The sequence below is a fragment of the Vidua macroura genome, unplaced genomic scaffold, assembly GCF_024509145.1.
Source record: "Vidua macroura isolate BioBank_ID:100142 unplaced genomic scaffold, ASM2450914v1 whyUn_scaffold_161, whole genome shotgun sequence".
Classification (NCBI taxonomy): Eukaryota; Metazoa; Chordata; class Aves; order Passeriformes; family Viduidae; genus Vidua; species Vidua macroura.
In genome coordinates, this window is record NW_026530558.1 from 2,561 (window position 1) to 71,419 (window position 68,859).

General features: G+C 54.4%; 5 protein-coding genes and 1 long non-coding RNA gene across 6 annotated transcripts in view; 3 read left to right on the plus strand and 3 right to left on the minus strand.

The window, feature by feature from the left end:
* The window catches only part of LOC128802744 (uncharacterized), a 2,438-nt gene extending 1,911 nt beyond the window's left edge, over positions 1–527 (minus strand). The window contains exons 1-2 of the long non-coding RNA XR_008435568.1: positions 498–527; positions 331–396 (exon numbers count right to left, since the gene is read on the minus strand). This is a non-coding gene — a long non-coding RNA (uncharacterized LOC128802744). The remainder of the gene's footprint in view (positions 1–330; positions 397–497) is intronic.
* A 6,670-nt stretch (positions 528–7,197) lies between these two features.
* LOC128802745 (homeobox protein Hox-D9-like) lies at positions 7,198–15,150 on the plus strand. The gene is made up of 11 exons (XM_053969302.1): positions 7,198–7,359; positions 8,194–8,278; positions 9,021–9,096; positions 9,999–10,063; positions 10,790–10,984; positions 12,943–13,136; positions 13,818–13,907; positions 14,409–14,591; positions 14,697–14,751; positions 14,841–14,990; positions 15,076–15,150. Exons 1-11 carry the CDS (start codon positions 7,319–7,321, stop codon positions 15,148–15,150), a joined length of 1,209 nt encoding a protein of 402 aa, XP_053825277.1. The 5' UTR covers positions 7,198–7,318.
* A 4,187-nt stretch (positions 15,151–19,337) lies between these two features.
* STRN4 (striatin 4) lies at positions 19,338–39,991 on the minus strand. Its single transcript, XM_053969299.1, is given in 21 exon segments — positions 19,338–19,612; positions 19,614–19,723; positions 21,420–21,506; positions 22,040–22,141; positions 23,291–23,422; positions 23,902–24,060; positions 24,618–24,704; positions 24,736–24,770; positions 25,516–25,563; positions 25,681–25,859; positions 26,754–26,836; positions 27,374–27,448; positions 27,948–28,077; positions 29,187–29,307; positions 32,185–32,279; positions 32,311–32,407; positions 34,873–34,933; positions 36,075–36,132; positions 36,134–36,143; positions 37,785–37,888; positions 39,764–39,991. Coding segments are annotated over 21 exon segments (2,040 nt in total). The 5' UTR covers positions 39,971–39,991; the 3' UTR covers positions 19,338–19,552.
* FKRP (fukutin related protein) lies at positions 39,772–42,733 on the plus strand. The gene is given in 3 exon segments (XM_053969301.1): positions 39,772–39,863; positions 40,698–40,929; positions 40,931–42,733. Coding segments are annotated over 2 exon segments (1,635 nt in total). The 5' UTR covers positions 39,772–39,863; positions 40,698–40,831; the 3' UTR covers positions 42,468–42,733.
* Positions 42,734–44,525: 1,792 nt separating this feature from the next.
* AP2S1 (adaptor related protein complex 2 subunit sigma 1) lies at positions 44,526–53,418 on the minus strand. The gene is made up of 5 exons (XM_053969300.1): positions 53,221–53,418; positions 50,782–50,931; positions 49,192–49,305; positions 49,015–49,074; positions 44,526–44,767 (listed from the first exon to the last, which is right to left on the minus strand). Exons 1-5 carry the CDS (start codon positions 53,221–53,223, stop codon positions 44,666–44,668), a joined length of 429 nt encoding a protein of 142 aa, XP_053825275.1. The 5' UTR covers positions 53,224–53,418; the 3' UTR covers positions 44,526–44,665.
* A 6,376-nt stretch (positions 53,419–59,794) lies between these two features.
* ARHGAP35 (Rho GTPase activating protein 35) overlaps positions 59,795–68,859 on the plus strand; it is a 29,419-nt gene continuing 20,354 nt past the window's right edge. The window contains 3 exon segments of the mRNA XM_053969295.1: positions 59,795–60,511; positions 60,513–63,533; positions 66,960–67,104. Coding sequence (XP_053825270.1) covers positions 59,870–60,511; positions 60,513–63,533; positions 66,960–67,104 — 3,808 coding nt within the window. The 5' untranslated portion in view covers positions 59,795–59,869.

Below are 68,859 nucleotides of genomic sequence, written 5' to 3' on the forward strand. Positions count from 1 at the left end.
ATCCCATTTTTCTCCCCCAAAATCCCATTCTTCTCCCCAAAATCCCATTTTTCTCCCCCAAAATCCCCATTTTCTCCCCCAAAATCCCATTTTCTCCCCAAAATCCCATTTTTTCTCCCCCAAAATCCACTTTCTCCCCCCAAAATCCCCATTTTCTCCCCCAAAATCCCCTTTTTCTCCCCAAAATCCCATTTTCTCCCCAAAATCCCATTTTTCTCCCAAAAAAATCCCATTTTTCTCCCCCAAAATCCCTTTTCTTCACCCCAAAATCCCATTTTTCACCCCAAAATCCCTTTTTCTCCCCAAAATCCCATTTCTGCCCAATCTCACCTGTTTCAGGATGGTGATTTTCCCCTCGTTCCCGATCAGCGCCGCCTGGTTCAGCAGATCCACCACCTGGGCACGGAATTTTCCTCATTTTCCCCGGTTTTTTACCCCATTTTTTTCCATTTTTCCCATTTTTAATCCCATTTTTCCCAATTTCCCCGTTTTCTCACCCGTTCCGAGGTGCTCCTGCCGTCCCTCCCATCCCCATTTCCCGTTTTTTCCCGGTTTTTATCCCATTTTTTCCCGTTTTTCCCGGTTTTTACCCCATTTTCCTCACCCGTTCCGAGGTGCTCCTCCCATCCCCTCCATCCCCATTTCCCGTTTTTTATCCCATTTTTTCCCGTTTTTTCCCGTTTTTTTTCCCGTTTTTCCCGGTTTTTACCCCATTTTCTCACCCCGTTCCGAGCTGCTCCTCCCGTCCCCTCCATCCCCATTTCCCATTTTTCCCGGTTTTTATCCCATTTTTTCCCATTTTTGCCCGGTTTTTACCCCATTTTCTCACCCGTTCCGAGGTGCTCACTGCCATCCCCCCCATCCCCATTTCCCGTTTTTCCCGTTTTTATCCCATTTTTCCCGTTTTTCCCGGTTTCTCACCCGTTCCGAGGTGCTCCTGCCATCCCTCCCATCCCCATTTCCCGGTTTTCCCCCGGTTTTTATCCCATTTTTTCCTGTTTCCCCCCATTTTCTCACCCGTTCCGAGGTGCTCCTGCCGTCCCTCCCATCCCCATTTCCCGGTTTTTATCCCATTTTTGCCCATTTTTCCCGGTTTTTACCCCATTTTCCTCACCCGTTCCAAGGTGCTCCTGCCGTCCCTCCCATCCCCATTTTTGCCCGTTTTCCCCGTTTTTCCCGGTTTCTCACCTGTCCCGAGGTGCTCCTCCCATCCCCTCCATCCCCATTTCCCGGTTTTTTGCCCATTTCTGCCCGTTTTCCCCGTTTTTCCCGGTTTCTCACCCGTCCCGAGCTGCTCCTCCCATCCCCTCCATCCCCAATTTCCCATTTTTTCCCATTTTTTTCCCATTTTTGCCCCGTTTTCCCCATTTTCTCACCCGTTCCGAGGTGCTCCTCCCGTCCCTCCCATCCCCATTTCCCGTTTTTCCCATTTTTCCCCATTTTTTGCCCGTTTTTCCCGGTTTCTCACCCGTTCCGAGGTGCTCCTGCCGTCCCTCCCATTCCCCATTTCCCGTTTTTTGCCCGTTTTTCCCGTTTTTCCCGGTTTTTACCCCATTTTCTCACCCCGTTCCAAGCTGCTCCTCCCATCCCCCTCCATCCCCATTTCCCATTTTTTCCCATTTTTTTCCCATTTTTGCCCGTTTTCTTTCCCCGTTTTTTTCCCCATTTTTCTCACCCTGTTCTGAGGTGCTCCTGCCATCCCTCCCATCCCCCATTTCCCGGTTTTCCCGGTTTTTATCCCATTTTTTTCCCGTTTTTTCCCGGTTTCTCACCCCGTTCCGAGGTGCTCCTGCCGTCCCTCCATCCCTATTTTTCCTGTTTTTTCCCGGTTTTTATCCCATTTTTTGCCCGTTTTTCCCCATTTTTCTCACCCGTTCCGAGCTGCTCCTGCCGTCCCCTCCCATCCCCATTTCCCGTTTTTTCCCGTTTTTTTTTCCCATTTTTTCCCAATTTCCCCATTTTCTCACCCGTTCCGAGGTGCTCCTCCCCGTCCCCCCCATCCCCATTTCCCGTTTTTTTCCCGGTTTTTTTTCCCATTTTTTCCCGTTTTCCCCCCATTTCTCACCCCGTTCCGAGGTGCTCCTGCCGTTGCTCCCATCCCCATTTCCCGTTTTTCCCCGGTTTTTATCCCATTTTTTGCCCGTTTTTTCCCGGGTTTTCTTTCCCCATTTTCTCACCCCGCTTCCGAGGTGCTCCTGCCGTCGCTCCCCGGCTCCTCCTCGCTGGGGCGGGGGCTGGGCCCCTCCTGGCCCCCCGGCCATGGCCCCTGCAGGGACCCCAGACCCAATTGGGACCCCCACAGAGACCCCAGACCCTTTATAGGGACCCCATAGAGACCCCAGACCCTTTATTAGAGACCCCAGACCCAAATAGGGACCCCAGACCCAATAGGGGACCCCCAGACCCTTTATAGGGACCCCAGACCCTTTATAGGGACCCCCCATAGGAGACCCCAGACCCTTTATAGGGACCCCATCCAAACCCTACAGGGACCCCACAGAGACCCCAGACCCTTTATAGAGACCCCAGACCCTTTATAGAGACCCCAGACCCAATAGGGGACCCCCAGACCCAATAGGGGACCCCAGACCCTTATAGGGACCCCCAGACCCTTTATAAGGACCCCCAGACCCTTTATAGGGACCCCCCACAGAGACCCCCAGACCCTTTATAGAGACCCCCAGACCCAATAGGGACCCCAGACCCTTATAGGGACCCCAGACCCTTTATAGGGACCCCCACAAACCCTACAGGGACCCCACAGAGACCCCAGACCCTTTATAGAGACCCCAGACCCAATAGGGACCCGAGACCCTTTATAGGGACCCCAGACCCTTTATAGGGACCCCAAACCCTACAGGGACCCCCACAGAGACCCCAGACCCTTTTATAGAGACCCCAGACCCAATAGGGACCCCAGACCCCTTTATAGGGACCCCCAGACCCCTTTATAGGGACCCCAAACCCTACAGGGACCCCACAGAGACCCCAGACCCTTTTATAGAGACCCCCAGACCCTTATAGGGGACCTCAGAGACCCCAGACCCAATTGGGACCCCAGACCCTTATAGGGACCCCAGACCCTTTATAGGGACCCCAGACCCTTTATAGAGGACCCCAGACCCAATAGGGACCACACAGAGACCCCACAGAGACCCCAGACCCTTATAGGGACCCCAGACCCCCATAGGGACCCCCAGACCCTTTATAGGGACCCCCAGACCCTTTATAGGGACCCCAAACCCTACCAGGGACCCCCACAGAGACCCCAGACCCTTTACAGAGACCCCCAGACCCTTTATAGGGACCCCCCATAGAGACCCCAGACCCTTATAGGGACCCCCAGACCCTTTATAAGGACCCCCAGACACTTTATAAGGACCCCAGACCCTTTATAGGGACCCCAGACCCTTTATAGGGACCCCACAGAGACCCCAGACCCTTTATAGGGACCCCAGACCCTTTATAGGGACCCCCATAGAGACCCCCAGACCCTTTATAGGGACCCCAAACCCTTATAGAGACCCCAGAGGGGACCCCAGACCCAATAGGGACCACACAGAGACCCCACAGAGACCCCAGACCCTTATAGGGACCCCAGACCCTTTTATTAGGGACCCCATAGAGACCCCCAGACCCTTATAGGGACCCCAGACCCTTTACAGAGACCACAGGCCCTTTTATAGGGACCCCAGACCCTTATAGAGACCCCATAGAGACCCCAGACCCTACAGGGACCCCTATGGGGACCCTATAGGAGCCCCATAGAGACCCCAGACCCCACAGAGACCCCAGACCCTATAGGGACCTTATAGGAACCCCATAGAGACCCCAGGACCCCATAGAAAAAGACCTTATAGAAACCCCATAGACCCCAGGCCCCATAGCCCCCCCTATCGATCCCTATCGATCCCCTATCGATCCCCTATCGATCCCTATCACCCCCCCCCAGCCGCGCTCTCTCTCGCCGCCCCCCCAGGCCCCCACAGCCCCCGCAGGCCCCGAGCCCCCCTCCCCAGCCCCTATAGCCCCCTCTATCGATCCCCTACAGCCCCCCATCGATCCCCTATCGATCCCCAATCGATCCCTATCGATCGCCCCCTCACCCGCCTCCCGCGCGCGCCGCCGCTTCCCCCCCCCGCGCGCCGGGTCCCGCGCGCCGCGATGACGTCACTGCCGCGCGCCGCCGGGAAAAAAAGAGGGCGTGGCTTCCTTGTTTGGTCCCGCCCCCCTCCCGCGACGTCACGGGAGCGAGGGAAGCGCGCGCGGGGGACAACGTGGGGAGGGAGGGAACCCCCAAAATATCGGGAACACCCCCCCAAAAAACCTTCCAGGGACCCCCCCCCAAAATATCGGGAACACCTCCCAAAATCCTCACACAGACCCCGAGACCCCCCCAAATATCGGGACCACCCCCCAAAATCCTCCCACGGACCCCCCCCAAATATCGGGACCACCCCCCAAAAAACCTTCCATGGACCCCCCAAATATCGGGACCCACCCCAAAAATCCTCACACAGACCCTGAGACCCCCCCCCAAATATGGGGACCCACCCCCCAAAATTCTCCCACGGACCCTGAGACCCCCCCAGAACTGAGACCCCCCCCAGGACCCCCCGACCCCTCTGGATCCTCTGAGACCCCCCCAAAAAACCCTCAAAACCCCAAAATCGAGACCCTCCCCCACCCCCGAGACCCCCCCCAAACCTCCCAAACCCCCCCCCCCAAAATCTGGGCCCCCCAAAAACGGCGATTTCACCCGAACCCCCCCCAAAATAAACGCCGGGATTTCATTGGCCGGCTCTTTTTGGGGACCCCCCCCTCACCCCAAATCCCCCCCCTGCCCCTCCCCCCCCCGTTCTGCGGTGGGGGAGGGGCGGCGCTCGGACAGGACCCGAGTGTCCACCAGTGGTCAGTGTCCAGCTTGACCCTCACCTCTCCGGCCACTGCTCGGACAGGACCCGAGTGTCCATCAGGGGTCAGTGTCCGGCTTGACCCCTCACCTCTCCGGCCAGTGGCCACCCCTGAATGTCCACCAGTGGTCAGTGTCCAGCTTGACCCTCACCTCTCCGGCCACTGCTCGGACAGGACCCGAGTGTCCATCAGGGGTCAGTGTCCGGCTTGACCCTCACCTCTCCGGCCAGTGGCCACCCCCTGAGTGTCCCCTCAGTGGTCAGTGTCCAGCTTGACCCTCACCTCTCCGGCCACTGCTCGGACAGGACCCCGAGTGTCCATCAGTGGTCAGTGTTCGGCTTGACCCTCACCTTTCCGGCCAGTGGCCACCCCCCGAGTGTCCATCAGGGGTCAGTGTCCGGCTTGACCCTCACCTGTCCGGCCAGTGGCCACCCCTGAGTGTCCATCAGGGGTCACTCTGCCACTTGACCCCTCACCTCTCCGGCCAGTGGCCACCCCTGAGTGTCCCTCAGTGGTCACTCTGCCATTTGACCATCACCTCTCCGGCCAGTGGCCACCCCTGAGTGTCCACCAGTGGTCCAGTGTCCAGCTTGACCCTCACCTCTCCGGCCACTGCTCGGACAGGACCCGAGTGTCCATCAGGGGTCAGTGTTCGTCTTGACCATCACCTCTCCGGCCAGTGGCCACCCCTGAATGTCCACCAGTGGTCAGTGTCCGGCTTGACCCTCACCTCTCCGGCCAGTGGCCACCCCCTGAGTGTCCATCAGTGGTCACTCTGCCACTTGACCCTCACCTCTCCGGCCAGTGGCCACCCCTGAGTGTCCATCAGTGGTCACTCTGCCACTTGACCCTCACCTCTCCGGCCACTGCTTGGACAGGACCCCCCCCCGAGTGTCCATCAGGGGTCAGTGTCCGGCTTGACCCTCACCTGTCCGGCCAGTGGCCACCCCTGAGTGTCCCTCAGTGGTCACTCTGCCATTTGACCATCACCTCTCCGGCCAGTGGCCACCCCTGAATGTCCACCAGTGGTCAGTGTCCAGCTTGACCCTCACCCTCTCCCGGGCCAGTGGCCACCCCTGAGTGTCCATCAGTGGTCACTCTGCCATTTGACCATCACCTCTCCGGCCAAGTGGCCAGCCCCGCGCCCCCCCGGGAGGGGTTTTTGGGTGCCCCCCTCCCCAAATTACGGATTCGGTTCCCACTGGGGGCTCCGGGGTCCCTTTGTCCCCCCCCCCCCGGTGTCCTTGTCCCCTCACGGGGGTCCCCCGACCCCCTCCCCTGTACCCCCCCCTTCCCCGAACATGGTACGGCCCAAAGCCACGCCCCGTTTGAAGTCTCGTCCAATCAGCGCAGCCTCTTCCGCCGGCCACGCCCCCCCGCGCGAGCCGCAGGCAGCGAGGGTGCGAAGGTTGGGGGGGGGAGCCCCCCCAAAAATTGAGACCCCCCACCCCCAAAATTGAGACCCCCCGCCCCACAAAATGGGGACCCCTCCCCACCCTAAATTGGGACCCCCACCCTAAATTGGGACCCCACCCCAAAATTTGCACCCCCCAAAAAAGCCCCCAAGGCCTGGGACCCGCCCCCAATTCCGGGGCCTGCGAATGGCCCCCAAAATCGGGACCCCACCCCGAAATTGGGACCGCCCCACCCCAAAACTGGCACCCCCCCGCCCCAAAATTGGGACCCCCCCCCCACCCTAAATTGGGACCCCCCCTCCTCAAAACTGGGACCCCCACCCCAAAATTTGGACCCCCAAAAACCCCCCAAGGCCTGGGACCGCCCCCAATTCCATTGCCCCCAAAATGGGGACCCCCCCTCCCCAAAACGGGGACCCCCCGCCCCAAAACGGGGACCCCTCAACAAAATTGAGACCCCAACCCCAAAACTGAGACCCCCCACCCCAAAATTGGGACCCCCCCAAACCCCCCCCAGGATCCTCCTGGGGTTGGGATCTGCGGGGTCTCGGATTTTATTCCAGCTCTGGGACCCCCTCCCCAAAAAGGGACCGGGATCCCCAAAAAGGGACCGGGATCCCCAAAAAAGGGACCCGGGACCCTCAAAAAGGGGTCGAGACCCCCAAAAAGGGTCAGGACCCCCTCCCCAAAAAGGGATCGGGGACCCCCAAAAAAGGGTCGGGACCCCTCCCCAAAAAGGGGTCGGGACCCCCCAAAAAGAGCCAGGTCCCCTCCCCAAAAAGGGACCGAGACCCCCAAAAAGAGCCTGGACCCCTCCCCAAAAAGGGGTCAGGACCCCCAAAAAAAGGGACCGGGACCCCCAAAAAAGGGGTCGGGACCCCCAAAAATGGATCGGGACCCCCAGAAAGGGACCGGGACCCCCAGAAAGAGCCAGGACCCCTCCCCAAAAAGGGACCGGGACCCCCAAAAAGGGACCGGGACCCCCCAGGATGGAGCCCCCGACCTGCGGCAACCCCGGAGAGTGGCACCGGTGAGGGGGGGGCACAGCTGGGACATCCCTGCCCCCCCCACAATGTCCCCAAATGTCCCCAGTGTCCCCAATCCCCCACTGTCCCCCCACTGTCCCCAAATGTCCTCATGTCCCCCTGATGTCCCCAATGTCCCCAAAGTCCCCAATCCCCCCAATGTCCCCAATGTCCCCAATCCCCCCACTGTCCCTGATGTCCCCGCTGTCCCTGATGTCCCCGCTGTCCCTGATGTCCCCGCTGTCCCCAATGTCCCCAATGTCCCCGATGTCCCCAGTGTCCCCAATGTCCCCCCAATCCCCCCAATGTCCCCAATGTCCCCAATGTCCCCAATGTCCCCGATGTCCCCAGTGTCCCCAATGTCCCCCCAATCCCCCCAATGTCCCCATGTCCTCCCAATGCCCCCGCTGTCCCCAATGTCCCCGATGTCCCTGGTGTCCCCAATGTCCCCAGTGTCCCTGATGTCCCCAATGTCCCCGCTGTCCCCGCTGTCCCCAATGTCCCCAGTATCCCCAATGTCCCCACTGTCCCCGATGTCCCCAATGCCCCCGCTGTCCCCGCTATCCCCACTGTCCCCAGTGTCCCCAATGTCCCCAATGTCCCCAATCCCCCCAATGTCCCCAATGTCCCCAATCCCCCCGCTGTCCCCATGTCCCCAATGTCCCCACTGTCCCCACTGTCCCCACTGTCCCCAATGTCCCCACTGTCCCCACTGTCCCCACTGTCCCCAATGTCCCCACTGTCCCCACTGTCCCCACTGTCCCCAATGTCCCCACTGTCCCCACTGTCCCCACTGTCCCCACTGTCCCCAGTGTCCCCGCTGTCCCCGCTGTCCCCAGGCCCCCCCGGGACTGGCGCTCGCTGCTGCCCGAGCTGGCCCAGATGGTGCCCTGGCCCCGCGGCGGGGGAGGGGCGCGCTCCGAGGTACCGGGGGGGGACAGGAGGGGACAGGAGGGGACAGGAGGGGACACCGGGGGGACATGGGGGGGACATCGAGGGGACACGGGGGAGACACCGGTGGAACATTGAGGGCACATTGGGGGGACACCAAGGGGACACCGGGGGGACACGGGGGGGACATCGAGGGGACATTGAGCTGACATGGGGGGACATGGGGACACTGGGGGGTGACACCGGGGGGAGGTGACACCTGAGGTAGGTGACACCGGGGAGAGGTGACACCGAGGGGAGGTGACACTGAGGGGAGGTGACACCGGGGGAAGGTGACACAGGGAGGTGACACAGGGGGGTGACACAGGGGGGTGACACCAAAGACAGGTGACACCAAAGACAGGTGACACCGGGGGGAGGTGACACCGGGAGGTGACACAGGGAGGTGACACCGGGGGTGACAGCGGGGACTGGTGACAGGGGCAGGTGACACAGAGGGGTGACACAGGGGCAGGTGACAGGGACAGGTGACACAGGTGACAGGGACAGGTGACACAGGGACAGGTGACAGGGGCAGGTGACACAAGGAGGTGACACAGGGGCAGGTGACAGGGGCAGGTGACACAAGGAGGTGACACAGGGAGGTGACACAGGGACAGGTGACAGGGACAGGTGACACAGGGACAGGTGACAGGGGCAGGTGACACAGGGACAGGTGACAGGGACAGGTGACAGGGACAGGTGACAGGGACAGGTGGCAGCGCTGTCCCCGCAGGTGCAGGTGCTGCAGAACGTTCTGGGTTACCTGGAGTTCCTGCAGGAGCGCGTGCGGGCGGCGCGGGCGGCCGCGGGTGAGCGGGACCCCCCCCCCAAATTCGGGACCCCTCCCCAAATTCGGGACCCCTCCCCAAATTCGGGACCCCTCCCCAAACTCAGGGCCCCTCCCCAAATTCGGGATCCCCCCCAAATTCGGGACCCCCCTCCCCAAATTCGGGATCCCCCCCCCCAGATTCGGGACCCCTCCCCAAATTCGGGACCCCTCCCCAAATTCGGGAACCCCCCAAATTCGGAAACCCCCTCCCCAATTTAGGGGCACCTCCCCAAATTCGGGACCCTCCCCAAATTCTGGAACCCCTCCCCAAATTCGGGATCTCCCCCGAACTCGGGACCCCCCCCCCAAATTCGGGACCCCTCCCCCAATTCGGGACCCCTCCCCAAATTCGGGACTCCCCCAAAATTCGGGAACCCCTCCCCAATTTCTGGACCCCTCCCCAAATTCGGGACCTCTCCCCCCAAATTCGGGACCCCTCCCCCAATTCGGGACCCCTCACAAAATTCGGGACCCCTCCCCAAATTCGGGACTCCCCCAAAATTCGGGACCCCTCCCCAAATTCGGGACCCCTCCCCAAATTCGGGAACCCCTCCCCAATTTCTGGACCCCTCCCCAAATTCGGAACCCCTCCCCAAATTCGTGCCACCCCCGCAATCCTCCAAAACCCCCTTTAACGCCCCAAAATCCCCCCAAATCCCCCACAAAATCTCCTTTAAACCCCCCAAACCCCTCCCCAAATTATCCCGACCCCCCAAAAAAAACCCAAAATCTCCTTTAAACCCCCCAGACCCCTCCCCAAATTATCCCGACCCCCCCAAAAAACCCCAAAATCTCCTTAAACCCCCCAGACCCCTCCCCAAATTATCCCGACCCCCCAAAAACCCCCAAAATCTCCTTTAAACCCCCCAAAATCCCCCCCAGGCCTCCCCCCCTGTGGGGACACCTCGGAGCCGCCCCCCCCCCAGCCTTGGGGACACCGAGCCCAGGTGGGGACATTTGGGGACATTTGGGGACATTTGGGGACATTTGGGGACATTTGGGGCTTTTTTTTGGGGGGGGGGGGGGAATTTACGGGAAATTTGGGGGTTTTGGGGTTAAATTTTGGGGCTTTTGGGGGAAATTTCGTGGTTTTTTTTTTTTTTTTTTTTTGTGAAATTTCGGGCGTTTTTTGGGCGTTTTTGAGGAAAGATTTTTGGGGTTATTTTTGGGATGTTTTGGGGTGGACCTCGTGGAGGTTTCAGGGGGAAAATTTGGAGCTTTTTTGGTTTCTTGGTGAATTTTTGAGGGGGGGTTTTTGTGTTTCGGAGGTGAAATTTTGGTTTGTTTTTTTTTTGGGGTGGATCTCGTGGAGGTTTTGGGGAGAAATTTCTGAGCTTTTTTGGGTTTTTCTTTGCGAAATTCTGAGATTTTTTTTTTTTTTTTCCCTTTGGTGTTTTCGAGGTGAAATTTTGGGGTTTTGGGGATATTTCGGGGGGAATTTGTGGGAGTTTTGGGGAGAAATTTTGGAGTTATTCTTCGGGGTGATCTTTGCGAAAAATTTTTTTTTCTTTTTTTTTTTCTTTTCTTTTTTCTTTTTTTTTTTTTTTTTTTTTTGGTTTTCGAGTTGAAATTTTGCGGGGTTTTTTTTTTGGGGGGGGTTTTGTTTTTTGGGTTTTTTTTTTTTGGGTTTTTTTTTTGTTTTGGGTGCATAATTTTGGGGTGCCCCCCCCCAGGGAGGAGGAAGAGGAGGAGGAGGAAGAGGAGGAGGAGGAGGAGGAGGGGGACACCAGTCCCTGGCTCTGCCAAACTGGGCCGGACTGGGAGCCCCCCCTGAGCCCCCCCCAGCCCCGGGGGGGGGGTCCTGGGGCTCAGCCCCTCCCTCTTCACCCCCCCCGAGCCCCCCGAGCCCCCCGAGGGCGTCGTCAGAGGTGGGGGAGGGGACGTTTGGGGTTTTTTGGGGTTTTTTTGGGACGTTTTGGAGGTTTTTTTTTTTTTTTTTTTTTGAGGAATATTGGGGGGAAATTGGGATTTTTAGGGTTTTTTTTTTTGGTGGGGAAATTTCACTTTTTTGGGGGTTTCTTGACGGGTTCGGGGGAAATTTGGTGTTTTGGGGGGGGATTTTTGGTGAAATTTGGGGTTTTTTAGGGGGTTTTTTTGAGGAATTTGGAGGAGAGTTGGGGAAAATTGGGGAAAATTTGGGGGTTTCGGGGGGGGGGGGGTTTGGGGGAAATTTAGGAGTTTTTCGGGGGCAGCTGGAGGAAATTTGGAGGGGAATTTTGGGTTTTTTTTGTGGGGTTTTGGTGGCATTTTAGGGGGAAAATGTGATTTTTTGCAGGGGGAATTGGGGAGATTTTTGGGAATTTTGGGTGGGTTTTTTTGGGGGGGTGTTTGGGGTCCGGGGATGTCCCCTCCCCCCCCCCCAGTGTCACTTTGTGTCCCCTCCCCCCCTCTCCCAGAGCTGTTCCCGGATGCGCAGCTCAGCCCCCAGGTGGGTGTGGTCCCCTCCCCCCCCTCGGTGTCACCTCCCCGGTGTCACCTCCCCGGTGTCACCTCCCCATTGTCACCTCCCCATTGTCACCTCCCCGGTGTCACCTCCCCATTGTCACCTCCCCGGTGTCACCTCCCCATTGTCACCTCCCCATTGTCACCTCCCCGGTGTCACCTCCTCATTGTCACCTCCCCGGTGTCACCTCCCCATTGTCACCTCCCCATTGTCACTTCCCCATTGTCACCTCCCCATTGTCACTTCCCCATTGTCACCTCCTCATTGTCACCTCCCCATTGTCACCTCCCCATTGTCACCTTCCCATTGTCACCTCCCCATTGTCACCTCCCCATTGTCACCTCCCCATTGTCACCTCCCCGGTGTCACCTCCTCATTGTCACCTCCCCATTGTCACCTCCCCATTGTCACCTCCCCATTGTCACCTCCTCATTGTCACCTCCCTATTGTCACCTCCTCATTGTCACCTCCCCATTGTCACCTCCCCATTGTCACCTCCTCATTGTCACCTCCTCATTGTCACCTCCCCGGTGTCACCTCCCCATTGTCACCTCCCCGGTGCCACCTCCTCATTGTCACCTCCTCATTGTCACCTCCCCATTGTCACCTCCTCATTGTCACCTCCCCGGTGCCACCTCCTCATTGTCACCTCCTCATTGTCACCTCCCCATTGTCACCTCCCCATTGTCACCTCCCCGGTGCCACCTCCCCATTGTCACCTCCCCATTGTCACCTCCTCATTGTCACGTCCCCGGTGTCACCTCCCCATTGTCACCTCCCCATTGTCACCTCCTCATTGTCACCTCCTCATTGTCACCTCCCCATTGTCACCTCCCTGGTGTCACCTCTCAGTGCCACCTCCCCAGTGCCACCTTCCCATTGTCACCTCCCCATTGTCACCCCCAGTGCCACCTCCCTCCCCTCAGTGTCACCTTCAGTGCCACCTCCCTCCTTGTCACCCTCAATGCCACCTCAATGTCACCCTCAGTGCCACCCCCAGTGCCACCTCCCTGCCCTCAGTGTCACTCTCAGTGTCACCCTCAGTGTCACCCTCAGTGTCACCCCACTGCCACCCCCAGTGTCACCCCTCAGTGCCACCCCCAGTGCCACCTCCCTGCCCTCAGTGTCACCCTCAGTGTCACCCCACTGCCACCCCCAGTGTCACCCCTCAGTGCCACCCCCAGTGCCACCTCCCTGCCCTCAGTGTCACCCTCAGTGTCACCTGCCAATGTCACCCTCAATGCCACCTCAATGTCACCCCCAGTGTCACTCCTCAGTGCCACCCCCAGTGCCACCTCCCTGCCCTCATTGTCACCCTCGCCCTCTCTCCAGTGCCACCCCGGTGCCACCCCGGTGTCACCTCGCTGTCCCCTGTCCCCACAGGACCCGGCGGGCTCCGGTGGCCCCGAGGGGACCCGGGGGGGGACCCGCGGCCGAGGACAGGGACAGGGACGGGGACAGGGACGGGGACAGGGACAGGGACAGGGACAGGGACAGGGACAGGGACGTCCCCGCAAGCGCAAGTGCGTCAACGGCTTCATCATGTTCTGCCGCGTGAACCGCCGCGAGTACATGAGGTGACACCTGGGGACAGCGGGGACAGCGGGGACACCTGGGGACACTGGGGACAGCGGGGGACACTGGGGACATTGGGGGACAGCGGGGGGATTGGGGGGGATTGGGGAGATTGGGGGGATTGGGGACATTGGGGACATCGGGGACACTGGGGACAGTGGGGACACTGGGGACACTGGGACACCTGGGGACATTGGGGACACTGGGGGACATTGGGGACATTGTGGGGATTGGGGACATTTGGGATATTGGGGACATTGTGGGACAGTGGGGGACATTGGGGGGATTGGGGACACTGGGGACATTGGGGGGGTTGGGGGCATTGGGGACATTGGGACACCTGGGGACATTGGGGACTTTGGGGGACATTGGGGACACTGGGGACATTTGGGGACATTGGGACACCTGGGGACACTGGGGACACTGGGGACATTTGGGGACATTTGGGGGGATTTGGGGACATTTGGGGACATCAGGGGGATTGGGGACATTGGGGACAAAGGGACTGCAAGGGGGGACAGGGGGACAGCACGGGGGGGGACCTCGGGGACACCCGAGGACCCTGGGGAGGGGACACGGTGGGGGGGGAGGGTTGGTGGCACCGCGGTGACACGGTGGGGGGGGGGGGGTTGGTGGCACCGAGGTGGCACCGAGGTGACACTGAGGTGACACTGAGGTGACAGCGCCATCCCCGGCCTCACCTCCACGGCGGCCACGCGGGACCTGGCCCAGCTCTGGCGCAGCCTCAGCCCCGAGGAGCGCCGCCCCTACTGGTTTGTACTGGTTTGTACTGGTTTGGACTGGTTTATACTGGTTTGGCGTGGTTTGTACTGGTTTGGACTGGTTTGGACTGGTTTATACTGGTTTGGACTCGTTCGGACTGGTTCGGATTGTTTTTTACTGCTTTTTACTGGTTTCTACTGGTTTGTACTGGTTTTTGCTGGTTTGGACTGGTTTTCACTGGTTTGTACCGCTCCATACTGGTTTATATTGGGATCCCTCGCAGTCTGGTCCATACTGGTCCATACTGGTCTGTACTGGTTTATACCAGTTCATACTGGTCCATACTGGTCCGTACTGGTTTATACTGGTCCCGCAGCCGGCCGCGCGCGGCGCTTCAGCCTCCAGCACGACCGGATGTACTGGTTCATACTGATTTATACTGGTTTATACTGGTTTATACTGGTCCATACTGGTTTATACTGGTCCGTACTGGTTTATATCAGTTCATACTGGTCCATACTGGTCCGTACTGGTCTATACTGGTCCCGCAGCCGGCGCGCGCGGCGCTTCAGCCTCCAGCACGACCGGATGTACTGGTTTATACTGGTCCATACTGGTTTATACTGGCCCATACGGGTTTATACTGGTCCATACTGGTCCATACTGGTCCGTACTGGTCTATACTGGTCCCGCAGCCGGCGCGTGCGGTGCTTCAGCCTCCAGCACGACCGGCTGTACTGGTTTATACTGGTCCATGCTGGTTTATACTGGTCCGTACTGGTTTATACCAGTTCATACTGGTCCATACTGGTCCGTACTGGTCTATACTGGTCCCGCAGCTGGCGCGCGCGGCGCTTCAGCCTCCAGCACGACCGGATGTACTGGTTTATACTGGTCCATACTGGTTTATACTGGCCCATACGGGTTTATACTGGTCCATACTGGTCCATACTGGTCCGTACTGGTCTGTACTGGTCCCGCAGCCGGCGCGCGCGCGGCGCTTCAGCCTCCAGCACGACCGGATGGTGCGGCCGGACCGGGGCAGCGACGGCGACGGCGACAGCGACGGCGACAGCGCCGGCCGCGCCCCTGCGCCTGCTGCTGGCGGCGCACGCGCGGCCCGGGGCCGGCCTGTGACACCCTGGGGACACCTGGGGACACCTGGGGACACCTGGGGACACCTGGGGACACCTGGGGACAGCCGGGTGTCCCCTCCAGGGTGCTGTCCCTGTCCCGGGTGTTGTCACCGTCCCGGGTGTTGTCACCGTCGTGTCCCGACAGCGCGGCCGGTGACAGCTTGGGGACAGTTGGGGACAGCTGGGACAGCCTGGTGTCCCCTGCAGGGTGCTGTCCCCAGCCCAGTTCGTGTCCCCATGATGTCCCTGTCCCAGTTCGTGTCCCCGTTGTGTCCCCATCATGTCCCTGTCCCAGTTTGTGTCCCCGTTGTGTCCCCATGATGTCCCTGTCCCAGTTCGTGTCCCCGTTGTGTCCCCATGATGTCCCTGTCCCAGTTCGTGTCCCCGTTGTGTCCCCATGATGTCCCTGCCCCAGTTCGTGTCCCCGTTGTGTCCCCATGATGTCCCTGTCCCAGTTCATGTCCCCAGTTCGTGTCCCCGTTGTGTCCCCATGATGTCCCTGCCCCAGTTCATGTCCCCGTTGTGTCCCCATGATGTCCCTGTCCCAGTTCATGTCCCCAGTTCGTGTCCCCATGATGTCCCTGTCCCAGTTCATGTCCCCAGTTCGTGTCCCCATTGTGTCCCCATGATGTCCCTGTCCCAGTTTGTGTCCCCGTTGTGTCCCCATGATGTCCCTGTCCCAGTTTGTGTCCCCAGTTCGTGTCCCCATGATGTCCCTGTCCCAGTTCGTGTCCCCATTGTGTCCCCATGATGTCCCTGTCCCAGTTCATGTCCCCAGTTCATGTCCCCGTTGTGTCCCCATGATGTCCCTGCCCCAGTTCATGTCCCCAGTTCATGTCCCCATTGTGTCCCCATGATGTCCCTGTCCCAGTTCATGTCCCCATTGTGTCCCCATGATGTCCCAGTCCCCACTTTGTGTCCCCAGTTCGTGTCCCCGTTGTGTCCCCATCGTGTCCCAGTCCCAGTTCGTGTCCCCGTTCCAGTCCCTGTCCCCATGGCATTTCTTGTCCCCATCCTGGTCTTTGTCCCCGTCCTGGTTCTTGTCCCCATCCCAGTTCCTGTCCCCATCCCAGTTTGTGTCCCTGTCCCAGTTCCTGTCCCCATCCCCGTTCCTGTCCCCATCCCAGTTCTTGTCCCCATTGTGTCCCTGTCCCAGTTTGTGTCCCCATGCTGTCCCTGTCCCCATCCTGGTTCTTGTCACAATTGAAGTCTCTGTCCCCATCGTGTCCCCATCCCAGTTTGTGTCCCTGTCCCAGTTCCTGTCCCCATCCCCGTTCCTGTCCCCATCCCCGTTCCTGTCCCCATCCCAGTTTGTGTCCCTGTCCCAGTTCCTGTCCCCATCCCAGTTTGTGTCCCTGTCCCAGTTCCTGTCCCCATCCCCGTTCCTGTCCCCATCCCCGTTCCTGTCCCCATCCCAGTTTGTGTCCCCACAGTGTCCCTGTCCCCACGGTGTCCCTGTCCCCACGGTGTCCCTGTCCTGGTTGTCACCACTGAACTCCATGTCCCCACAGTGTCCCTGTCCCCACTGTGTCCCTGTCCCAGTTCGTGTCCCCACCGTGTCCCTGTCCCCATCCTGGTTGTCACCACTGAACTCCGTGTCCCTGTCCCCACGGTGTCCCCACCTCTGTGTCCCTGTCCCCACGGTGTCCCCAGGTGGCTCCTCCGGTGTCCCCGATGTCCCCCAAGCCTCCAGCGCCACCTCCTTGTGCCCCCCAATGTCCCCTCAGTGTCCCCTGTGCCCCCAGTGCCACCCCCCGATGTCCCCAACCCACGGGGGGGGGTCCCATTGGTGACAGAAGGTGACAATGGGAGGGATTTGGGGACAATTCGGGGGATTTAGGGACAATGAGGAGGATTTGGGGATAATCGAGGGATTTGAGGACAATTTTGGGGTTTGGGGACACTGGGAGGGATTTGGGGACACTGGAAGGCATTTGGGGACAATTCAGGGGAATTTGGGGACAATGGGAAGGATTTGGGGACAGTGGGAGGGATTTGGGGACAATTGAGGCGATTTGGGAACAATTTGGGGGATTTGGGGACAGTTTGGGGACAATGGGAAGGATCTGGGGACAAAGGGGGGGTGGTGACACTGGAAATGTCCCTTTCAGTCCCATTTCTGTCCCTTTTTTCCCCATTTTTGTCCCTTTTTTTGTCCCCTCCCCCCCTCGGGGCCACCACGGTTTTTTGGTTTTTTTTTTTGGCCAAAATCTTTTATTGCCGCCCCTCCCCCACCCCAAAAAACCCCCAAAACCCCAAATAAATATCCAAGAAAACTCGGTGAAAAAGGGGAATTTTGGGAATGCCGGGGGTTTTGGGGGGAATTCCCGGGAATTTGGGGCTCCCCGATTATCACACGGTGATAAGGCAGCGCTGGCAGCCCCGGGGGGGGCCGATCTGGGCGGCTTTGGGGGATTCCAGAAGGAATTTTGGGGAATTTTTTGGGGATTTTGGGGAGTTCTCGGCTGTACAAAATTTACAAAGGGGGAAAATCCCAAAAATCGTGTGGGGGGGGGGGAAATCCCAAAATTTGGGGGGGGGGTGGTGGGGGGAAATATCAAAATTTGGGAGGGGAAATGCAAAAAATTTGGGGGAAACTCCCAAAAAATTGGGTGGTGGGGGGGGGAGGGAATCCCAAAAATTAGGAGGGGAAAAAAATCCCAAGATCTGGGGGGGAAATATGAAAAATTAGGGAAAAATCCCCCAAAATTGGAGGAAAATCCCAAAAATTGGGGTGGGAGGGGAAAATCCCCAAATTAGGGGGAGAATCCCAAAAATTGGGGGAAAAATATCCCAAAAATTGGGGGGAAAAATTCTAAAAACTGGGAGGAGAGGAATCCCTAAAATTTGGGATTTATCCATGGAGTGAAATGGCAAAATTTTAGATTTTTCCAGGAAAAAAAAATATTAAAAATTGGGGGAGAAAAATCCCCAAAAATGTGGGATTTGGCTGGGGGGGGGGGAAACATCCCAAAAATCTGGGGGGAAAGAATCCTAGAAATTGGGAAAAAATCCTAAAATTTGGGGAGAAAATGCCAAGATTTGGGATTCATTTGGGGAAAAGATCTCCAAAATTTGGGATTTGCTTGGGGGGAAAATCCTAAAATTTGGGCTTTACCTGGAGTAAAAAATCCTCAAAATTTGGGATTTATCTGGTGGAGGAAAATCTCGAAATTTTGGGGATAAATCCCTAAAATTTGGGATTTACTTGAGGGGGAAAAACCTAAAATTTTGGGGGAAAATCCGTAAAATTTGAAATTAACTTGGGGGGAAAATCCTAAAATTTTGGATTTACAATGGTGGGGGGAAAAAACTTCCAAAAATTTTTGGGGAAAAATCCCTGAAATTTGAGCTTTACCTGTGCCCAAAATTTGGGATTTTTCTGGTGGAGAAAAATGTGGGGGAAAAAAAAAAAAAAATTGGGGAAAAAATCCTAAAAAATGGGGGGAAAAAAAATCCCTAAAATTTGGGAAAAGTCCCCAAATTGTCCCAAATTTATCCCAAATTTGAGGGGGGTGGGGGGAGGGGACAGAGCCCTTCAGTCCTGGGCAAGGACAGGTGACAACGGGAGGTGCCACCTCACCTGTCCAGGTGCCACCAGGTGTGCCCAGGTGCCACCAGGTGTGCCCAGGTGCCACCTCACCTGTCCAGGTGCCACCTCAGGTGCGTCACCTGGTGTGGTGACCGAGGTCACCTGATGCCACCAGGTGCCACCGGCACAGAGAGAAATAACCGATGTCACCCCAGTGCCACCTCCTGTCCCCTTCCTGGCTGTCCCCAGGTGTGCCCAGGTGCCACCAGGTGTGCCCAGGTGTGCTCCTGGTCTGGGGCAGGTGACAGAGGCCACCACAGGTGCCACCAACACACAGAAGGAACAAATGGCACCACGTCCTGACCCGTCCTGGCGCTGTCCCCAGGTGCCACCAGGTGTGCCCAGGTGTTCCCAGGTGCCACCAGGTGTGCCCAGGTGTGATCTCAGTCTGGGGGAGGTGACTGAGGCCACCGCAGGTGCCACCAAAACGTGGAGAAACAAATGGGCCACCTCTTGTCCTGTCCTGGCGCTGTCCCCAGGTGTGCCCAGGTGTCCCCAGGTGTGCCCAGGTGTGCTCCTGGTCTGGGGCAGGTGACAGAGGCCACCACAGGTGCCACCAACACAGAGAGAAACAAACGGCACCACGTCCTGACCCGTCCTGGCGCTGTCCCCAGGTGTCTCCTGATGTGTCCAGGTGTGCCCAGGTGTGCCCAGGTGTCACCCTGGTCTGGGGGAGGTGACTGAGGCCATCGCAGGTGCCACCAGGTGCCACCAAAACATGGAGAAACAAATGGGCCACCTCCTGTCCTGTCCTGGCGCTGTCCCCAGGTGTGCCCAGGTGTGTCCAGGTGTGCCCAGGTGTGCTCAGGTGCCACCCCGGTCTGGGGCAGGTGACAGGTGCCACCGACACGCAGAGAAACAAACGGCACCACGTCCTGACCCGTCCTGGCGCTGTCCCCAGGTGTCTCCAGGTGTGCCCAGGTGTGGTCCCCAGGTGTGCCCAGGTGTGCCCAGGTGTGCCCAGGTGTCAGACGAACACCTTGGCCAGGGCGTCGGCGCCGGCGCTGGCGCTGAGGGCGCGCCGGGGGGTGGAAGGCCACGGCCAGCACGGCCTCGTCGTGCTTGCGGCGGTGAGCGGGCAGCTCCTGCACACAGGTGCGCTGGCACAGGTGCCACAGCCGCAGGGAGCAGTCGTGACCTGGGGACACAGACACAGGTGTGACACAGGTGTGACACAGGTGTGACACAGGTGAGCGGGCAGCTCCTGCACACAGGTGCGCTGGCACAGGTGCCACAGCCGCAGGGAGCAGTCGTGACCTGGGGACAGAGACACAGGTGTGACACAGGTGTGACACAGGTGTGACACAGGTGTGACACAGGTGGGACACAGGTGGGACACAGAGACACAGGTGTGACACAGGTGTGACACAGGTGTGACACAGGTGGGACACAGGTGAGCGGGCAGCTCCTGCACACAGGTGCGCTGGCACAGGTGCCACAGCCGCAGGGAGCAGTCGTGACCTGGGGACACAGAGGGGACACAGGTGTGACACAGGTGTGACACAGGTGTGACACAGGTGAGCGGGCAGCTCCTGCACACAGGTGCGCTGGCACAGGTGCCACAGCCGCAGGGAGCAGTCGTGACCTGGGGACACAGAGGGGACACAGGTGTGACACAGGTGTGACACAGGTGAGCGGGCAGCTCCTGCACACAGGTGCGCTGGCACAGGTGCCACAGCCGCAGGGAGCAGTCGTGACCTGGGGACACAGACACAGGTGTGACACAGGTGTGACACAGGTGTGACACAGGTGAGCGGGCAGCTCCTGCACACAGGTGCGCTGGCACAGGTGCCACAGCCGCAGGGAGCAGTCGTGACCTGGGGACACAGAGGGGACACAGGTGTGACACAGGTGTGACACAGGTGAGCGGGCAGCTCCTGCACACAGGTGCGCTGGCACAGGTGCCACAGCCGCAGGGAGCAGTCGTGACCTGGGGACACAGAGGGGACACAGGTGTGACACAGGTGGGACACAGGTGGGACACAGGTGAGGTCACACAGGTGACAAAGGTGAGGTGACACAGGTGGGACACAGGTGAGGTGCCACAGGTGAGGTGCCACAGGTGAGGTGACACAGGTGAGGTGACACAGGTGAGGTGACACAGGTGCCACAGGTGAGGTGACACAGGTGCCACAGGCACAGGGAGCAGTCGTGACCTGGGGACAGAGGGGGGCACACCTGGGGACACACCTGGACACAGACACATCTGGGGACACAGGGACAGGTGACAACAACAATGGTCACTCATTGGTCACTCAGTGGTCACTCATGGTCACTCATTGGTCACTCATTGGTCACTCAGTGGCCACTCATTGGTCACTCATTGGTCACTCAGAGGTCACTCAGGGGTCACTCGGGTCACTCAGGGGTCACTCATGGTCACTCAGGGTCACTCATTGGTCACTCATTGGTCACTCAGTGGTCACTCACTGGTCACTCAGTGGTCACTCAGGGGTCACCCATCGGTCACTCAGGGTCACTCATTGGTCACTCAGGGTCACTCATGGTCACTCATGGTCACTCAGTGGTCACTCATGGTCACTCAGTGGTCACTCAGCAGTCACTCATTGGTCACTCAGTGGTCACTCATTGGTCACTCATTGGTCACTCAGTGGTCACTCATTGGTCACTCATTGGTCACTCATGGTCACTCATTGGTCACTCGGGTCACTCAGAGGTCACTCAGAGGTCACTCATTGGTCACTCAGAGGTCACTCATGGGTCACTCAGTGGTCACTCAGTGGTCACTCGGGTCACTCAGAGGTCACTCAGAGGTCACTCATTGGTCACTCAGTGGTCATTGGTCACTCAGTGGTCACTCAGTGGTCACTCACTGCCGGACAGCAGGAAGGCGCCGCTGGGGTCCAGGGCCAGGCAGGTGACGGCGTCCAGGTGAGCGACCATCGAGTGCACCACCTTACCTGGGGACAGGGGCGTGGTCAGCGGGGCGGGGCCTGGGACAGGGGCGTGGTTAACATGGGGAGGGGCCTGAGAGGGCGTGGTCATCACGGGGAGGGGCCTGAGAGGGCGTGGTCAGCGGGGGTGGGGCCATGGTGGGCGTGGTCAACAGGGGCGGGGCCTGGGTGGGCGTGGTCAACACAGGGGCCTAACGACCCCCTAATGACCCCCTAATTACATTAATGACCCCCAATCACCCCAATGACTCCCTCATTACCTTAATTACCCCTCATTACACTAATGACCCCCTAATTACCCCAATGACATCCTAACTACCCTCATGGCCTCCGTTAATTACACTAATGACCCCCTAATGACCCCTAATTACCCTAATGGCCTCCCTTAATTACACTAATGACGCCCGAATGACCCCGTAATGACCCCTAATTACCCTAATGACCTCCCTTAATTACACTAGTGACCCCCTAATGACCCTAATGACCCCACTGACCCCTAATGACCCCAATGACGCTAACGAGCGCCGTGCCCCGCCCACCTGTGCGGTTGTCCAGGTAGCGAATGGCGCGGTCATCGCTGGCCGTGACGGTCAGCGGCTGCGAGGGGTGAGTGACCACCTGGTTCACCTGGGCACGGCCACCTGCAGGGACACGGGGGGTCAGGGCACACCTGGGCACACCTGGGGACACCCAGAGTGACCACCTGGTTCACCTGGGCACGGCCACCTGTGGGGACATTGGGGGGTCAGGGGACACCTGGGCACACCTGGGGACACCTGGGCACACCCAGAGTGACCACCTGGTTCACCTGGGCACGGCCACCTGCGGGGACATTGGGGGGTCAGGGGACACCTGGGCACACCTGGGGACACCCAGAGTGACCACCTGGTTCACCTGGGCACGGCCACCTGTGGGGACATTGGGGGGTCAGGGGACACCTGGGCACACCTGGGGACACCTGGGCACACCCAGAGTGACCACCTGGTTCACCTGGGCACGGCCACCTGCGGGGACATTGGGGGGTCAGGGGACACCTGGGCACACCTGGGGACACCTGGGCACACCTGGGGACACCCAGAGTGACCACCTGGTTCACCTGGGCACGGCCACCTGTGGGGACACGGGGGTCACTGGGGGTCAGGGGACACCTGGGCACACCTGGGGACACCTGGGGACACCCAGAGTGACCACCTGGTTCACCTGGGCACGGCCACCTGCGGGGACAGGGGGGGTCAGGGGACACCTGGGCACACCTGGGGACACCTGGGCACACCTGGGCACACCTGGGGACACCCAGAGTGACCACCTGGTTCACCTGGGCACGGCCACCTGCGGGGACATTGGGGGGTCAGGGGACACCTGGGCACATCTGGGCACACCTGGGGACACCTGGGCACACCTGGGGACACCTGGGGACACCTGGGCACACCTGGGGACACCCAGAGTGACCACCTGGTTCACCTGGGCACAGCCACCTGCGGGGACATGGGGGGGTCAGGGGACACCTGGGCATACCTGGGGACACCCAGAGTGACCACTTGGTGACCCCAGGTGGCCCTTGGGGACATTTGGAGGGGGTTCAGGTGGCCCCAGGTGACCCCTGGGGACATCGGGGGGGGTTCAGGTGATCTCAGGTGACCCTTGGGGACTCAGGGGGGGGTTCAGGTGACCTCAGGTGGCCCCTGGGGACATTGGGGGGGGTTCAGGTGATCTCAGGTGGCCCTTGGGGACTCAGGGGGGGGGTTCAGGTGACCTCAGGTGGCCCCTGGGGACATCGGGGGGTCACTCACCGCCGTTTGGGGACACCAGGGTGGCCTTGGTGGCCTCGAGGTCGTAGAGGACGGTGGCACCGGAGCGGAACCCGGCCACCAGGTGCGCCGGCTGGGTGGGCACGAATGCCACCGAGGTGGGGACACCGTGATCTGTGGGGGACAGGTGAGGGGACAGGTGAGACACCTGGGGGACAGGTGTGGGGACAGCTGTGCCACACCTGGGTGGGCACGAACGTCACTGAGGTGGGGACACCGTGATCTGTGGGGGGACGGATGTGACACCTGCACAGGTGTGTCCCCCCTGGTGTGTCCCCAAGGGGACAGGTGTGACCCCAGTGTCCCCAGGTGTGTCCCCAACGCCCCCAGGTGTGTCCCCAGCTGTCCCCAATGTCCCCAGGTGTGTCCCCAACACCCCCAGGTGTGTTCCCAACACCCCCAGGTGTGTCCCCAGCTGTCCCCAACGCCCCCAGGTGTGTCCCCAACACCCCCAGCTGTGTCCCCAACACCCCCAGGTGTGTCCAGGTGTGTCCCCAGTGCCCCCAGGTGTGTTCCCAGCCGTCCCCAGTGTCCCCGCTCACCTTTGTGCCCGTCCAGGACGCTCAGGCAGGTGCCACCGCCCGAGGTGCCACCGCCCGAGGTGCCACCGCCGCCGCTGTCCCCGCGGGGGTCCCAGAGGCGCACGGTGCCATCGGCCGAGCACGAGGCCAGGTGACGCCCGGTGACATCGAAGGCCAGGCCCCAGACGGCGTCCGAGTGGCCATCGAGGACCCCCCGCAGCACCCGCGGGTCTGGGGACACGGGGACATTGGGGACATCGGGGAAAGTGGGGACACTGGGGACATTGGGGACATCAGGGGATATCGGGGACATTGGGGACATTGGGGATGTTGGGGACGTTGGGGGCACTGGGGACATCAGGGGACATTGGGGACATTGGGGGATTGGGGACATTGGGGGATTGGGGACATCGGGGGCATTGGGGACATCAAGGGACGTCATCGGGGACATCAGGGGGACATCAGGGGACATCATTGGGGATATCGGGGACATCGGGAGCATTGGGGGATTTGGGACATCACTGGGGACATCAGGGACATTGGGGACATGGGGACATTGGGGGATTGGGGACATTGAGGACATGGGGACATCAGGGGACATCGGGGATATCGGGGGATTGGGGACACTGGGGACATTGGAACATGGGGACATTGGTGACACTGGAGGGACATTGGGAGCATTGGGGGATTGAGGACACTGGGGACGTTGGGGGACATTTGGTGCCATTGCCACCACACCCCCCGATGGTGTCCCCGGGTGTCCCCAGGTGTCCCCAGGTGCCACCCACCGTAGTCATCGTAGGGGTCGCTGTCCAGCCCCGGCAGGCGCCAGCAGCGGATCCGAGCGTCCGCGCCGGCGCTGCAGCACAGCCCGGTGTCACCGATGTCACCGCTGTCACCCGCGTCACCCGCCGCCACCCGCCACCGCCAGCACCGGGCCCCTGCGGCGGTGACAAAGGGACAGAGGTCACACCGGTGTCACCGCTGTCACCTGTGTCACCTCCCGGGCCCCTGTGGCGGTGACAAAGGGACAGAGGTCACACCGGTGTCACTGCTGTCACCTGTGTCACCTCCTGGGCCCCTGTGGCAGTGACAAAGGGACAGAGGTCACACCGGTGTCACTGCTGTCACCTGTGTCACCTCCTGGGCCCCTGGGACGGTGACAAAGGGACAGAGGTCACACCGGTGTCACCTGTGTCACCTCCGGGCCCCTGGGACGGTGACAAAGTGACAAAAAAACCAAATATAATCACAGCCAGGTGACAATGAGGTGACACTGAGGTGACACTGAGGTGACACTCAGGTGACACTCAGGTGACACCCAAGTGACACCCAGGTGACACCAGGGTGACACCAGGTGACACTGAGGTGACACCAGGTGACACTGAGGTGACACCAGGTGACAAAAAAGAGGAATAAAGCCACCACCACCGATGTGACAATGAAGGTGACAAAGACGTGACACTGAGGTGACACTGAGATGACACTGAGGTGACACTGTGGTGACACTGAGGTGACACTGAGGTGACAATGAGGTGACACTGAGGTGACAACCAGACGACACCAAAGCGCCAAAGTGACCAAAAAGAGGAATAAAGCCACGACCATCGACGTGACAACGAAGGTGACAAAGATGTGACAAAGAGGTGACACTGAGGTGACAGCAGGTGACAGCAGGTGACACACCTGTGCCCGCGGAAGGCGTACACCGGCTCCACGTCCAGCGCCGCGCTCCTGAGGGGACAGCGGTGACAAAGCCGGGTGACCCAAGGTGAGGACGGCGCGCCGAGCGCCGCCGCCACCCCCCGTGCCACCCCCGTGTCACCCCCGTGTCACCCGCGTGTCACCCACTTCTTGGGGACAAGCGGCTTCTGCAGGTTCCAGAGCTTGAGGGTGGCGTCCTCGGAGGCCGTCACCAGCGCCGGGTGACAAGGGACAAAGGCCAGCGCCCGCACGGCGTCGTAGTGGCTGCGCAGCGTCAGGCGCGGGCTCCAGCTGCGCTTCGGGGACAGCGGCCGGCCACTCGTCACCTGGGGACACGGTGGCACTTGGGGACATGGGGACACGGTGGCACTTGGGGACATGGGGACATTGGGACACGGTGGCACTTGGGGACATGGGGACACGGTGGCACTTGGGGACATTGGGACATGGGGACACGGTGGCACTTGGGGACATGGGGACATTGGGGACATGGGGACACTCTGGGGGTACCAGGGGCATGGGGACATTGGGACACGGTGGCACTTGGGGACATGGGGACATTGGGACACGGTGGCACTTGGGGACACGGTGGCACTTGGGGACATTGGGACATGGTGGCGCTTGGGGACACGGTGGCACTTGGGGACATTGGGACATGGTGGCGCTTGGGGATGTGGTGGCACTTGGGGACATTGGGACACGGTGGCACTTGGGGACATTGGGACATGGTGGCGCTTGGGGACGTGGTGGCACTTGGGGACATTGGGACATGGTGGCACTTGGGGACATTAGGACATGGTGGCACTTGGGGACATGGGGACACTTGGGGACATTGGGGACATGGGGACACTCTGGGGGTACCAGGGGCATGGGGACATTGGGACACGGTGGCACTTGGGGACATGGGGACACTGAGGCAGGCGCGGCTCCAGCTGCGCTTCGGGGACAGCGGCCGGCCGCTCGTCACCTGGGGGGGTGGCACTTGGGGACATGGGGACACTTGGGGACGTGGTGGCACTTAGGGACATTGGGGACACGGTGGCACTTGGGGACACTCTGGGGACACTTTAGGGCATGGGGACATTGGGACACAGTGGCACTTGGGGACACTTGGGACAGGGATGGTGGCACTTGGGGACACTGGGGGACAGGTGGCACTTGGGGACACTTGGGGCAGGGATGGTGGCACTTGGGGACACTGGGGGACAGGTGGCACTCACGTCACCGCCGTCGTTGTCATTTGTCACCGTCAGCTCCGCCAGGTCCCCGAGGCCATCCAGGGCCAGCGCCTCAGCCGGGACCCCTGGGGACAATGGGGACAGAGGGGACAGTGACACCGGGGTGGCCTTGGGGACACCCTGGGACAGAGGGGACAGAGGGGACAGTGACACCAGGGTGGCCTTGGGGACACCCAGAGACCCTGGGGACAACGGGGACAGAGGGGACAGTGACACCGGGGTGGCCTTGGGGACACCCTGGGACAGAGGGGACAACGGGGACAGAGGGGACAGTGACACCGGGGTGGCCTTGGGGACACCCTGGGACAGAGGGGACAACGGGGACAGAGGGGACAGTGACACCGGGGTGGCCTTGGGGACATTGAGGGACAGAGGGGACAGAGGGGACAGTAACACCGGGGTGGCCTTGGGGACACAAAGATCCCCCAGGTGACACGGGTGACACAGGTGACACGGGTGACACATGGGTGACACAGGTAACACAGTGACACAGATGACACAGGTGACACAGTGACACGGGTGACACAGTGACACAGGTGATGCTGAGGTGACACAGGTGACACAGGTGACACAGGTGACACGGGTGACAGGTGTATCCTTACCTTCGGGTGGCCGCAGTGGCCCCGGTGGCCGCGGTGGCCCGAGGTCCCCGTCCCGCAGGTGGCACCGGTGGCTCTCTGAGACAACGGGGGAGGGGACAGGGGATGTCCCCAGGTGTCCCCAAGATGTTCCCAGGTATCACACAGGTGTTCCCAATGTCCCCAGGTGTCCCCAGGCTCACCTCTGATGTCCCCAGGTGTCCCCAAGGTGTCCCCAGGTGTCCCCAAAGTGTCCCCAAGGTGTCCCCAGGCTCACCTCTGATGTCCCCAGGTGTCCCCAAGGTGTCACCAAGGTGTCCCCAAGCTCACCTCTGACATCCCCAGGTGTCCCCAGGTGTCCCCAAGCTCACCTCTGATGTCCCCAGGTGTCCCCAAAGTGTCCCCAGGTGTCCCCAGGTGTCCCCAAGGTGTCCCCAGGTGTCCCCAGGCTCACCCCTGATGTCCCCAGGTGTCCCCAGGTGTCCCCAGGTGTCCCCAAGGTGTCCCCAGGTGTCCCCAAGCTCACCTCTGATGTCCCCAGGTGTCCCCAGGTGTCCCCAGGTGTCCCCAAGGTGTTCCCAGGTGTCCCCAGGCTCACCTCTGATGTCCCCAGGTGTCCCCAAGGTGTCCCCAGGTGTCCCCAGGAAGTCGAACTCGCCCAGGGCGTCCTCGGAGTCCTCCTCGTCCTCGTCCTCGTCCTCGTCCTCCTCGGGGACCTTGGGGACAGCCTGGGGACAAAGGTCGGGACAAAAATCCTCCAAAATCCCCCAAAATCCCCTAAAAATCCTCTAAAATCCCCTAAAGATCCTCTAAAAATCCCAAAAATCCCCAAGAAATCCTCCTAAATCCTCCAAAAATCCTCCAAAATCCCCTAAAAATCCTCCAAAACACCCCAAAATCCCCTAAAAATACCCAAAATCCCCTAAAAATCCCAAAACTCCCCCAAAAATCCCCCAAAAATCCCCCCAAAATCCCCAAAAATCCCCTGAAACCACCCAAAGTCCCATAAAAATCCCCCAAAACCCCCTAAAATCCCCTAAAAAACCCAAAATCCCTTAAAAATCCCAAAAAATCCCCTGAAACCACCCAAAGTCCCGTAAAAATCCCCCCAAAACCCTCTAAAAATCCCCCAAAAACACCAAAAATCCCCAAAATTCCCTAAAAATCCCCCAAAATCCCCTAAAAATCCCCCAAAATCCCTAAAAGTCCCCACAAATCCCCCGAAACCACCCAAAATCCCCTAAAAATCCCCCAAAATCCCCTAAAAATCCTCTAAAAATCCCCCAAAATCCCCCAAAAATCTCCTAAAAATCCCCCAAAAATCCCTTAAAAATCCCCCCAAATCCCCTAAAAAACCCCAAAATCCCCTAAAAATCCCCCCAAAAATCCCCCAAAACCACCCAAAATCCCCTAAAAATCCCCTAAAAATCCCCCAAAAATCCCTTAAAACCCCCTAAAAAACCCCCAAAATCCCCCAAAATCTCCTAAAAATCCCCCAAAAATCCCTTAAAAATCCCCCCAAATCCTCCCAAATACCCCAAAATCCCCTAAAAATCCCCTAAAATCCCCTAAAAATCCCCTAAAAATTCCCAAAATCCCCTAAAAATCCCCCCAAAAATCCCCCAAAATCCCCTAAAAATCCCCTAAAAATCCCCCAAAAATCCCTTAAAACCCCCTAAAAAAACCCCAAAATCCCCCAAAATCTCCTAAAAATCCCCCAAAATCCCCTAAAAACCCCCAAAAATCCCCTAAAAAATACCCAAAAATCCCCTAAAAATTCCCTAAAAATCCCCAAAATCCCCCAAAATCCCCCTGCCCCCCAGGTGGGGACCCCGACCTTGCCCCTCCTGCGGGGGTGCCCCGGGGTGGGGGAGGGGCCCTCGGGCTCCTCTTCCTCGTCGCTGTCGTCCTCGGGGGGGGAGGGGCTCAGCCCCGCCTGCGGCTCCTTCCCGGCGTTCCTGGGGGGGGAAAATCCCAAAAATGTCCAAAAGGAACAAAAAAAAAGGGAAAAAGTACCAAAAAATCCCATTAAAAATGATCCAAAAATCGTAGAAAAGTGAGAAATCCCCCACGGGGATCCTAAAATGCTACAGGGAAACCCAGAATCCCAGAGGAAATCCCAAAAATCCCAAAAATTCCAGAGGAAATCCCAGAAATCCCAAAAATTCCAGAGGAAACCCCAATATTCCCCAGGAAATCCCAAAAATTCCAGAGCAAATCCCAGAGGAAATCCCAAAAATTCCAGAGGAAATCCCAGAAATCCCAAAAATTCCAGAGGAAACCCCAATATTCCCCAGGAAATCCCAAAAATTCCAGAGCAAATCCCAGAGGAAATCCCAAAAATCCCAGAGGAAATCCCAAAAATCCCAAAAATTCCAGAGGAAACCCCAATATCCCCCAGGAAATCCCAAAAATTCCAGAGCAAATCCCAGAAATCCCAAAAATTCCAGAGGAAACCCCAAAAATTCCAGAGCAAATCCCAGAGGAAATCCCAAAAATCCCAGAGGAAACTCCAAAATCCCCCAGGAAATCCCAAAAATTCCAGAGCAAATCCCAGAGGAAATCCCCAAAATCCCAAAAATTCCAGAGGAAACCCCCAAATCCCCCAGGAAATCCCAAAAATTCCAGCGGAAATCCCAAAAATTCTACAGGAAATCCCAAAAATTCTACAGGAAATCCCAAAAAATCCAGGGGAAGTCCCAGAATCCTGAAAGGAATCCCCAAAATCCCAGAGGAAATCCCAAAAATTCTACAGAAATCCCCAAAATCCTACAAGGAATCCCCAAAAATTCCCAAAAAACCCCAACCTTCCCCCCCCAAAAACCCCCTAAAAATTCCCCAAAACCCGAAACTCCCCAAAAAACTTTCCAACCCCCCCCAAATTTCCCTAAAAACCACAAACCCCTCCAAAATTTCCCAAAAAAAACCCCAAAATTTCCCAAAACCCCCAAAAATTCCCTAAAAACCCCAACCCCCCCCTCAAAAAAAAAGCCCAAACCTCCCCAAAAAACCCCCCAAAAATCCCCAAAAAAACCCCAAACCTCCCCAAAATCCCCCTAAAAATTCCCAAAAACCCCAAATCTCCCCAAAAACCCCCCAAAAATCCCAAAAATTCCCTAAAAAACCCCAAACCCCCAAAAAAACCCCCAAAAATTCCCAAAAAAAACCCAAAAATCCCCAAAAATTCCCTAAAAACCCCAAAAATTCCCTAAAAACCCCCAACCCCCCCCCAAAAAAACCCAAAAAACCCAAAAAATTCCCAAAAAGCCCCAAAACCCCCCAAAAAACCCCAAAATCTCCCCAAAATCCCCCTAAAAATTCCCAAAAACCCCCAAATCTCCCCCAAAACCCCCAAAAATTCCCCCAAAATCCCCCCAAAAAACCCCAAAATTCCCTAAAAAACCCCCAAAATTCCCCAAAAATCCCCAAAAATTCCCTAAAAACCCCCAAAAATTCCCTAAAAACCACCAAAAAAACCCCCAAAATCCCAAAAAAAACCCCAAAAGCCCCAAACCCCCGCAAAAACCCCCAAATCTCCCCAAAATCCCCCAAAATTTCCCCCAAAATTCCCTAAAAAAAACCCAAAATTCCCTAAAAAAACCCCAAAATTCCCCAAAAAATCCCCAAAAATCCCCAAAAATTCCCCAAAAACCCCAAAAATTCCCCAATAACCCCCAAAAATTCCCAAAAAATCCCCCAAAAATTCCCTAAAAACCCCAAAAATCCCCCAAAAAACCCCCAAAAAACCCCCAAAAATTCCCAAAAAAACCCAAAATTCCCTAAAAAACCCCAAAAATCCCCCAAAACCCCCCCAAAAATTCCCAAAAAACCCCAAAAATCCCAAAAAAAACCCTAAAAATTCCCCAAAAATTCCCAAGAAACCCCAAAAATTCCCCAATAACCCCCAAAAATTCCCTAAAAACCCCAACCCCCCCAAAAAACCCCAAAATCTCCCCAAAATCCCCCTAAAAATTCCCAAAACCCCCCAAATCTACCCAAACGCCCCCAAAATTCCCTGAAAAACCCCAAAAATTCCCAAAAAATCCCCCAAAAATTCCCAAAAACCCCCAAAAATTCCCAAAAAATCCCCCAAAAATTCCCAAAAAACCCCAAAAATTCCCTAAAAAACCCCAAAAATTCCCGAAAAAAACCCAAAAATTCCCTAAAAACCCCAAAACCCCCCAAAAACCCCCCAAAAATTCCCAAAAAAACCCCAAAAATCCCAAAAAAACCCCCAAAAATTCCCCAAAAATTCCCAAGAAACCCCAAAAATTCCCCAATAACCCCCCAAAAATTCCCTAAAAACCCCAACCCCCCCCAAAAAACCCCAAAATCTTTCCAAAATCCCCCTAAAAATTCCCAAAACCCCCCAAATCTACCCAAACGCCCCCAAAATTCCCCTGAAAAACCCCAAAAATTCCCAAAAAATCCCCCAAAAATTCCCAAAAACCCCCAAAAATTCCCAAAAAATCCCCCAAAAATTCCCAAAAAAACCCCAAAAATTCCCTAAAAAACCCCAAAAAATTCCCGAAAAAAACCCAAAAATTCCCTAAAAACCCCAAAACCCCCCAAAAACCCCCCAAAAAATTCCCAAAAAAACCCCAAAAATCCCAAAAAAACCCCCCAAAATTCCCTAAAAACCCCCAAAATTCCCCCAAAAATCCCCAAAAATTCCCAAAAAACTCCAAAAATTCCCTAAAAAACCCCAAAAATTCCCAAAAAAAACCCCAAAAAACCCCAAACCTCCCCAAAAAACCCCTCAAAAATTCCCTAAAACCCCCAAAACCCCCCAAAAAACCCCCCCAAATCCCCCCAACCCCCCGGATTTGCCTGACCTCTGGATCTGCTCCTCGATTCTGCGCAGCAGCAGCGACCCCGCGTGGGGGGAGGGGAGGGGGGGGCTCCCGGGGCTGGGGGGGGGCCCGGGGCAATTCCGGAATTCCCGGAGTCGTTCCCGGGATTCCCGGATTGCCGGGGGGGCCGCGGCCCAGCAGCGAGCGCAGCCGCCGGGAGCGCATGTCCAGGATGGTGTCGCTGTAGCCCAGCTCCTCCAGGTACCTGAATTTGGGGTGAAATCCGGGGAAAACGGACTGGGGGGCAGCCGGGGGAACAGCGCAGGGTGAAAATGGTAAAAATTCCCCAGGAAAATGGGAAAAAACCACAGGAAAATGGGAAAAATCCCCAGGAAAATGGGAAAAAATCCCAGGAAAATGGGAGAAAATCTCATTAAAATGGTAAAAAAAACACAGGAAAATGGGAAAAAAATCCCACAAAAATGGCAAAAAATGCCATGAAAATGGTAAAAAAATCCATAAAATGGTAAAAAATCCATAAAAATCCCAGGAAAATGGGGAAAAAAATCCCACAAAAATGGCAAAAAATGCCATGAAAATGGTAAAAAATCCATAAAAATCCCAGGAAAATGGGAAAAAATCCCAGGAAAATGGGAAAAAATCCCACAAAAATGGCAAAAAATGCCATGAAAATGGTAAAAAAATCCATAAAAATCCCAGGAAAATGGGAAAAAACCACAGGAAAAATGGAGAAAATCCCACGAAAATGGCAAAAAATGCCATGAAAATGGTGAAAAATCCATAAAAATCCCAGGAAAATGGGAAAAAATCCAGGAAAATGGGAAAAAATGCCATGAAAATGGTAAAAAATCCATAAAAATCCCAAGAAAATGGGAAAAAATCCCAGGAAAATGGGAAAAAATCCCACGAAAATGGTAAAAATTCCCAGGAAAATGGGAAAAAAACACAGGAAAATGGGAAAAAAATCCCAGGAAAATGGGAAAATTCTCATGAAAATGGTAAAAAATCCCATTGAAATGGTAAAAAATTCTCATTGAAATGGGAAAAAAACGCAGGAAAATGGGAAAAAATCCCAGGAAAATGGGAAAAAACCACAGGAAAATGGGAAAAAATCCAGGAAAATGGCAAAAAATGCCATGAAAATGGTAAAAAATCCATAAAAATCCCAGGAAAATGGGAAAAAATCCCACGAAAATGGCTAAAATTCCCAGGAAAATGGGAAAAAACCACAGGAAAATGGTAAAAATTCCCAGGAAAATGGGAAAAAAATCCCAGAAAAATGGGGAAAATTCCCAGGAAAACGGGGAAAAATTCACATAAAAATGGCAAAAATTCCCATGAAAAATGGCAAAAAATCCAATAAAAAAGGCTAAAATTCCCAGGAAAATGGGAAAAAAAAATCTCATTGAAATGGTAAAAATTGCTATTGGAATAGCAAAAATTCTCATGGAAATGGTAAAAAATCCCATGAAAGTGGCAAAAATTCCCACAAAAAATGGCAAAAAATCCCATGAAAATGGTAAAAAATCCATAAAAATGGTAAAAATTCCATGAAAATGGCTAAAATTCCCAGGAAAATGGTAAAAAATTCCATAGAACTGGTAAAAATTCTCATGAAAATGGTAAAAAATTGCCAGGAAAATGGCAAAAATTCTCATAAAAATGGGAAAATTCCCACAAAAATGGAAAAGAATCCAATGAAAATGGTAAAAAATCCCAGGAAAACGGCAAAAATTCTCATAAAAATGGGGAAAAAAATCCCCAAATAAACCCAAAAAAACCCCCAGAAAAACCAAAATAAAATCTCAAAAAATCCTCAAAACCCCCCAAAAAACCCCAAATAAAACCGCAAAAAAAAAACCCAAAAAAAACCCCAAAACCCCAAACAAAACCCCAGAAAAACCAAAATAAAATCCCAAAAAATCCTCAAAAGCCCCCAAAAAACCCCAAATAAAACCGCAAAAAAAAAAACCCAAAAAAACCCCAAAAAAACCCCCAAAACCCCAAAAAACCCCAAAAAACCAAAAAACCCCAAATAAACCCAGAAAAACCAAAATAAAATCCCAAAAAAACCCCTAAATCCCCCAAAAAACCCCAAATAAAAACCACAAATAAAACCGCAAAAAAGCCCCCAAAAACCCCCCAAAAAAACCCCAGAAAAACCAAAATAAAATCCCCAAAAAAACCCCAAAATCCCCCAAAAAACACCAAATAAAACCGCAAAAAAACCCCCCAAAAAAAACCCCAAAACCCCAAACAAAACCCCAGAAAAACCAAAATAAAATCCCAAAAAATCCTCAAAATCCCCCAAAAAACCCCCAAATAGAACCGCAAAAAAACCCCCAAAAAACCCCAGAAAAACCAAAATAAAATCCCAAAAAAACCCCAAAAACCCCAAAAAAACCCCAGAAAAACCAAAATAAAATCCCAAAAAATCCTCAAAACCCCCCAAAAAACCCCAAATAAAACCGCAAAAAAAACCCCAAAAAAACCCCAAAAAACCCCAAAAACCCCCAAAACCCCCAGAAAAACCAAAATAAAATCCCAAAAAATCCTCAAAACCCCCCCAAAAAACCCCAAATAAAACCGCAAAAAAAAACCCCAAAAAAACCCCAAAAAACCCCAAAAACCCCAAAAACCCCAAAAACCCCAAATAAACCCCAAAAACCCCAAATAAACCCCAAATAAACCCCAAAGCCCCGAACTCACTGGCGCAGGAGCTGCCTCCCCTCCTTCCAGGCCCCCTCGAGCTCCACGGGGCCGTTGGACACTGGGGGGGAAATGGGGGTGAGAAACCCCAAAAATACCCCAAAAATACCCTAAAACCAATCCCAAAAATACCCCAAAAATACCCCAAAACCACTCCCAAAAATACCCCAAAAATACCCCAAAACCACTCCCAAAAATACCCCAAAAATACCCCAAAACCACTCCCAAAAATACCCTAAAACCAATCCCAAAAATACCCCAAAAATACCCCAAAACCACTCCCAAAAATACCCTAAAACCAATCCCAAAAATACCCCAAAAATATCCCAAAAATACCCTAAAAACAATCCCAAAAATACCCCAAAACCACCCCAAAACCATTCCAAAAATACCCCAAAACCACCCTAAAAATACCCCAAAAATATCCCAAAAATATCCCCAAAACCAATCCCAAACATACCCCAAAAATATCCCAAAACCAATCCCAAAACCACCCTAAAAATACCCCAAAACCAATCCCAAAACCACCCTAAAAATACCCCAAAACCAATCCCAAAAATACCCCAAAAATATCCCAAAAACCACCCCAAAACCAATCCCAAAAATACCCCAAAACCACCCTAAAAATACCCCCAAAATACCTCAAAACCAATCCCAAAACCACCCCAAAATACCCCAAAACTACCCTAAAAATACCCTAAAACCAATCCCAAAATCACTCCAAAAGCACCCCAAAACATCCCCCCAAAACCCCAAAAAACCCTAAACCCCCCAAAAACGCCAAAACCCCCCAAAAATCCCCCAAAACGTCCCCAAAAATCCCCCCAAAAAACCCAAAAAACCAAAAAAAACCAAAAAAAACCCCAAAAAAACCCCAAAAATCAAAAAAAAAACCCAAAAAAACCCCAAAAATCCCTAAACCCCCCCAAAACCCCCCAAAACCCCCAACCCCCCCAAAAAAACCAGAACCCCCCCCAAAAAAACCCCAAAGAATTCCCAAAACCCCCAAAAAACCCCCAAAAACGCCAAAACATCCCCCAAAAATCCCTCCAAAAAAACCAAAACAAAACAAAACCCAAAAAAAAAAACCCCCAAAAAACCAAAAAATCCCCAAAAAACAAAAACCCCAAAATCCCCAAAACTCCAAAGTCCCCAAAAAAACCCCAAAAAACCCCAAAAAACCCCAAATTTTGGGCTCTCACGCGGCTCCTCCGGGCGCTTCTCCCCCGGCGCCGCCTCCGCCCCGAACTTCAGCTTGTGGGTACTTGGACCTGGGGGGAAAAATTGGGGATTTTGGGGCTTTTTGGGGTTTTTGGGGAATTTGGGGTTTTTTTGGGGGGATTTTTGGGTTTTTGGGGGAAATTTTAGGGGATTTTGGGATGAATTTTGGGGGTTTTTTTTGGGGGGAATTTGGGATTTTGGGCGGTTTTAGGGTTTTTTTTGGGGGTGATTTTTTGGGATTTTTTTAAGGTTTTGGGGTTTTTTTGGGGGGAATTTGGGGTTTTTGGGGGTGATTTTTGGGGATTTTTTAAGGTTTTGGGGTTTTTTTGGGGGGAATTTGGGGTTTTTGGTGGTGATTTTTGGGGATTTTTTTAAGGTTTTGGGGTTTTTTTGGGGGGAATTTGGGGTTTTTGGTGGTGATTTTTTTGGATTTTTTAAGGTTTTGGGGTTTTTTTTGGGGGGAATTTGGGGTTTTTGGTGGTGATTTTTTGGGATTTTTTAAGGTTTTGGGTTTTTTTTTGGGGGGAATTTGGGATTTTTGGGGTTTTTTAGGTTTTTTTGGGGGGGAATTTGGGGTGATTTTTTTGGATTTTAGGGGAATTGTTTTTAAGGTTTTGGGGTTTTTTGGGGGGAATTTGGGATTTTTGGGGATGATTTTTTGGGATTTTTTTAAGGTTTTGGGGTTTTTTTGGGGGGAATTTGGGGGTTTTAGGGTTTTTGGGGGGGAATTTGGGGTGATTTTTGGGGATTTTTTGGGGGTCTTAGGGGAAGATTTGGGGTTTTTAGGGGATTTTTTGGGATTTTAGGGGAATTGTTTTTAAGGTTTTGGGGTTTTTTGGGGATTTTTGGGGGGTCTTTGAGTGACTTCTGTGGTGCTTTTGCACATTTTTGGGAGTTTCAGGACATTTTTTAAGGTTTCTGGCTGGTTTTTAGGGTTTTTTTTTCCTATTTTTTGGGATTTTCTCAGATTTTTCAGGGTATTTTTACAGTTCTGTGGTGCTTTTGCACATTTTTGGGGTGTTCAGGACATTTTTTAGGGTTTCTGGGTGGTTTTTAGGTTTTTTTTTTCCTATTTTTTGGGATTTTCTCAGATGTTTTGGGCCTTTTTACAGTTTTGTGGTGCTTTTGTACATTTTTAAGGTTTTTATGACATTTTTTAGGGTTTCTGGGTGGTTTTTTAGGGTTTTTTTCACTATTTTTCAGGATTTCTGTCAGATTTTTTGGGATGTTTTTAGTGTTCTGGGGTGCTTTTGTACATTTTTGGGTTTTCAGGACATTTTTTAGGGTTTCTGGGTGGTTTTTAGGGTTTTTTTAACCATTTTTAGGGATTTTCTCAGATTTTTTGGGATGTTTTTAGTGTTCTGTGGTGCTTTTGTACATTTTTAAGGTTTTTTATGACATTTTTTAGGGTTTCTGGGTGGTTGTTAGGGGTTTCTTCACTATTTTTCGGGATTTCTGTCAGATTTTTTAGGCTGTTTTTACAGTTTTGTGGTGCTTTTGTACATTTTTAAGGTTTTTATGACATTTTTCAGGGTTTCTGGGTGGTTTTTAGGGGTTTTTTTCACTATTTTTTGGGATTTCTGTCAGATTTTTTAGGCTGTTTTTAGTGTTCTGTGGTGCTTTTGCACATTTTTATGGTTTTTATGACATTTTTCAGGGTTTCTGGGTGGTTTTTAGGGTTTCTCCCTCACCTCTCCTGCTTGAGGGCGAACTCCAGCATCCGGATCCGCCGCACCAGGTCCAGCTTGAGGCTCTCCTGGCCCTGGCGCTCGCCCTGCAGGAACGCCACCTGCGCCTGGGGGACATTGGGGACATCAGGGGGACATTGGGGACACTGGGGACATCAGGGGGACATTGGGGACACTGGGGACATCAGGGACATTGGGGACATTGGGGACATCAGGGACATTGGGGACACTGGGGACACTCAGGGTCCCTGAGGCTCTCCTGGCCCTGGCGCTCGCCCTGCAGGAACGCCACCTGCGCCTGGGGGACACCAGGGGGACATTGGGGACACCAAAGGGACATTGGGGACATTGGGGACACTCAGGGTCCCCGAGGCTCTCCTGGCCCTGGCGCTCGCCCTGCAGGAACGCCACCTGCGCCTGGGGGACATCAGGGGGACATTGGGGACACCAAAGGGACATTGGGGACATTGGGGACATTGGGGACGCCAAAGGGACAGTGGGGACATTGGGGACATTGGGGACATCGGGGACACTCAGGGTCCCCGAGGCTCTCCTGGCCCTGGCGCTCGCCCTGCAGGAACGCCACCTGCGCCTGGGGGACACCAGGGGGACATTGGGGGGACATTGGGGACATTGGGGACATCGGGGACATTGGGGACACCAAAGGACATTGGGGACACTGGGGACATCGGGGACATTGGGGACACTCAGGGTCCCTGAGGCTCTCCTGGCCCTGGCGCTCGCCCTGCAGGAACGCCACCTGCGCCTGGGGGACACCAGGGGGACATTGGGGACATTGGGGACATCAGGGACATTGGGGACATCAGGGACATCAGGGACATTGGGGACACTCAGGGTCCTTGGGGACATTGGGGACACCAAAGGGACATTGGGACACTCAGGGTCCCTGAGGCTCTCCTGGCCCTGGCGCTCGCCCTGCAGGAACGCCACCTGCGCCTGGGGGACATCGGGGACATCAGGGGGATATTGGGGACATTGGGGACACCAAAGGGACATTGGTGACATTGATGACAGGGACACCCAGGGAGTGTCCCCAGCCCTTGGGGGGACAGGGAGGTCACCCAGTGCCCATCCCAGTGCCCATCCCAGTATCCCCAGTATCCCCAGTGTTCCCAGTATCCCCAGTGCGGCGCTCCCGCCGTGTCCCGGTGCCCTCCCCCGCCCCCTCCCGGTGTCCCCAGTGCCCATCCCAGTATCCCCAGTATCCCCAGTATCCCCAGTGCCCATCCCAGTATCCCCAGTATCCCCAGTATGCCCAGTATCCCCAGTGCTCCCAGTATCCCCAGTGTTCCCAGTATCCCCAGTGTTCCCAGTATCCCCAGTATCCCCAGTGCCCATCCCAGTATCCCCAGTGCTCCCAGTGTTCCCAGTATCCCCAGTATCCCCAGTATCCCCAGTATCCCCAGTGTCCCCAGTATTCCCAGTGTCCCCAGTATCCCCAGTATCCCCAGTGCTCCCAGTGTTCCCAGTATCCCCAGTATTCCCAGTTCCCATCCCAGTATTCCCAGTGTTCCCAGTATCCCCAGTGCGGCGCTCCCGCCGTGTCCCGGTGCCCTCCCCCGCCCCCTCCCGGTGTCCCCAGTACCCATCCCAGTATCCCCAGTGCCCATCCCAGTATCCCCAGTATCCCCAGTGCTCCCAGTGTTCCCAGTATCCCCAGTATCCCCAGTGTTCCCAGTATCCCCAGTATCCCCAGTTCCCATCCCAGTATCCCCAGTATCCCCAGTATCCCCAGCGCGGCGCTCCCGCCGTGTCCCGGTGCCCTCCCCCGCCCCCTCCCGGTGTCCCCACCCCCTCTCCGCCGCCCCGGCCGCCATTTCCTCCCAAGATGGCGGCAGCCGCGGCCACCCCGCCCCGGTGACCCCCCGCTGTCCCCCCGCTGTCCCCCCGGTGTCCCCCGGTGTCCCCCCGGTGTCCCCTCACCGTCCCTCCCCTCATGAGGGCAGCGCCGCCGCCATTACCTGCAGCTCGGCCCTCTCCGCTTCCCAGCGCCCTTTCTCCGCCTCGAACCGCGCCCACTCGTGCTGGATGAAGTGCAGGATGCCCGGCAGGCTGAGGCCGGTTCGTGCCGCGGGCTCGGGGCCCGGAGCGGGGCCCGGAGCGGGGCCGGGAGCGGGGCCGGGGGGCGGAGGTTGGGCCCGGGCCGGCGGAGCCCGCTCGGCCGCCATGGCGGCTGCCACAAAGGGAGCCACGGCCGGCAGCGCCTTCCTGCCACAAAGGGAGCCGGAAAGGGGGCGGCGCCGCCAGGGGAAGGGGCGGGGTCACGGGAAAAGGGGCGGGGCCACGGGAGGCGCTGTTGCCGCGGCAACGGGGGGGGGCTGTGGGGGGAATTTTGGGGGGATTTCACGATTTTTTTTGGGGGGGTTCTTTGGGGCTTGTGGGAGATTTTTTTGTGGGGGGTTTAGGATTTTTCGGGCCGTTAGAGGGGACTTTTGGGGGTTTTGGGGGGGTTTAAGGGCTTTTCCGGGGGTCTTTGGGGGGTTTATAGGAGATTTTTGGGGGGTGATAGGGAATTTTGGGGGGATTGGAGAGGATTTTTCGGGGTGTTGGGGGTCTTTTGGGGGGTCTTTGGAATGTTAGAGGGGAGTTTTAGGGGTTCCGCGGGAATTTTGGGGGTTTATAAGGAATTTTGGGGGGTTATAGCGGGGTTTTGGGGGTCTTTGTAAGGTTAGAGGAGATTTTGGGCGGTTTAGGAGATTTTTAGGGGTGGTCGTTGGGGCTTTATAGAGAATTTTGGGGGTTTTAAATCTTTTTGGTGGTTTGGAGGGGATTTTGGAGGGTTTGGAAGATTAGAGGGGATTTTTTTGTGGGGGGGAGGTTGGGGGCGGGGTTTAATTATCGGGAATTAATTAACGCCTCATTAACAACCCCTCATTAACATTCCCGCCTCCACAGCGCCACCGCGTGGTCACCGCTGGCATCGCCACCACCACCGAACCGACGGCGGCGCCACCTCCACATTAACTAATCACCCCCCCCCCCTAATTAACCAACCGGTGAGCTAATTAATGAATTAATTAACCGGCGCCATGAGGATCACCCCCTGCCAGGCCGCCCTGGCCGCCGCCATCGCCCTCAACCTCCTCCTGCTGCTCCTGTCGCGCCTGATCCCCGGCGCGTCCCCTCCGTGCCGCCGGCCCCGGCGCGTCCCCGAGGGCGTCCCCGGCGTCACCGTCATCCTCCGCGACTTCGACGGCCCCGAGCACGACGTGGCCGCCACCGCCCGCTCCTTCGCCGCCCTGCCCGGTGTCCCCCGTCCTGGTGGCCGCCGAGGTGTCCCCGTACCCGCCCGTGCCGCTGCCCGCCGGCGCGGCCCTGCTGTCCCTGCGGCCGGAGCCTCACCGGCCGCCGCCGCGGCCGGAGCTGGCCGTGAGGACGCGCCACGTGGCCTTGGTGCCGGACGGCGCCCGCGCCGCGCCCGGCCTGCTGCGGCGCATGAGGGACGTTCTGGAAGCTTCCGCGGACGCCGGCACCAAGGTGGTGGCGGCGGCCGTGGGGCAGCGGCGGCCGCGGTGTTTGGCGGTGGAGGTGGACATCAAGGCGTGGACGGTGCGGTACAGCTACGCTGACCGGCAGAGTGACCGGCAGAGTGACCGGCAGAGTGACCGGCAGAGTGACCGGCAGAGTGACCAGCACGGTGACCGGCAGAGTGACCGGCACGGTGACCGGCAGAGTGACCGGCAGAGTGACCGGCACGGTGACGGGCACGGCGACCTCTGCGGGGCGCTGGACGGAGCCCCGGCCGTGCTGCTCCTCCGCACGCGCGACCTCTTCTCGCTGCCCTTCCCTCTGAGCCGCCCGGTGGCCACCTCGCTGTCCCTGCAGGCGGCCGCGCGGGGCTGGCGGCTGCTCCTGCTGCCGGCCGCTTTCCCGCTGGCCCCGCGGCCGGCCCCGTCGCCGCACGCGCAGCGGCGAGCCCGCGGCGCGGACGAGGCGCGGCGCCGGGCGCTGCTGGAGCAGTTCGGCGTCAAGCTGGAGGTGCTGGCGGACGGCGCCCGGCGCTGGCACGGCTGCGACAAGGACACGCCGCGCTGCTTCGGCACCGTGCGGGCGCAGAGCCCCGAGTACCTGCTGGCCGGGCGCTGGACGCCGCCCTGCTGCCTGCGGGCGCTGCGAGCCACCGCGCGCCACGTGCTGGCCCAGCTGGAGGCGGCCGGCGTGCGGCACTGGCTGGAGGGGGGCTCCCTCCTGGGCGCCGTCCGCCTCGGCGACATCATCCCCTGGGACTACGACGTGGACGTGGGGCTCTACCGCGACGACGTCCCCAAGTGCCGCTGGCTGGCGGCCGTGGCGGCCACCGGCCGGCCCGTGGAGGACCCGCAGGGATTTCTTTGGGAGAAAGCGGCCGAGGGGGAATTCTTCCGCGTCCACTTCAGCCGCACCAACCGGCTGCACGTGGACCTGTGGCCGTTCTACGTCCGCCCCGGCGCCGCCGTCATGACCAAGGACACGTGGCTGGGCCACCGGCAGGACGTGGAGTTCCCCGAGCGCTTCCTGGTGCCCCTGGGCACGGTGCCCTTCGCCGGCGTGCTGGCCAAAGCCCCCAACGACCCCCGCGGCTTCCTGGAGCTCAAATTCGGGCCCGGCGCCATCGAGAGCCCCGAGTACCCCAACCCCGAGGTCAGGAGGCTGGCACAGGACGTGGGCAATAAAACCTCGCGGTGACATCTCTGATTGTCCTCAGTGCCACCCTGGGGTCCCCAGTGCCACCCTTGGGGTCCCAGTGCCACCCCTGGGGTCCCTGTGCCACCCTTGGGGTCCCAGTGCCACATTTGGGGTCCCTGTGCCACACCCGGCGCCATCGAGAGCCCCGAGTACCCCAACCCCGAGGTCAGGAGGTTGGCACAGGACGTGGGCAATAAAACCTCGCGGTGACACTTGTGTCACTCCGTGTGCCACTCTGTGTGCCACCCCTGGGGTCCCTGTGCCACCCCTGGGGTCCCAGTGCCACCTTTGGGGTCCCTGTGCCACACCCGGCGCCATCGAGAGCCCCCCGAGTGCCCCAACTCCGAGGTCAGGAGGTTGGCACAGGACGTGGGCAATAAAACCTCGCGGTGACATCTCTGATTGTCCCCAGTGCCACCCCTGGGGTCCCCAGTGCCACCCCTGGGGTCCCTGTGCCACCCCTGGGGTCCCTCTGAGGGTCCCCAGAGCCCCCCGAGTGCCCCAACCCCGAGGTCAGGAGGTTGGCACAGGACGTGGGCAATAAAACCTCACGGTGACATCTCTGATTGTCCTCAGTGCCACCCCTGGGGTCCCTCTGAGGGTCCCCAGAGCCCCCCCGAGTGCCCCAACCCCGAGGTCAGGAGGTTGGCACAGGACGTGGGCAATAAAACCTCGCGGTGACACTTGTGTCACTCCGTGTGCCACTCTGTGTGCCACCCCTGGGGTCCCTGTGCCACCCCTGGGGTCCCAGTGCCACCTTTGGGGTCCCTGTGCCACACCCGGCGCCATCGAGAGCCCCCCGAGTGCCCCAACTCCGAGGTCAGGAGGTTGGCACAGGACGTGGGCAATAAAACCTCGCGGTGACATCTCTGATTGTCCCCAGTGCCACCCCTGGGGTCCCCAGTGCCACCCCTGGGGTCCCTGTGCCACCCCTGGGGTCCCTCTGAGGGTCCCCAGAGCCCCCCGAGTGCCCCAACCCCGAGGTCAGGAGGTTGGCACAGGACGTGGGCAATAAAACCTCACGGTGACATCTCTGATTGTCCTCAGTGCCACCCCTGGGGTCCCTCTGAGGGTCCCCAGAGCCCCCCCGAGTGCCCCAACCCCGAGGTCAGGAGGTTGGCACAGGACGTGGGCAATAAAACCTCACGGTGACGCTCGTGTCACTCCGTGTGCCACCCCTGGGGTCCCAGTGCCACCCTGGGGTGTCCCCAGTGCCACCCCTGGGGCACCTGGTGTCACCCCTGGAATTCCAGTGCCACCCTTGGGTGTCCCCAGTGCCGCCCCTGGGATTCCAGTGCCACCCCTGGGGTCCCAGTGCCACCCTTGGGGTCCCTGGTGCCACCCTCGATGTCCCCAGTGCCACCTTTGGGGTCCCCGGTGCCACCCTTGGGTGTCCCCAGTGCCACCTTTGCCAATTTTTGGTCATTTTAAACTCATTTTTACCCCATTTCTGCTCATTTTTAATTCACTTTATCCCATTTTAAATCAATTTCATCCCAATTTTGGTCATTTTTAACCCACTTTGCCCCATTTTTGGTCATTTTAAATTCTTTTTTTGTCATTTTTAACTCACTTTATCCCATTTCTGCTCATTTTTAATTCACTTTATCCCATTTTAAATCAACTTTATCCCAATTTCGGTCATTTTTAACCCACTTTGCCCCATTTTTGGTCATTTTAAATTCTTTTTTTGTCATTTTAAACTCACTTTATCCCATTTCTGCTCATTTTTAATTCACTTTATCCTATTTTATATCAATTTTATCCCATTTTTGGTCCATTTCTACCCATTTAATCCCATTTTGGGTCACTTTTTACCCATTTAACCCCATTTTTAGGTATTTTTTACCCATTTAATCCAATTTTTAATCAATATTTAACCATTTAATCCCATTTTTGTCAATATTTACCCATTTAATCCCATTTTTTGTCAATTTTTACCAATTTAAACCCATTTTAAGTAAATTTTTACCCATTTAACCCCATTTTTAGGTAATTTTTACCCATTTAATCCCATTTTTGGTCATTTTTTACCCATTTAACCCCATTTTTGGTCACTTTAATGGACAGAAATTCACATTTTTTACACACCACAATAACACTGACGGGGGGTGGAAGGGCCCCCGTTTTGGGGAGGATTTGGGGGATTTTTGGGGGATTTTTGGGGGGATTTTGGGGGGATTTTGGGGGGTTTTGGGTCATTCCAGGGACTGCAACATCAGCAGCTGCTTCAGCACCTTGGTCTGGCTCGTCTCCCGGATTTCCCCGGCCAGGAACATCTCATCCACCACTGTGTACACCTAAAAAATCCCAAAAAAACCCAAAATCAGACAAAAATAATTAAAAATGGCCAAAACCAGCCAAAAATCAGCAAAAATCACCCCAAAAATATCTAAAAATAACCCAAAATAACCCAAAATAACCCAAAATGACCCAAAATGAGCCCAAAACCCAGGCAGGAACAGCTCATCCACCACTGTGTACACCTAAAAAAACCCAAAAAAACCCAAAATCAGACAAAAATAATTAAAAATCAGCCAAAATCACCCAAAAATCAGCAAAAATCACCCCAAAAATATCTAAAAATAACCCAAAATAACCCAAAATAACCCAAAATGACCCAAAATGAGCCCAAAACCCAGGCAGGAACAGCTCATCCACCACTGTGTGCACCTAAAAATCCCCAAAAAACCCAAAATCAGACAAAAATAATTAAAAATGGCCAAAAACACCCAAAAATCAGCAAAAAAATGGCCAAAAATTCACCAAAATATCTAAAAATAACCCAAAATAACCCAAAATAACCCAAAATGACCCAAAATGACCCAAAATGAGCCCAAAACCCAGGCAGGAACAGCTCATCCACCACTGTGTGCACCTAAAAATCCCCAAAAAAATCCAAAATCAGAGAAAAATAATTAAAAATGGCCAAAAACACCCAAAAATCAGCAAAAAACACTCCAAAAATATCTAAAAATAACCCAAAATAACCCAAAATAACCCAAAATGACCCAAAATGAGCCCAAAACCCAGGCAGGAACAGCTCATCCACCACTGTGTACACCTAAAAAAACCCAAAAAAACCCAAAATCAGACAAAAATAATTAAAAATGGCCAAAAACACCCAAAAATCAGCAAAAAACACCCCAAAAATATCTAAAAATAACCCAAAATGACCCAAAATGAGCCCAAAACCCAGGCAGGAACAGCTCATCCACCACTGTGTACACCTAAAAAATCCCAAAATCAGACAAAAATAATTAAAAATGGCCAAAAACACCCAAAAATCAGCAAAAAAAACACCCCAAAATATCTAAAAATAACCCAAAATAACCCAAAATGACCCAAAATAACCCAAAATGAGCCCAAAACCCAGGCAGGAACAGCTCATCCACCACTGTGTGCACCTAAAAATCCCCAAAAAAACCCCAAATCAGACAAAAATCTGACAAAAACACCCAAAAATCAGCAAAAAACACCCCAAAAATATCTAAAAATTACCCAAAATAACCCAAAATGACCCAAAATAACCCAAAATGACCCAAAATGAGCCCAAAACCCAGGCAGGAACAGCTCATCCAGCACTGTGTGCACCTAAAAAATCCCCAAAAAACCCAAAATCAGACAAAAATAATTAAAAATGGCCAAAAACACCCAAAAATCAGCAAAAAACACCCCAAAAATATCTAAAAATAACTCAAAATTACCCAAAATAACCCAAAATAACCCAAAATGAGCCCAAAACCCAGGCAGGAACAGCTCATCCACCACTGTGTGCACCTAAAAATCCCCAAAAAAAACCCAAAATCAGACAAAAATCAGCCAAAAACACCCAAAAATCAGCAAAAAACAACCCAAAAATATCTAAAAATAACCCAAAATAACCCAAAATAACCCAAAATGACCCAAAATGACCCAAAATGAGCCCAAAACCCAGGCAGGAACAGCTCATCCACCACTGTGTACACCTAAAAATCCCCAAAAAACCCAAAATCAGACAAAAATAATTAAAAATGGCCAAAAACACCCAAAAATCAGCAAAAAACAACCCAAAAATATCTAAAAATAACCCAAAATGACCCAAAATGACCCAAAATGAGCCCAAAACCCAGGCAGGAACAGCTCATCCACCACTGTGTGCACCTAAAAATCCCCAAAAAAAACCCAAAATCAGAGAAAAATCAGCCAAAAACACCCAAAAATCAGCAAAAAACAACCCAAAAATATCTAAAAATAACCCAAAATAACCCAAAATAACCCAAAATGACCCAAAATGAGCCCAAAACCCAGGCAGGAACAGCTCATCCACCACTGTGTACACCTAAAAATCCCCAAAAAACCCAAAATCAGACAAAAATAATTAAAAATGGCCAAAAAAAAACCCAAAAATCAGCAAAAAAAAAGGCCAAAAATTCACCAAAATATCTAAAAATGACCCAAAATAACCCAAAATAACCCAAAATGACCCAAAATGAGCCCAAAACCCAGGCAGGAACAGCTCATCCACCACTGTGTGCACCTAAAAAAACCCAAAAAAACCCAAAATCAGACAAAAAACATTTAAAAATGGCCAAAAACACCCAAAAATCAGCAAAAAAATGGCCAAAAATATCTAAAAATAACCCAAAATGACCCAAAATAACCCAAAATGAGCCCCAAAACCCAGGCAGGAACAGCTCATCCACCACTGTGTGCACCTAAAAAATCCCAAAAAACCCAAAATCAGACAAAAATAATTAAAAATGGCCAAAAACACCCAAAAATCAGCAAAAAAATGGCCAAAAATTCACCAAAATATCTAAAAATAACCCAAAATAACCCAAAATGAGCCCAAAACCCAGGCAGGAACAGCTCATCCACCACTGTGTGCACCTAAAAATCCCCAAAAAAACCCAAAATGAGACAAAAATAATTAAAAATGGCCAAAACCACCCAAAAATCAGCAAAAAACACCCCAAAAATATCTAAAAATAACCCAAAATAACCCAAAATGACCCAAAATGAGCCCAAAACCCAGGCAGGAACAGCTCATCCACCACTGTGTGCACCTAAAAATCCCCAAAAAAAACCCAAAATCAGACAAAAATAATTAAAAATGGCCAAAAACACCCAAAAATCAGCAAAAAAAATGGCCAAAAATTCACCAAAATATCTAAAAATGACCCAAAATAACCCAAAATGAGCCCAAAACCCAGGCAGGAACAGCTCATCCACCACTGTGTGCACCTAAAAATCCCCAAAAAAAACCCAAAATCAGACAAAAATAATTAAAAATGGCCAAAAACACCCAAAAATCAGCAAAAAACACCCCAAAAATATCTAAAAATAACCCAAAATAACCCAAAATGACCCAAAATAACCTAAAATGAGCCCAAAACCCAGGCAGGAACAGCTCATCCACCACTGTGTGCACCTAAAAATCCCCAAAAAAACCCAAAATCAGACAAAAATCAGCCAAAAACACCCAAAAATCAGCAAAAAACACCCCAAAAATATCTAAAAATAACCCAAAATAACCCAAAATAACCCAAAATGAGCCCAAAACCCAGGCAGGAACAGCTCATCCACCACTGTGTGCACCTAAAAATCCCCAAAAAAACCCAAAATCAGACAAAAATAATTAAAAATGGCCAAAAACACCCAAAAATCAGCAAAAAAAATGGCCAAAAATTCACCAAAATATCTAAAAATGACCCAAAATAACCCAAAATGAGCCCAAAACCCAGGCAGGAACAGCTCATCCACCACTGTGTGCACCTAAAAATCCCCAAAAAAACCCAAAATCAGACAAAAATCATTAAAAATGGCCAAAATCAGCCAAAATCTCCCCAAAACTTGGAGAATTACCCCAAAATCATCAAAAATCTTCCCAAAATCTCCCCAAAAATGGCCAAAATCAGCCCAAAATTCATCCAAAAATGGCCCAAAATCAGCAAAAATCACCCCAAAACCCCCCTGGACCCCCCGAATGAACAAAGACCCCTCCCCAAATTAATTAATCAATCCAGGACCCCTCCCCAAATTAATTAATCCCCCCAGGACCCCTCCCCGAATTAATTAAAGCCCCCAGGACCCCTCCCCAAATTAATTAATCAATCCAGGACCCCTCCCCAAATTAATTAATCCCCCCAGGACCCCTCCCCGAATTAATGAACATCCCCAGGACCCCTCCCCAAATTAATGAACCCCCCAGGACCCCTCCTCATATTAATGAACAAAGACCCCTCCCCAAATTAATTAAACCCCCCAGGACCCCTCCCCAAATTAATTAATCCTTCAGGACCCCTCCTCAAATTAATTAACCCCCAGGACCCCTCCCCAAATTAATTAAACCCCCCAGGACCCCTCCCCAAATTAATTAATTCTTCCAGGACCCCTCCCCAAATTAATTAAACCCCAGGACCCCTCCCCAAATGAGCAAAGACCCCTCCCCAAATTAATTAATCAATCCAGGACCCCTCCCCAAATTAATTAAACCCCCCAGGACCCCTCCCCGAATTAATTAACCCCCCCAGGACCCCTCCCCAAATTAACGACCCCCCCAAACCTTGTAGAAGTTGAAGACGAGGTCGAGCTCGCAGACGTTGTGGAAATACTCGTTGAGCACCTGGGGACCCCCAATTAATTAACGGCCCCAGTTAATTAAAGCGCGGTCGGGGAGGGTTAACGAAGGGGCCGGGGGGGTTCATTAAGGAGTTAATTACGGGGTTAATGAGGCGCCCACCTCCACGAAGTTGTGGATGGCCTCCAGGTAGGCCAGGTTGTTGTCGGTGACGTCCACGCAGATGCAGAAGTAGAGCCCGGCGTAGCGGCGGTAAATGATCTTGAAATTGCGGAACTGCGGGGAACTGGGAGTTACTGGGAGGAACTGGGAGGGACTGGGATGGACTGGGAGGGACTGGGAGGGAACTGGGATGGACTGGGATGGACTGGGAGTTACTGGGATGAACTGGGATGGACTGGGAGGGACTGGGAGGAACTGGGAGTTACTGGGAGGGACTGGGAGGAACTGGGAGTTACTGGGATGGACTGGGAGGGACTGGGAGGGACTGGGAGGGACTGGGAGGCACTGGGATGAACTGGGATGGACTGGGATGGACTGGGATGAACTGGGATGGACTGGGAGCTCTGGAGGCCGGCGTAGCGGCGGTAAATGATCTTGAAATTGCGGAACTGGGGGGAACTGGGAGTTACTGGGAGGAACTGGGAGGGACTGGGATGGACTGGGAGGAACTGGGAGGGAACTGGGAGGGACTGGGAGGGACTGGGATGGACTGGGAGGGACTGGGATGGACTGGGAGTTACTGGGATGGACTGGGAGGCACTGGGAGCACTGGAGGCCGGCGTAGCGGCGGTAAATGATCTTGAAATTGCGGAACTGGGGGGAACTGGGAGTTACTGGGAGGGACTGGGAGGGACTGGGAGGCACTGGGATGGACTGGGATGGACTGGGAGCACTGGGATGAACTGGGATGGACTGGGAGCTCTGGAGGCCGGCGTAGCGGCGGTAAATGATCTTGAAATTGCGGAACTGGGGGGAACTGGGAGTTACTGGGATGGACTGGGATGGACTGGGAGGGACTGGGAGGGACTGGGAGGGACTGGGATGGACTGGGAGAGGTGTTGGAACAACTGGGATTAACTGGGAGGCACTGGGATGGACTGGGATGGACTGGGATGGACTGGGAGGGATTGGGAGCTCTGGCAAAAATTTGTGATCATGAGGGAAAAAAAGGCAATTTTGGGGTAAAAACGGCGATTTTGAGGGCAGATAATGGCAATTTTGGAGTAAAAAATGGCGATTTTGGGGTGGATCAAGGTGATTTTGGAGTAAAAATGGCAATTTTGGAGTAAAAAATGGCGATTTTGGGGTGGATCAAGGTGATTTTGGAGTAAAAATGGCAATTTTGGAGTAAAAATGGCAATTTTGGGGTGGATCAAGGCGATTTTGGGGTAAAAATGGCAATTTTGGAGTAAAAATGGCGATTTTGGGGTGGATCAAGGTGATTTTGGGGTAAAAATGGCCATTTTGGGGTGGATAAAGGTGATTTTGGGGTAAGAAATTGTGATCATGAGGGGAAAAAATGGCAATTTTGGGTGGATCAAGGCGATTTTGGGGTAAAAATGGCGATTTTGAGGGCAGATAATGGCAATTTTGGAGTAAAAAATGGCAATTTTGGGGCAGATAATGGCAATTTTGGAGTAAAAAATGGCAATTTTGGGGCAGATAATGCCAATTTTGGGGTAAAAATGGCGATTTTGGGGTGGATCAAGGTGATTTTGGGGTGAAAAGCGTCGATTTGGGGGTTTTTACCTCGACGAAATTGGTGTGTTTGGCGTCCCTGACGGTGACCACGGCGTGAACCTCCTCGATGAGTTTCTGCTTCTCGTCGTCATCGAACTGCATGTACCACTTGGCCAGGCGGGTCTTGCCGGCCCGGTTCTGGATCAGGATGAAGCGGATCTGCCCCGGAATTCCCAAAAAAAAAATGGGATTTTGGGAAGGTTAAAATTTGGGAGAAATCGGGAAAATTCTGTCCTTGAAATTCCCATTTTATCAGCATCGAAATTCAGATTTTTACGGTGATTTAATGGAGGGTTCCCAGCCCGGTTCTGGATCAGGATGAAGCGGATCTGCCCCGGAATTCCCAAAAAAAATGGGATTTTGGGAAGGTTAAAATTTGGGAGAAATTGGGAAAATTCTGTCCCTTGAAATTCCCATTTGATCAGCATCGAAATTCAGATTTTATGGTGATTTAATGGAGGATCAGGATGAAGCGGATCTGCCCCGGAATTCCCAAAATTCCCCCCAAAAAAATGGGATTTTGGGAGGTTAAAATTTGGGAGAAATCGGGAAAATTCTGTCCTTGAAATTCCCATTTTATCAGGATTGAAATTCAGATTTTATGGTGATTTAATGGAGGATCAGGATGAAGCGGATCTTCCAAGAATTCCCAAAATTCCCCCCAAAAAAATGGGATTTTGGGAAGGTTAAAATTTGGGGGAAATCGGGAAAATTCTGTCCTTGAAATTCCCATTTTATCAGGATTGAAATTCAGATTTTATGGTGATTTAATGGAGGATCAGGATGAAGCGGATCTTCCAAGAATTCCTAAAATTCCCCCCCAAAAATTGAGATTTTGGGAGGTTAAAATTTGGGAGAAATCGGGAAAATTCTGTCCTTGAAATTCCCATTTGATCAGCGTTGAAATTCAGATTTTATGGTGATTTAATGGAGGGTTCCCAGCCTGGTTCTGGATCAGGATGAAGCGGATCTGCCCCGGAATTCCCAAAAAAAAAAAGAGATTTTGGGAGGTTAAAATTTGGGAGAAATTGGGAAAATTCTGTCCCTGAAATTCCCATTTTATCAGGATTGAAATTCAGATTTTATGGTGATTTAATGGAGGATCAGGATGAAGCGGATCTGCCCCGGAATTCCCAAAAAAAATGGGATTTTGGAAGGGTTAAAATTTGGGAGAAATCGGGAAAATTCCGTCCCTGAAATTCCCATTTGATCAGGATTGAAATTCAGATTTTATGGTGATTTAATGGAGGATCAGGATGAAGCGGATCTGCCCCGGAATTCCCAAAAAAAAATGGGATTTTGGGAGGTAAAAATTTGGAAGAAATCGGAAAAATTCTGTCCTTGAAATTCCCATTTTATCGGGATTGAAATTCAGATTTTATCATGATTTAATGGAGGATCAGGATGAAGCGGATCTTCCAAGAATTCCCAAAATTCCCAAAAAAAAAATGGGATTTTGGGAAGGTTAAAATTTGGGAGAAATTGGGAAAATTCTGTCCCTGAAATTCCCATTTTATCAGGATTGAAATTCAGATTTTATGGTGATTTAATGGAGGATCAGGATGAAGCGGATCTTCCAAGAATTCCCAAAATTCCCAAAAAAAAAATGGGATTTTGGGAAGGTTAAAATTTGGGAGAAATTGGGAAAATTCTGTCCCTGAAATTCCCATTTTATCAGGATTGAAATTCAGATTTTATGGTGATTTAATGGAGGATCAGGATGAAGCGGATCTGCCCCGGAATTCCCAAAAAAAATGGGATTTTGGGAAGGTTAAAATTTGGGAGAAATCGGGAAAAATTCCATTACACCCCAAAATTCCCTCATAAAAACCCCTAAAATAGTGAAAAACCCTTAAAAATAATATAACTTGAAAAAAAAAAAAAAAAAAAAAAACACCCCAAGATCTCCTCATAAAACCCAAAAATAATTCAATCTCCCCTCAGAGCCCCTCAAAAAGACCCTAAATTGGGAAAAATCCTCAAAACACCCCAAAATCTCCTCATAAAAATGTAAAAATAGTGAACTTCCCCCTCAGAGCCCCTCAAAATCCCCTCAAAAAGGACCCTAAATTGGGAAAAAACCTCAAAACACCCCAAAATCTCCTCATAAAAATGTAAAAATAGTGAAGTTTCCCCTCAGAACCCCTCAAAAAGGACCCTAAATTGGGAAAAAAACCCCAAAATCCCCTCATAAAAACCCCAAAGTAATGAACTTCCCCATCAGAACCCCTCAAAATGACCCTAAATTCGAAAAAAAACCTCAAAACACCCCAAAAATCTTCGGATAAAAAACCTAAAAATATTTAAATCGCCCCCCCCCTCAGAACCCCAGTCCCCCCCCCCCCCCTTCCCCTCAGGGAGTTCCAGGCCCGAGGCCCCCCCGGATCCTTCCCCACCTCCCGTTCCCGCTGTCGCCCCCGGTTGTCCGGTGCCCTCAGGGGTTCTCACCATGGCGGTGCCGGCCTGAGGCCCCCCCGGTTCCGATCCCGGTTCCGTTCCCGGTTCTGATCCCGGTTCTGATCCCGGTTCCGATCCCGGTTCCGTTGCCGGTTCCGCCCCCCCCTCACAGCCAGGCCCCGCCGCTTCCCGCCTCCGCCAGGGGGCGCCCCCGCGCCGCCCGCACTGCGCCTGCGCGGAACCTCCCGTTCCCGCCCTTTCCCCCCCTCACGTTTCCCGCTCCTCCCTCAAATTCCCGCCTCCCCCCTCCCCAAAATTCTCAGCGCCCCCTCCTCAAATTGAGGAATGAAGGAAGAGGAGATTTGTAGCCCCCTCCCCAAATTTCAACCCCACCTCCGCGGTCGCGCCACGCCCACACCGCTCTTAGCCACGCCCCCTTTCCTCATTCCCCCTCTCCAAATTCTCTCTCCCTCCCGCCCATCCCGGTTTTCGCCCCCTCCCCAAATTCCGCCGCCCCCCGCCTCAAAATCCCGCTCGTTCCGCCCCCCCTCCAGGCCACGCCCTAAAACACGCCCACTCCGCTCTCCTGGCCCCTCCCATTCCTTCCCCCCACCCCAAAATTCCCGCCGGTCTTTGCTTCCTTCCCTCCTCACCATTCCCGGTTTTGCGCCTCAAATATTCCCGGTTTTCCCCGCAAAAATTCCCGGTTTTCCCCCTCCCCAAGAAAAAAAAAAAAAAAAAAAAAATCCCGGTTTTCCCTCCCCCAACCAAAATTCCCGGCGCTCTCCTCCAAGCCCCGCCCCTTAACCCCGCCCCCTGCTTTAGCCCCGCCCCTCCCGCCGCTCCCGCCGCTGCCCTCACGGTGCCGCCCCGCCCCTCCCGCCGCGCACGCGCTCCCGCCATTTCCCACCCCCCCCCCCCTCCGTGATCGTGAAGGCGGAGGCGGAGGGAGGAGGAGGAGGAGGAGGAGGAGGAGGCGGCTGAGGGCTGAGGGTGGGGGGGGGGTTTAGAGGAGGAGGAAGGCGCCGCCGCCATTACAGGCCGAGCCCGCCCCGGCGGCCCCCGCCGCCCTCGCCCCGCCCGCCGCCGCCGCCCCGAGCGCGGACATGGCGCTGCCGCCGCCTCCCGCCGCCCCCGGCCCGGCCCGATGCCGCCGCCGCCGCCGCTGCTTCTCCGGTAAGAAGGAAAAAAAATCTCTTCTCCCCTTCCCTCACCCTCAGCGCCACCATCGCCGCCTTTTCTCTCTGGAAACCCCCACCCCCCCCCCCTAAAAGAACAATGGGCCGCCCCACCCCCGCCCGCCGCGCGCCCGCCGGGCCGGCCCATGGCCCCCGCGGGGGGGGGGGGGGGGGGAGCGGCCCGTGAGGGGGGCCCGGCAGAGACCACCCCCCGTGGGGGGGAGGATGAGACCCCCGCCCCCCCCCCCCATCCGTGCGTTCTCAATGGTCGCGCCGGGCATTCATGGGGGGCTGTGGGGGGGAGACCCCCGGCAAGGGGAGAGGGGGGGGACCCCAAAATTGGGGAGGGGGCTTAAGGGAGGGGGAGACCACCCCTAAATTGGGGGGGGGGGATTCGGAGGGGAGAGTGCTCCAGTTTGGGGGGGACTGGAGGGGAGACCACCCCCAATTTGAGGGTACATAGAGGGGAGACCACCCCCAATTTGGAGGAGAGACCACCCCCAATTTTCGGGGTACATAGAGGGGAGACCACCCCCAAATTGGGAGGTTTATGGGGGAGACCACCCCCAAATTTGGGGGGATTTTGAGAGGAGACCACCCCAAAATTGGGGGGACTGGGGGAGACCACCCCCAAGTTGGGAGGGCTTAAGGGGGAAACCACCCCCAATTTAGGGGGGAGTTGGACGGGAGACCACCCCCAAATTGGGGGGCTTATGGGGGAGACCACCCCCAATTTTCAGGGTACATAGAGGGGAGACCACCCCCAAATTTAGGGGGGGACTGGAGGGGAGACCACCCCCAAATTGGGGGGATTGGTGGAGACCACCCCCAATTTGGGAGGGATTAAGGGGGAAACCACCCCCAATTTAGGGGGGAGTTGGAGGGGAGACCACCCCCAAATTGGGAGGTTTACGGGGGAGACCACCCCAAATTTGGGGGAGACCCCTCCCCAAATTAAGGGGATCCCACCTCAAATCCCCCTCCCCAAATTCCTCCAATCCCCCTCCCCAAATTGGGGTCTCCCCTCAAATCCCCCTCCCCAAATTCCTCAAATCCCCCTCCCCAAATTGGGGTCTTCCCTCAAATCCCCCTCCCCAAATTCCTCAAATCTCCCTCCCCAAATTGGGGTCTCCTCTCAAATCCCCCTCCCCAAATTGGGTTCCCCCCTCCCCAAATTAGAGGGATCCCCCCTCCAATCCCCCTCCCCAAATTCCTCAAATCCCCCTCCCCAAATTGGGGTCTCCCCTCAAATCCCCCTCCCCAAATTCCTCCAATCCCCCTCCCCAAATTCCTCAAATCCCCCTCCCCAAATTGGGGTCTCCCCTCAAATCCCCCTCCCCAAATTCCTCAAATCCACCTCCCCAAATTGGGGTCTCCCCTCAAATCCCCCTCCCCAAATTCCTCAAATCCCCCTCCCCAAATTGGGGTCTCCCCTCAAATCCCCCTCCCCAAATTGGGGTCTCCCCTCAAATCCCCCTCCCCAAATTCCATTTTTTTTGTTTTTTTTTTCCCTGGAGTTCTCGATGTTCTCAGGCACCAAAAAAGCTCCTTTGGATTCCCAAAAAAAACCCAAAATTCCCCCCCAAAAATCCTTTCTCCCCAAATTTTTGGGGTTCCAGGGAAAAAAAGGGGGGGGGGTCCCCTCCCCGGGGAGTTTGGGGAATTTTTGGGAATGTTTGGGAATTTTTTGGGGGTTTTATTGGGTTTTTTGGGGATTTTTTGGGTTTTTTTGGGGTTTTTTGGGGTTTTTTTGGGGAATTTTTGGGGGTTTTTTGGGTTTTTTTGGGGAATTTTTGGGGGATTTTTGGGAATTTATTGGGGATTTTTTTGGGTTTTATTGGGAATTTTGGGGAATTTTTTGGGGTTTTTTTTGGGAATTTTTTGGGGTTTTTGGGGGTTTCCTTGGGATTTTCTTGGGAATTTTTTGGAATTTTTTGGGGGTTTTTTTAGGATTATTTGGGGTTTTTTTCGGGTTTTTTTGGGTGTTTTTTGGGAACTTTTGGGGTTTTTTTGGGAATTTTTTGGGGCTTTTTTGGGGGGGATTTTTTGGGAATTTTTTGGTGTTTTTTTGGGAAATTTTTGGGGTTTTTGGGGGGGATTTTTTGGGTGTTTTTTTGGGTTTTATTGGGGTTTTTTTTGGGGTTTTTTTGGGGTTTTTTTTGGGGAATTTTGGGGTTTTTTGGGGTTTTTTTTTTAGGATATTCTTGGGAATTTCTGGGGATTTTTTTGGGTTTTTTTGGGGGTGTTTTAGGGAATTTTTGGGGTTTTGGGGGATTTTTGGGGAATTTTTTGTGGGGTTTTTGGGGTTTTATTGGGGTTTTTTGGGTGGTTTTTTAGGATTTTTTGGGGGATTTATTGGGTTTTTTTGTGAAATTTTTGGGATTTTAAGGGAATTTTTGTAAATTTTTTAGGAATTTTTTGGGAATTTTGGGGGTTTTATTGGGGTTTTTGGGGGTTTTTAGGGAAAATCCCAGAATTTGGGGAAAACATCCCAGAAAATCCCCAAAATTGGGAAAAAAATCCCAAAATTGGGAAAAACATCCCCAAAAATCCCCAAAATTGGGAAAAGCATCCCCAGAAAATCCCAAATTTTGGGAAAAACATCCCAGAAAATCCCCAAAACTGGGAAAAAATCTCAAAAATTGGGAAAAATATCCCTGAAAATCCCAAAATTTGGAAAAACGTTCCAGGAAATCCCAGAATTTGGGAAAAACATCCCAGAAAATCCCAAATTTTGGGAATGGCAGCTCCAGAAAATCCCCAAAATTGGGAAAAACATCCCCAGAAAATCCCAAATTTTGGGAATTGCAGCCCCAGATCCCAAATTTCCCTGGGGAATTCCCGGATCCGGAAGAAAATTCCACAAATTCCTGGGCAGAGCTTTGACCTTGAGAAATTCCCGGAATTTTGGCATCGGGAGGTGGAAAAATCCTTTTTTTTTTGGGAATTTTGGGAATTTTGGGGAATTTTTGGGAGGGATTTGAGGTTTCCAACGGGGAATTTTTTGGGAAAAAAGGAGGAAAATTCCGACCTCTCCCCTCCCCCCCCTCTCCGGCAGCTCCGGCGTTGCTGGACTTTGGAATCAACCAGGAAATGCTGAGTCAGGGGAAAAAAACGGGAATTCCAGGGAAAAATCGGGAATTCCGGGGAAAATTGGGAATTTTTGGGTGCTTCAAGGTGGAATTTCCTGCTCTGGGTGAGGATTCATCCCTGGAATTTTGGGAGTTTTGGGAATTTTTGGGATTTTAGGGAATTTTGGAGTCAGTCAGGAACTGCTGACTCAGGGAATTCCAGGAAAAATCGGAATTTCAGGGGAAAAAATCGGGAATTCCGGGGAAAATTGGGAATTTTTGGGTGCTTCAAGGTGGAATTTCCTGCTCTGGGTGAGGATTCATCCTGGGAATTTTGGGAATTTTTTTGATTTTTAGGGAATTTTGGGATCAGTCAGGAACTGCTGACTCAGGAAATTTAAAAAAAATTGGGAATTCCAGGGGAAAATCGGGAATTTTTGGGTGTTTAAAGCCGGAATTTCCTGCTCTGGGTGAGGATTCATCCCGGGAATTTTGGGGTCAATCAGGAGCTGCTGACTCACGGGAAAAAAACTGGGAATTTTGGGAAAAAAATGGGGAATTTCGGGGAAAATTGGGAATTTTCGGGAGTCCACCATGGAGGGTCTTGGGTTGGGTGGAGAAGTTGTGTCCACCATGGTGACTCTTGGTTGGGTGGAGCAGCTGTGTCCACCATGGAGAGTTTTGGGTTGGGTGGAGAAGTTGTCCATCATGGTGGACAAGTTGTGTCCACCATGGAGGGTCTTTGGTTGGGTGGAAGAGTTATGTCCACCATGGAGGGTCTTGGGTTGGGTGGAGAAGTTGTCCATCATGGTGGAGAAGTTGTGTCCACCATGGAGGGTCTTTGGTTGGGTAGAGAAGTTGAGACCACCATGGAGGGTTTTGGTTGGGTGGAGCAGCCGTGTCCACCATGGTGACCCTCGGTTGGGTGGAAGAGTTGTGTCCACCATGGAGGGTCTTGGGTTGGATGAAGAAGTTGTGTCCACCATGGTGACCTTTGGTTGGGTGGAAGAGTTGCGTCCACCATGGAGGGTCTTTGGCTGGGTGGAAGAGTTGCGTCCACCATGGAAGGTCTTTGTTGGACGGAGCAGTTGTCCATCATGGTGGACAAGTTGTGTCCACCATGGAGGGTCTTTAGTTGGGTGGATGAAGTTGTGTCCACCATGGAAGGTCTTGGGTTGGGTGGAGAATTTGTGTCCATCATGGTGACTCTTGGTTGGGTGGAGAAGTTGTGTCCACCATGGAGGGTCTTTGGCTGGGTGGAAGAGTTGTGTCCACCATGGAAGGTCTTGGGTTGGACGGAGCAGTTGTCCATCATGGTGGACAAGTTGTGTCCACCATGGAAGGTCTTTAGTTGGGTGGATGAAGTTGTGTCCACCATGGTGACCCTCGGTTGGGTGGAAGAGTTGTGTCCACCATGGAGGGTCTTTGGTTGGGTGGATGAAGTTGTGTCCACCATGGAAGGTCTTGGGTTGGGTGGAGAATTTGTGTCCACCATGGAGGGTCTTTGGTTGGGTGGATGAAGTTGTGTCCACCATGGAAGGTCTTGGGTTGGGTGGAGAATTTGTGTCCACCATGGAGGGTCTTTGGCTGGGTGGAAGAGTTGTGTTCACCATGGAAGGTCTTGGGTTGGACGGAGAAGTTGTCCATCATGGTGGACAAGTTGTGTCCACCATGGAAGGTCTTTAGTTGGGTGGATGAAGTTGTGTCCACCATGGTGACCCTCGGTTGGGTGGAAGAGTTGTGTCCACCATGGAGGGTCTTGAGTTGGGTACAGAAGTTGTGTCCACCATGGAAGGTCTTTGATTGGGTGGAAGAGTTGTGTCCACCATGGAAGATCTTTGGTTGGGTGGAGAAGTTGTGTCCACCATGGAAGGTCTTGGGTTGGGTGGAAGAGTTGTGTCCACCATGGAGGGTCTTTGGTTGGATGGAGAAGTTGTGACCACCATGGAAGGTCTTTAGTTGGGTGGATGAAGTTGTGTCCACCATGGAGGGTCTTGGGTTGGGTACAGAAGTTGTGTCCACCATGGAAGGTCTTTGATTGGGTGGAAGAGTTGTGTTCACCATGGAAGATCTTTGGTTGGGTGGAGAAGTTGTGTCCACCATGGAAGATCTTGGGTTGGGCGGAAGAGTTGTGTCCACCACGGAGGGTCTTGGGTCGGGCGGAGCAGCCGCGCCCGTCACGGCGACCTTCGCTCGGGCGGAAGAGCCGCGCCCGCCGCGCCGCGCGCCGACTCCTCCGCCCGCCCCTCACCCGCCTTCTCTCTCTCTCTCCCCCCCCAGGGCGACTCGTCGGCCACCCCACGGCGGCGCCCACCGCGGCCTGAAGCCGTGCCGGCGCGCGCGGCATGGCAACGCCGAGCGGCCCCGCCCCGGCGCCGCGCCTGCCCTGAGCCGTCCCCCGCCCGTCCCCCGCCAGCGCCGCGCCCGGCCCCGGCCCGCCATGCGCGGACAATGATGATGGCCCGCAAGCAAGATGGCCGCACGCCCACCTACAACGTCAGCGTGGTGGGACTGTCCGGCACCGAGAAGGAGAAGGGCCAGTGCGGCGTCGGCAAATCCTGCCTGTGCAACCGCTTCGTGCGGCCCGGCGCCGACGACTTCCACTTGGAGCACACGTCCGTGCTCAGCACCAGTGACTTTGGGGGCAGGGTGGTCAACAATGACCACTTCCTCTACTGGGGCGAGGTGGCGCGGCCGCTGGAGGAGTGCGTGGAGTGCCGAATCCACGTGGTGGAGCAGACGGAGTTCATCGACGACCAGACCTTCCAGCCGCACCGCAGCACGGCCTTGCAGCCCTACATCAAGAGGGCGGCGGCCACCAAGTTGGCGTCGGCCGAGAAGCTCATGTACTTCTGCACCGACCAGCTGGGCTTGGAGCAGGACTTCGAGCAGAAGCAGATGCCCGACGGCAAGCTGCCGGTGGACGGCTTCCTGCTGTGCGTGGACGTCAGCCGCGGCATGAACCGCAACTTCGACGAGCAGCTCAAGTTCGTGTCCAACCTCTACAACCAGCTGGCCAAGACCAAGAAGCCGGTGGTGGTGGTGCTCACCAAGTGCGACGAGGGCGTGGAGCGCTACATCCGCGACGCGCACCGCCTTCGCCTTGGGCAAGAAGAACCTGCAGGTGGTGGAGACCTCGGCGCGCTCCAACGTCAACGTGGAGCTGGCCTTCGGCACGCTGGTGCAGCTGGTGGACAAGAGCCGCGGCAAGGCCAAGATCATCCCCTACTTCGAGGCGCTCAAGCAGCAGAGCCAGCAGATCGCCGCCGCCAAGGACAAGTACGAGTGGCTCGTCGGCCGCGTCGTCAAGAGCCACCACGAGGCGTGGCCCGACGTCAGCCGCAAGATGCGGACGGCGCCCGAGTACCAGGAGTACGTCTACCTGGAGGGCACCCAGAAGGCCAAGAAGCTCTTCCTGCAGCACGTGCAGCGCCTCAAGCGGGAGCACATCGAGCGCCGCCGCAGGGCCTACCTGGCCCTGCTGCCGCAGGCGCTGGACGCCCTCGTGCCGGACCTGGACGAGATCGACCGCTTGAGCCGCGCCAAGGCCGAGAAGCTGCTGGAGGCCAAGCCCGACTTCCTCAAGTGGTTCGTGGTGCTGGAGGAGACGCCGTGGGACGCCACGAGCCACGTGGACGACGCCGACAGCGAGCGCATCCCCTTCGACCTGCTGGAGACGCCGGCGGGCGAGCAGCTCTACGAGGCCCACCTGGAGAAGCTGCGCGACGAGCGCAAGCGCGCCGAGGTGAGGAGGGCGTTCCGCGAGAACCTGGAGAGCTCGCCCTTCGTCACGCCCGGCAAGCCTTGGGAGGAGGCGCGGAGCTTCATCATGAACGAGGAGTTCTACCTGTGGCTGGACGAGTCGGTCTACGTGGACATCTACGGCAAGCACCAGAAGCAGCTGATCGACCGGGCCAAGGAGGACTTCCAGGAGCTGCTGCTGGAGTACTCGGAGCTCTTCTACGAGCTGGAGTTGGACGCCAAGCCCAGCAAGGAGAAGATGGGCGTCATCCAGGAGGTGCTGGGCGAGGAGCAGAGGTTCAAGGCGCTGCAGAAGCTCCAGGCCGAGCGCGACGCCCTCGTCCTCAAGCACGTCCACTTCGTCTACCACCCCACCAAGGAGACGTGCCCCAGCTGCGCCGCCTGCGTGGACGCCCGCGTGGAGCAGCTGCTGGGCTCGCGCTTCGCCCGGCCGGCCGAGCGGCACCGCCGCGAGCCCGCGGCGGACGCCGACCGCATCAACCTGGTCATCCTGGGCAAGGACGGGCTGGCGCGCGAGCTGGCCAACGAGATCCGCGCGCTCTGCACCAGCGACGACAAGTACGTCATCGAGGGCAAGATGTACGAGTTGGCCCTGAGGCCCATCGAGGGCAACGTCCGGCTGCCGGTCAACGCCTTCCACACGCCCACCTTCCAGCCGCACGGCTGCCTGTGCCTCTACAACTCCAAGGAGTCGCTCTCCTACGTGGTGGAGAGCGTGGAGAAGAGCCGCGAGTCGGCCGCCGGCCGCCGCGACGGCCACGCGGCGCAGCTGCCCCTGACGCTGGTCTTGGTCAACAAGCGCGGCGGCGGCGACGCCGGCGGCGAGACGCTGCAGAGCCTCATCCAGCAGGGCCAGCAGATCGCCGGCAAGCTGCAGTGCGTCTTCCTGGACCCGGCGTCGGCCGGCATCGGCTACGGCCGCAACATCAACGAGAAGCAGATCGGCCAGGTCCTCAAGGGGCTGCTGGACGCCAAACGCGGCCTCAACCCGGCGGCGGGCGCGGCGCCGGGCCCGCGGGACGCGGCCGACGGCGCCGAGCTGCGCGTGGCCGCGTGCCTGATGTGCGGCGACCCGGTGAGCGCCGACGAGGTGCTGCTGCCCATCCTGCAGGCGCAGCCGTGCCGGCCGGCGCCGGGCGGCGGCGCCGCGGTGCTGCTGGAGGCGGCGGTGGGCTCGCAGCGGCGGCGCGTGGAGCTGTCGCTGCTCTCCTACCACGCGTCCTTCGGCTTGCGCAAGAGCCGCCTGGTGCACGGCTACATCGTCTTCTACGCGGCCAAGCGCAAGGCCTCGCTGGCCACGCTGCGCGCCTTCCTGGCCGACGTGCAGGACATCGTGCCCGTGCAGCTGGTGGCCTTGGCCGACGGCTCGGCCGACGCGCCGGACGACGACGTGAGCCGCGAGCAGCTGGCCGAGGGCGAGGAGATCGCCCAGGAGATCGAGGCCCGCTTCGCCGCCTTGCCCTGCGGCCAAGGCCAGGCCAAGCTGGACGTCTTCCAACCCTTCTTCAAGGACGCCTTGGACAAGAAGAACATCGTGGAGGCCGCGCACATGTACGACAACGCCGCCGAGGCCTGCGGCGCCGGCGAGGACGTCTTCAACTCGCCGCGCGCCGGCTCGCCGCTCTGCAACTCCAACTTGGCCGACTCCGAGGAGGACCCCGAGCCGCTGCCCGGCTACAGCCCCTTCCGCGACGAGCCGGCCTTGCCCAAGGAGCTCTCCAAGCTCTCCGCGGAGCTGGAGGGCAGCGACGGCCTCGGCTTCGTCTCGGCGGCGGCCAACAGCAAGATGGCGGCGCCGCCGCCGCTCAAGCCGAAGCCGCCGTCGCACTTCGAGGCGGCGGAGCAGAGCCACCGCGACGTCCGGCGGCGCTCGGCCTCCTCCTCGGCGTGGTTGCCGCCGGATTGCTTCGACCCTTCGGATTACGCCGAGCCCATGGACGCGGTGGTGAAGCCGCGCAGCGAGGAGGAGAACATCTACTCGGTTCCTCACGACAGCACCCAAGGCAAGATCATCACCGTGCGCAACATCAACAAGGCCGCGTCCAACGGCAGCGGCAACGGCTCGGACAGCGAGATGGACAGCGGCTCCTTGGAGCGGGGCCGGAGGCCGCCGGCCGTCGCCAAACCGCGGCTGTACCGGGCGCGGTGCGCGCGGCTCGGACGTTTCGCCGGCTACCGGCCCGGCCTGAGCGTGGGCAGCGACGATGAGTTGGGGCCGGGGAGGAAGAAGGACGAGGAGCCGGGCGGTCAGGGCGGCTACAAGGGCGACAACGCGGTCATCGCCTACGAGGCGGCCGACGGAGAGGATCCGCGCAGGAGGAACATCCTCAGGAGCCTCAGGAGGACCACCAAGGTGGGGTCTGAGGGGGGTTTGGGGTGGTGGACAAGCTCAAGGAGGGCTGGGAATGGTGGGACGTCCCAGTGGTCATCGCAGTGGTCAGTGGTCATCGCAGTGGTCAGTGGAGGATCTCAGGAGGAGGAACATCCTCAGGAGCCTCAGGAGGAGCACCAAGGTGGGGTCTGAGGGGGGTTTGGGGTGCTGGTCAAGCTCAAGAAGGGATGGGAATGGTGGAATGTCCCAGTGGTCATCGCAGTGGTCAGTGGTCATCGCAGTGGTCAGTGGAGGATCCCTACAGGAGGAACATCCTCAGGAGCCTCAGGAGGAGCACCAAGGTGGGGTCTGAGGGGGCATTGGGGTGGTGGACAAGCTCGAGGAGGGCTGGGATGTCCCAGTGGTCATCCCAGTGGTCAGTGGTCATCCCAGTGGTCATCGCAGTGGTCAGTGGAGGATCTCAGGAGGAAGAACGTCCTCAGGAGGATGATGAAGGTGGGATGAAGGTTGGAGGGGTTGTTTTGGGGTGCTGGTCAAGCTCAAGGAGGGCTGGGAATGGTGGAACGTCCCAGTGGTCATCCCAGTGGTCATCTCAGTGGTCATCGCAGTGGTCAGTGGAGGATCTCAGGAGGAGGAACATCCTCAGGAGCCTCAGGAGGAGCACCAAGGTGGGGTCTGAGGTGGCGTTGGGGTGGTGGACAAGCTCAAGAAGGGCTGGGATGTCCCAGTGGTCAGTGGTCATCTCAGTGGTCAGTGGTCATCCCAGTGGTCATCGCAGTGGTCAGTGGTCATCTCAGTGGTCAGTGGTCATCCCAGTGGTCATCCCAGTGGTCAGTGGTCATCTCAGTGGTCAGTGGTCATCCCAGTGGTCATCCCAGTGGTCAGTGGTCATCGCAGTGGTCATCCCAGTGGTCAGTGGTCATCCCAGTGGTCAGTGGTCATCGCAGTGGTCAGTGGTCAGTGGTCATCGCAGTGGTCAGTGGTCATGCCAGTGGTCAGTGGTCATCCCAGTGGTCAGTGGTCATTGGTCATCGCAGTGGTCAGTGGTCATCGCAGTGGTCAGTGGTCATTGGTCATCGCAGTGGTCAGTGGTCATCGCAGTGGTCAGTGGTCATCGCAGTGGTCAGTGGTCATCCCAGTGGTCAGTGGTCATCGCAGTGGTCAGTGGTCAGTGGTCATCCCCACAGGAGGAACATCCTCAGGAGGAGCACCAAGGTCGGCCTTGGAGCCGTCGTTTCCCCTGGAATTCCGGGAATTTCCCAGGATTTTTCCCGCTCTTTTCCCAGGAATTTTCCATGGATTTTTCCCTGGATTTTCCCTGAAATTCCCAGGATTTTTCCAGGATTTTTCCCTGGAATTCTGGGGATTTTCCCAGGATTTTTCCCACTCTTTTCCCAGGATTTTTCCAGGATTTTCCCCTCCCTTTTCCCAGGATTTTCCCCTCCCTTTTCCCAGGATTTTCCCCTCCCTTTTCCCAGGATTTTTCCAGAATTTTTCCTTCCCTTTTCCCTGAAATTCCCAGGATTTTCCCCTCCCTTTTCCCAGGATTTTTCCAGGATTTTTCCCTGGAATTCCCGGGTTTTTTCCAGGATTTTTCCCGCTCTTTTCCCAGGATTTTTCCATGGATTTTTCCAGGATTTTCCCAGGGATTTTCCCAGGATTTTCCCCTGATTTTCCCATGGATTTTTCCCTGATTTTTCCCGAATTTTTCGCAGAATTTCCCCAGGATTTTCCCATGGAGTTTTCCCTGATTTCCCCTGATTTTTCCCTGGATTTTCCCTGGAATTTTGGGGATTTTTCCCGGGATTTTTCCCATGGATTTTTCCCAGGATTTTTCCCAGATTTCCCATGGATTTTTCCAAGATTTATCCCTGATTTTCCCCTGGATTTTCCCTGGATTTTCCCCTGATTTTCCCCTGATTTTTCCCTGATTTTTCCAGGACTTTTCCCTGGAATTTTGGGGATTTTTCCCTGGATTTTTGGGGATTTTTCCTGGGATTTTTCCCGGATTTTTCCCAGGAATTCCTGGGATTTTTCCCATGGATTTTTCCCTCTCTTTCCTCATTGTTTCCTCTCTGTTTCCCTCGAAATTCTGCGATTTTCCCCTGGATTTTCTCTGGAACTTTGGGGATTTTTCCCTGGAATTTTGGGAATTTTCCCGGGATTTTTCCCATGGATTTTTCCCAGATTTCCCATGGTTTTTTCCCAGATTTCCCATGGATTTTTCCCAGATTTCCCATGGATTTTTCCCTGTTTTTCCCGCAGAAGCCCAAGGCCAGGGCGCGCCCGTCGCTCTCCAAGGCTCCGTGGGAGAGCAGCTCCTGTGGGGTGCCCCAGGATTTCCTGGAATTTTCCCTGGAATTCCTGGGATTTTTCCAGGGATTTTTCCAGGGATTTTCCCATGGATTATTCCAGGATTTTTTCCATGGATTTTTCCCTGATTTTCCCCTGGATTTTTCCCTGATTTCCCCCGATTTTCCCAGGATTTTTCTGTGGATTTTCCCCTGATTTTCCCGTGGATTTCCCCCCCGATTTTTCCAGGATTTTCCCAGGATTTTTCCAGGATTTTCCCAGGATTTTTCCAGGAACTTTTTCAGGATTTCTCCCAGATTTCCCATGGATTTTTTCCAGGATTTATCCCTGATTTTCCCCTGGATTTTCCCCTGATTTTCCCCTGGTTTTTCCCTGATTTCCCCTGATTTTCCCCTGGATTTTCCCTGGAATTTTGGGGATTTTTCCCGGGATTTTTCCCATGGATTTTCCCAGGAATTCCCGGGATTTTTCCCATGGATTTTTCCGTGGATTTTCCCTTGATTTTCCCATGGATTTTCCCCCCGATTTTTCCAGGATTTTCCCAGGATTTTTCCCGGGATTTTTCCAGGATTTTTCCCAGATTTCCCATGGATTTTTTCCAGGATTTATCCCTGATTTTCCCCTGGATTTTCCCCTGGATTTTCCCCTGATTTTCCCCTGGTTTTTCCCTGATTTCCCCTGATTTTCCCCTGGATTTTCCCTGGAATTTTGGGGATTTTTCCCGGGATTTTTCCCATGGATTTCCCCCTGATTTTTCCCATGGATTTTTCCCTGGAATTCCCGGGATTTTTCCCAGGATTTTTCCCTGTTTTCCCATGGACTTTTCCAGGATTTTTCCCAGATTTCCCCTGATTTTCCCCTGATTTTTCCCGGGATTTTTCCCGGGATTTTTCCCATGGATTTTCCCAGGAATTCCCGGGATTTTTCCCATGGATTTTTCCCTGTTTTCCCATGGATTTTTCCAGGATTTTTCCCAGATTTCCCCTGATTTTTCCCAGATTTCCCCTGATTTTCCCCTGATTTTTCCCTGATTTTTCCCGGGATTTTTCCCATGGATTTTCCCAGGAATTCCTGGGATTTTTCCCATGGATTTTTCCCAGATTTCCCATGGATTTTTCCCTGTTTTTCCCGCAGAAGCCCAAGGCCAAGGCGCGCCCGTCGCTCTCCAAGGCTCCGTGGGAGAGCAGCTATTTCGGGGTGCCCCTGGCCAGCGTGGTCACCCCCGAGCGGCCGATCCCCGTCTTCATCGAGCGCTGCATCCAGTACATCGAGGCCACCGGTTGGAATTCCGGGAATTCGGGAATTTGGGGAATTTTTGGGAATTTTTGGGGGATTTTGGGGTTTTTTCCGGGTTTTTTAGGCTTTTTTTGGGGGATTTTCGGGCGTTTTTTGGGGTTTTTTTCGGGGTTCCGGGGGTTTTACTTTGGGTACATCGAGGCCACCGGTCAGGAATTCCCAAATTTTCTGGAAATTCAGGAATTTTGGGAATATTTTGGGAATTTTTGGGAATTTTCGGGGATTTTTTTCGGGAATTTTGGGGTTTTTTAGGTTTTTTTTTTGGGATTTTTTTGCATTTTTTAGAGGTTCTGGGGCTTTTACTTTGGGTCTGATAAGGCTTCTGGTCAGGAATTCCGGGAATTTGGGAATTTTGGGAATTTTTTTTGGAATTTGGGGGCTTTTCCGGGATTTTTAGGCTTTTTTTTGGGGGATTTTCAGGCGTTTTTTGGGGTTTTTTTGGGGTTCCAGGGCTTTTACTTTGGGTTCATCAAGGCCACCAGTCAGGAATTCCGGGAATTTGGGAATTTTGGGAATTTTCTGGGAATTTTTGGGGATTTTTTGGGAATTTTGGGGTTTTTTTGGGATTTTTCCTGGGGTTTTTTGGGGTTTTTTTGGGTTTTTTTTGGGTTCATCGAGAGCTGCATCCAGTACATCGAGGCCACCGGTCGGAATTCCGGGAATTCGGGAATTTGGGGAATTTTTGGGAATTTTTGGGGGATTTTGGGGGCTTTTCCGGGTTTTTTTTGGGTTTTTTTTTTTGTTTTTTTGGGGATTTTTTGCATTTTTTTAGGGGTTCCGGGGCTTTAACTTTGGGTCTGATAAGGCCTCTGGTCTACAATTCCAGGAATTTGGGAATTTTGGGAATTTTTTAGGATTTTTTGGGAATTTTGGGGTTTTTTTGGGATTTTTCCTGGGGTTTTTTGGGGGTTTTTGGGGTTTTTTTGGGATTTTTCCTGGGGTTTTTTGGGGTTTTTTTTGGGTTTTTTTTGGGTTCATCGAGCGCTGCATCCAGTACATCGAGGCCACCGGTCGGAATTCCGGGAATTCGGGAGTTTGGGGAATTTTCGGGGAATTTTTGGGGAATTTTTGGGGGATTTTGGGGGCTTTTCCGGGTTTTTTTTGGGTTTTTTTGGGGGTTTTTTTTGGGTTTTTTTAGGGGTTCTGGGGGTTTTACTTTGGGTACATCGAGGCCACCGGTCAGGAATTCCGGGGAATTCGGGAATTTGGGGAATTTTTGGGAATTTTTGGGGATTTTTTTGGCATTTTTTTGGGGTTTTTCCTGTTTTTTTTGGGGTTTTTTTTCAGATTTTTTTTGGAATTTAGGGGTTCTGGGGGTTTTACTTTGGGTACATCGAGGCCACCGGTCGGAATTCCAGGAATTCGGGAATTTTGGGAATTTTTGGGAATTTTTGGGGATTTTTGGGAATTTTTTTGGTTTTTTCCTGGTTTTTTTTGGGGTTTTTTTTGGGTTTTTTTTCGGATTTTTTTTGGAATTTAGGGGTTCTGGGGGTTTTACTTTGGGTACATCGAGGCCACCGGTCGGAATTCCGGGAATTCGGGAATTTGGGGAATTTTTGGGGATTTTTTTGGCAATTTTTTTGGGTTTTTCCTGGGTTTTTTAGGCGTTTTTTTGGGGTTTTTTTGGGGTTTTTTTTGGGTTCATCGAGCGCTGCATCCAGTACATCGAGGCCACCGGTCGGAATTCCGGGAATTCGGGAATTTGGGGAAATTTTTGGGAATTTTTGGGATTTTTTTT

Coding starts and splice junctions, on each gene's coding strand:
- LOC128802745 (XM_053969302.1), top strand. CDS start 7,319: ATGGAGCCCCCGACCTGCGGCAACCCCGGAGAGTGGCACCG. Junction 7,360..8,193: donor AACCCCGGAGAGTGGCACCG/GTGAGGGGGGGG, acceptor CGCTGTCCCCAG/GCCCCCCCGGGACTGGCGCT. Junction 10,064..10,789: donor CTTGGGGACACCGAGCCCAG/GTGGGGACATTT, acceptor GCCCCCCCCCAG/GGAGGAGGAAGAGGAGGAGG.
- AP2S1 (XM_053969300.1), bottom strand. Junction 49,306..50,781: donor AACACACCAATTTCGTCGAG/GTAAAAACCCCC, acceptor AGTTCCCCGCAG/TTCCGCAATTTCAAGATCAT. Junction 49,075..49,191: donor CCATCCACAACTTCGTGGAG/GTGGGCGCCTCA, acceptor GGGGGTCCCCAG/GTGCTCAACGAGTATTTCCA.